The sequence below is a fragment of the Hibiscus syriacus genome, unplaced genomic scaffold, assembly GCF_006381635.1.
Source record: "Hibiscus syriacus cultivar Baekdansim isolate YM2019G1 unplaced genomic scaffold, ASM638163v2 tig00110190_pilon, whole genome shotgun sequence".
NCBI lineage: Eukaryota > Viridiplantae > Streptophyta > Magnoliopsida > Malvales > Malvaceae > Hibiscus > Hibiscus syriacus.
Window position 1 is genome coordinate 679 of NW_024062619.1, and position 66,031 is coordinate 66,709.

General features: G+C 32.1%; 3 protein-coding genes, 2 long non-coding RNA genes and 4 pseudogenes across 7 annotated transcripts; 7 read left to right on the forward strand and 2 right to left on the reverse strand.

Moving 5' to 3' along the window:
- Positions 1-9,091: 9,091 nt before the first annotated feature.
- On the forward strand, positions 9,092-16,848 carry LOC120217840 (serine/threonine protein phosphatase 2A 55 kDa regulatory subunit B beta isoform-like). 2 transcript variants are annotated; one of them, XM_039214875.1, is made up of 14 exons: positions 9,092-9,471; positions 11,165-11,268; positions 11,357-11,455; positions 11,579-11,698; positions 12,060-12,254; positions 12,881-12,972; positions 14,068-14,186; positions 14,315-14,438; positions 14,557-14,680; positions 15,417-15,485; positions 15,579-15,670; positions 15,759-15,836; positions 15,930-15,997; positions 16,145-16,848. In XM_039214875.1, the coding sequence occupies exons 1-14, from the start codon at positions 9,360-9,362 to the stop codon at positions 16,279-16,281; spliced, it is 1,533 nt and encodes a 510-aa protein (XP_039070806.1). In that variant the 5' UTR covers positions 9,092-9,359; the 3' UTR covers positions 16,282-16,848. The 2 variants fall into 2 exon arrangements, with proteins under 2 accessions (XP_039070806.1, XP_039070805.1); XM_039214874.1 differs by having other exon boundaries at positions 9,093-9,471; positions 12,060-12,257; positions 16,145-16,847.
- A 1,215-nt stretch (positions 16,849-18,063) lies between these two features.
- On the forward strand, positions 18,064-18,585 carry LOC120217844. The gene is made up of 2 exons (XM_039214877.1): positions 18,064-18,290; positions 18,371-18,585. Exons 1-2 carry the CDS (start codon positions 18,109-18,111, stop codon positions 18,555-18,557), a joined length of 369 nt encoding a protein of 122 aa, XP_039070808.1. The 5' UTR covers positions 18,064-18,108; the 3' UTR covers positions 18,558-18,585.
- A 4,604-nt stretch (positions 18,586-23,189) lies between these two features.
- Positions 23,190-24,480, forward strand: LOC120217841 (glycosyltransferase BC10-like). Its single transcript, XM_039214876.1, has 2 exons — positions 23,190-23,761; positions 23,842-24,480. The coding sequence occupies exons 1-2, from the start codon at positions 23,243-23,245 to the stop codon at positions 24,478-24,480; spliced, it is 1,158 nt and encodes a 385-aa protein (XP_039070807.1). The 5' UTR covers positions 23,190-23,242.
- A 291-nt stretch (positions 24,481-24,771) lies between these two features.
- Positions 24,772-25,953, reverse strand: LOC120217843 (annotated as a pseudogene).
- Positions 25,954-27,979: 2,026 nt separating this feature from the next.
- Positions 27,980-35,084, forward strand: LOC120217842 (annotated as a pseudogene).
- Positions 35,085-40,398: 5,314 nt separating this feature from the next.
- LOC120217854 lies at positions 40,399-41,714 on the forward strand (annotated as a pseudogene).
- An 894-nt stretch (positions 41,715-42,608) lies between these two features.
- Positions 42,609-43,911, forward strand: LOC120217848. Its single transcript, XR_005525196.1, has 3 exons — positions 42,609-42,801; positions 43,133-43,260; positions 43,532-43,911. It is a non-coding gene; the product is annotated as an uncharacterized LOC120217848 (long non-coding RNA).
- A 2,623-nt stretch (positions 43,912-46,534) lies between these two features.
- On the forward strand, positions 46,535-49,407 carry LOC120217846. 2 transcript variants are annotated; one of them, XR_005525195.1, is made up of 3 exons: positions 46,535-46,893; positions 46,982-47,152; positions 49,264-49,407. It is a non-coding gene; the product is annotated as an uncharacterized LOC120217846 (long non-coding RNA). The 2 variants fall into 2 exon arrangements; XR_005525194.1 differs by lacking the exon at positions 49,264-49,407 and having other exon boundaries at positions 46,542-46,893; positions 46,982-47,313.
- Positions 49,408-56,380: 6,973 nt separating this feature from the next.
- Positions 56,381-58,001, reverse strand: LOC120217845 (annotated as a pseudogene).
- Between the last annotated feature and the right edge of the window lie 8,030 nt (positions 58,002-66,031).

Consider the following 66,031-nt stretch of genomic DNA (forward strand, 5'->3'; position numbering starts at 1 on the left):
TGCAAATTGAAACTTGAATGGATAAATTTACTTTCAACCAAAAGACAAAACAAAGACAAATACTATTTCACAGTGTTAAAGAATACAGTTTAGCAGAATTGGCAGCAACCGAACAAATTACTTTCAACCAAAAGACAAAACAAAGACAAATACTATTTCACAGTGTTAAAGAATACACAGTTTAGCAGAATTGGCAGCAACCGAACAAATTTACTTTCAACCAAAAGACAAAACAAAGACAAATATATTTCCAGTGTTAAAGAATACACAGTTTAGCAGAATTGGCAGCACCGAACAAATTTACTTTCAACCAAAAGACAAAACAAAGACAAATACTATTTCACAGTGTTAAAGAATACACAGTTTAGCAGAATTGGCAGCAACCGAACAAATTTACTAAGCAATCTAAGTGAAATGGCTAATCTAAGTGAATTACGAGTAAATTTATCATTAAGTTAATATGGAAAATCTTAAACTTCCTCGTTGCGTAGAGTATGAACCTCATTCTGCAACGATACTATCTCACGTAGAGCGGCAACCTCACCACGTAAAGTTGACACCTCCACACGCCATGCACCATCGTTATCGCGTAGAGTACCGATCTCCTCACGCAAGGCATTGACCTCATCACGTAACTCCTTGACTCATCCCGTTGAGGTGGAGGTGGAGAACATGGAGATAGGAGTCGTGGCATCTTTGCCGGTCGCCTATCATGAGGTGATGGTGGAGAAGAGGCTCGATGATGTGACGGGATAGGTGATGGCTCTCGTTCTAGAGATGTATAGTCGGGTCGATCGGGTGATGGCTCTAGGTGAGGTGATGGCTCTCGAATTGGAGGAAGTGGATGCTGCATCATCCGTGCCATCAAAAAAATTCTGACTAGCTTGCCACCAATCAGTGGCAAGCTCTTCCTCCGTGGGTGTCAGTCTTTGTAATGGAATGTTGGCCTCCTAAAATATAAAAACTCAAACAAAGTTAAACGTCTACTATTAATAACTTGTTTATATATTATATGAAAGTATTTGTGTTAACTTACATTATTTATTGTGGCATATGGTATTAAGTCTTCCCAATCCAACAGAGTTTTCCTCTTCCAGGAAATAGCCCTGGGAATATCATTTGACGTTTTTATTGCATATGTACGCATGCTGGGGAAAGCCTCGAATATCCAAATACAAACAATATAATAACAAATTAGTAATTGTTAAATAATTAATTATAATTTTAGAAACATTATATAGAAATTCTTACCTTAAAGGCCCAAACAAAGCCTGACAAGTGTATTTGGACCCATCGCCCCGCAAACTTTTGCGGTCATCAAAGGCAGACGACAACTTAGTCCAGGTAGCTTTCCATATATACGAACCCCACGGAAACAGATTCCATGCATTCAGGTCCTCTACCAATATTATTAGCTCCCGATGAATAGGTTGTCTGGCCTCTCTGCCTAAAAAGCCGGCATACACAAGTAGTAGAAGGCATACTCGGACAACATCGACGTCTTCCATCCGAGTGAAACCAGCTTTCTATTAAATAATTCTTCAGGTCGTCGACATGTAGGTTCGGCTTCTCCATTGACTCATCCGGAAAAACCCGGGATAACCATGATGGGCGGGCGATATGACGAGTGTACCGGCCTACATCATCGTGTCCGAATCGTAGACCAGTGATTAAGCAGAACCCTTCGCCCAAAGCAAGTATACGCTGGTGGAAAATGAAACCATATCTCTTCCTCACCACGTTGTATACTGTCGGGTAGATTTGATGTCATGGTCTGAAGCCACAAATGGGTCAAATTAGCATCTCCACCCGGATGCTGTACTCTCAGCCATGGCCCGAAGCAGGTTTCCTCAAACAATTGTCTTTGAGCAGGTGAAAGCTTCTTTGCAATTGTAGTGGCCAGGCTGACTTTATTTCTCAAGGTCAATTGAGCCGAAAAAAATTTCTACAAAAACAATAAACATACCAAGTTAGATATACCAAAAACTACACTGTGAAGATATACCAAAAACAATAAACATAAAAAGTAGTAGTTTATTCTTTAAACTAAAATTTGCAACACTGTTTGTCTTTTGGTTGAAATGAAAATCGCAACGGAGAATCGCAACGCGAGATGACAATCGCAACGAGAGAATCGCAACGCGAAATGAAAATCGCAACGAGAGAATCGCAACGCGAAATGAAAATCGCAATGCGATTTTGGTTTCGCGTTGCGATTCTCTCGTTGCGATTTCCATTTCGCGTTGCGATTCTCTCGTTGCGACAGTCATTCTCTCGTTGCGATTTTCATTTATCTCGTTGCGACTCTTCTGCAAATTGAAACTTGAATGGATTGCATTACTTCAACCAAAAGACAGAACAAAGACAAGACAAATACTAACTTGAAAATCGCAACGAGAGAATAGCAACGCGAAATGAAAATCGCAACGACAGAATCGTAACGCGAAATGAAATCTAAGTGAAATGGTTAATCTATTATTGAAATGACCAGTAAACTTATCATCAGTTTCAATATGAAAAACCTACAATAATGCAAACATTTCAAAATAAAAATAATTAAAAAAACTAACCCTCGGAGGTTGATTTTCCATTTCTGAATATTGTGAGGGATTTCTGACCGTGAATGGTTGTGAGGGATTTCGCCGGAGATGGGGACGGAAATCTTCGGAGATGGGGACGGATTCTTCGCCGTAGAGAGTGAGAGATGGAGATGGGACTGAGTTGTGATTTTAGGTTTTAGGTTATGAGTTGCGATTACGGGATTTTGTCTTAATATTCTTTTTGTAATTTGAAAATAAATACGCGTAGCGATTATATGGCGCTTTAAATATCGCGTTGCGATTTACGGATACGCGTTGCGATTTTATGTATTATCGTTGCGATTTACGGATACGCGTTGCGATATACGGATACGCATTGCGATTTACCCATACGCGTTGCGATTTACGGATACACGTTGCGATTTACGGATACGCGTTGCGATTTATGTGTTCGCGTTGCGATTTTCATATTCGCGTTGCGATTATGGAAAATCGCAATGCGAATTTGTACTATCGCATCGCGATTTTCAAGAATCGCGTTGCGATTTTGGAAACTGATTTGCGATTCTGGAAACTGATTTGCGATTCTGGGGATCGCGTTGCGATTTTATTTCGCGTTGCGATTTTGTTGGTCATTTTGGCAAATCCAAAAAAAGTTGGTTAAAATCGTATATTATAACTTTTTTTTGGTCACTGAGGCGATTTTCTCTTAAAATAACTCTTATAGTTTTCATAAAAAAAAAATAACTCTTATAGTGGGCATTATGATTCATTATACAGTGTAAATATGTCAAATTTTGATTTTCTCAAATTTTAAAGTTATACAAAAACCAAAGCTTTTTATTAAAAATGTATAGAAATAAATGTTTAGAAACTTGACTCAAATAAAATTTTAACCTTTATATGTTCGTTTAAGTAATCATTATTGTACTTGGGTAACATCCTAAGACTCTTCTGATGATATTGTTATCTTACCACGATTTCACAAAATATGTAACCTACGCATAAAATATAATTTGGATATTCAACTTACAAAGCTCAATGATACACATCTATTTTACTATATTTCACGAAATTCATATATATATATATAAGCATGCAAATATAATATATAGGAATATGTATACATTAAGCATTTACTCCTGTAACATATAATTAATTATCAGAATTTAACGTACTTACGCAATGTCTAGAGAATAACCTATATCAAGTCATCATACATCTTATCCGTTATATTATGATAAATGGGGTATTCCTAAAAATCACTATACAATAGGTAATGTAGTTCAATCGATTTAGAATATAATAATTATTCATAAGAGTGAATTCAATCATGATGAATGATAAACAAGCTACTCTACAATTTCATTATGAGTTAAAATGCTCAAGTCCATCAATAACACATGTATGTATATGGTGCACATGTACATCAATGTCATAATGCCATACTTATTTTTAGTCGATCATTATAAATAACCATTAGAGATGTTCAAAATAAACTATATAATGGTCTGTCTAGGTGACACATGTCACAATATTACTGTGAAACCTATCACGAAAGGGTAGAAGAGCTTGTAGGTCCAAATGTACCGTAATGCTAATTCAATATCAGATAAAATAATTCACGTAAGATGGACAGCCTCAAAAGTTTTAACACAGCAAAATACTAAACTCACACTCACAGTCAATAAGACAATCACGTGTGATGAATGAACCCGAAAGTCCAAATATGCAACTATTTGATCATTGTATCATATGACTTCTATCTAATTTACTAGGACAATTAAAATATCTCTGTATTTCATATATGAATATCTCTGTATTTCTATTTTCACATGAACATTTTATAAATGTGTATACAATATGATACATGTAGTTCTTTTAAACGTTTTAAGAACACGAAAGTTCTTTAAACCCAAATAATACGATGCCTTTAAACCCATAATCATATGGGTATTTTTGTACTTCTCCTCATTTAAGGCTATTTTAATAATTTTCATTTCTAAGGTTTTTTTTTGTCTTTTTCTACTCGGAGGAGTATCTTAGTTATTTTCTCACTTACAGCAATATATTATTTTCAACACATCATGTTAATTACAACGTCCGAAAAGAGTGTTTTAGTAATTTTCAACTCCAGAGCATATCATAAATTTGAATATTATGGCTAGATCGCTTAAAATATTCCTATCAATCTTTAGACTTTTACTCACCAATAATTAGAGTCAAGGGCAATTTGGTCATTTTATCTACTTGAGAACATTCATTGATTTAGAACTAAGAGGCTTAACTTGTACGTACTATAGTCTTATAACATTTTCATCAAGTTCTAAGCTTAATAACCATTAATTACGATAATGGATAATTTGACAATTTTCCCTACTCATACTTAAATATCATAACGAGTGTTCAAACATAATAGACAAAGCATCATACTTATGAAATTTATGAAACGCTTCAAATTTTATGGTGTGTTCACCTTAAATCTGATATGCTAAACTTTTTCACGAAGATGGGTAGTCCTAATCACGAACATCACCCCCAAATTAATTACTCCATATATCAAAATAACTCGCTAATTACTATCTTATAATTTAAGATATCTAATTGATCAAATCGAAAGTTATTGGGTTTAAACGAATATCTAAGTTATGACTTTAGGAATTGAATACTTATCAAACTAAGAATGACTAGAAATGTGAAGTCCTTTTTTAGCAAAAACATGTTAATTTTATGCCCGGTAGATCGGGTCACGAGTTTAGTGCCAAAACAACACTGTTTTGAAGTCTTTATTCCAACCACTAATTAATCAAAAAAAAAAAAATCCAACCAGTAAAACCACATAGTTTTAGGATGATATTTAAACTCTGATTTCCTTTTTCTCTCTCATTTACTCTCTTTTTCCCCTTTCCTTTTTCTCTCCATTCTCCATAACTTAGTTATTGTTTGCCTTACTAATCAGTTATTGATCGTGTGTCGATCGTCGTCACTGATGATCGTTTGAAACTCGAAGTCTACATGTCAGATTATTTCTATCTCTTAATCACATATTCCTTAATCACATATCTAAGATCTATTCTCTCAATCAACTCTGTAATCGTCGTTGATTTAGAAAAAAATCATTCAATAAGAATTAAGGAGTGAAATGATATATTAAACATTAAATTAACATGTCAAGTCAATCCTTTAATACTATATAATGACATAATGATCAAAATGTAATTTTTTTTGATAACTTTAATATTCTTATATAACTTTTAAAAGCATGATAACTAAAAAGATAAAAAATTATTTTAAAGACTATTGCTATATTTTATCCAACTTAAAAATGAATTAAACTCACTCAAAATTGCCTAAACATGATTTGTCAATAAAAGTTGACCATAGAATGAACTGGAATAGTCTGATTAAACAATTGACGAATGAAATTTATTCTGTCTAAAAATAGTTGAAGAATTCTTCAAACCAAAATCAATTAATTAATTAAATTTATCAAAATTTTAATGTATATATATTTTAAATTTTTAGCTCAAATCTTATCGAGAATCCTGATATTTAAAATTTATATTTTAATCTTAATATTAAACCCAACTCAAGAAATAAAGATTATCAGACTAAAAAAAACTCATTTTCGATTTATTACTAATTGAATTATTCTTTTGAATTAAAACTAAAAGGATATTAAAAATTAATTAAAATTATTTTGACTCTATTAACTATTTTCTTAAATAATTCAATTTGATTAATGATTTAATTATTTTTGACAATATAATTAATTTAATTAATATCTATTCGATTATATTAAGAACCATTTGAACGCCGACTCGTCAGCTTTGATTGATCCCTCCTATTAACGTATAAAATCAAAAGAAAAATGTTGTTCAGAATTTCTTTTGGGCCTGACAAGGCCTTACAGGAATTGGGTGTAATGCCCGTAAATATCTTTAAAATGCTACTGCTTTCATATTTTTTTTTGAATGTTATGTTTTGTGAGCGTTTAATGTCAAATGATTGAGATTTTTGGACATATATATACCTTGTACTTACTAATAATTAATAAAAAATAATAATATGATAGTTAATAGAATTGATATTTACACATTCAATTCTTATTATTTACACATTCTATCAATTTACTCTTAATTTTAGTTTAATTCGATAAATTTAATATTTCAATTTTATTAAATTAAATTAAAATTATGACGAAATTGATAAAATGCTTGAATGAAAATAATTGAACGTATAATTATACTAATTTTATTAACTACCACATCAATTCTTCTGTAAAATATTAACGATGTGTGACTTGATTAATAATATTTAAATAATTTAATGATCTAATTGACAAAATTAAAATAATAATAATAAGATTAAATTTTTATAATACTTACGGATATAATCTATCTAATTCTATATTTTATGTATGTTTAAAGTTGAAATTACGGGTTACAAACACTTAGGGTTGAGTAAAACTCAACTCGACTCAAATAATCGATCTGTTTTAACTCGACTTAAAAAACTTGAGACTTGAATTGATTTTAAGTTATAATTTCATAAACTCAACTTGACTTGAATTTTTTTTAAATTCGAGTCGATTTATAAAATATAATTCGAATAACTCAAAATTTTAGTAATCAATGGACTAGTTTTCAAGTTTGAGTTGAGTTCATCAGACTCTATATCATATATTTACATGGTTATAATAAATCATTTAAATTAAAATCAAATAATATCATAATATTATAAATATTTATAATTAAATTTAAATAGAAACTCAACCAATTCAACTCATAAAAATTTTAAATCAAATTTAAGTTATAAAATAATACTTATCAACGTTAACGGATAAAACACTCATCCCTTCTAATACTATTTGTGGTGTAGATCCACAAAATTATTTTCTTAAAGGAAAAGCTTAATATCGAAGGTTTTGCTTATGCAGTACATCTGTTTATGATTGGTTGTTGTCTTTTTCCTCCACAGAGATTCATAAATTTAGTAAAGGATGGCTATAATTATGGAATATTTTATTTTATTTGTATGAACAAGGATAATTTAAAACCTAATTAGTAACTCTAATTATTTTCTTTATCTTGGAGGAGTAAAAATTTAACTCAACTTGAAAAAATTGATTTTTTTTTAATCGACTTGAATAAATTTAGAGTTGTAATTTCATAAATTAAATTCGACTTGAAAAAAAAATTAAGTTCAATTTGAGTTATAAAATACAACTCGAATAACTCAAATAGCAACTTGGATAACTATAAATTTTTAGTAATTAGTAGATTGATTTTCAAGTTTAAATCAAGTACCTCGACTCTGTAAGATATATGTATATCACACGTAAAAAATATGAAAAAATATATATGTATTGTATATAATTATAAAAAATCATTTAAATTAGAAACAAATAATATCATAATATTATAAATATTTACAATTAAATTTAAACAGAAACTCGAAAACTCGACTCGATTCGAAAAATTTTATTTCAAGTTTAAATTATAAAATATGATTTATCAATTTAAATAATTTAAATTTTTTAACTCAATTCGACTCAACTAAACTTGATTGAATGCTCACCCCTAATATTCTTTCCGAGTAAATTTGGTCAAACTATCTGCAATCCGATTACCTTTGTAAAAATATATGTTCTTTTAGATATATCTACGTTTTTTTGTAATAAATTTTTGTTAAACATACGTGAAATGCAAAATTATATTTTTTTCTCTCTTCATATTTATGGTAAGAAATTATCGTCTTAGTATTAATTAACTTTATAATAATATAAAGATGTGCTAATATATAATTAGGAATAAGAATTTGATATATCAACATTATATAATTTGATATATTACTCATGATATTAATGATATAAATAAAAAATTGATGATTTTAAACGGTTCATCCTTTCCGAATTAAATAAAAAATTATAATTAATTATTCAAAATAGGAGGAAAAAAAGATTGAAGAAAAAAATATCAATAATAAATATGATATTTTATATCTCCTTTTTTGTTTTACTTATTCATATATATATGTTCATAACACCCGATAATAACACGATTGATATCGACACTATAATAGATGATTATTGATGAATAGATAGATCTAACCATCACATGATAAATTTAATAATTATGTGAAGAAATTATAGTTAAGTGGGGAAAATGATAAATTATTTTCAAACGAATTTAAAGATATCGTAAGAAAAATTTTGACGATTTTGATATCTTCCGCGTAGAGAAGTGAGGACGTCAACATAATTTATAAAAAAAAAGTATAAAAATTATTATTAATAATAAATTTAATTTAAGAAATTAATGGTTTTTTATGTTTGGGTATCCAATCAAAATCATGTTCCCAATGTGGAAAGAATTATTTTAATTGATCGCCTGACTTGTCAACCTCTACACAATCGGACGGTCTCAAACTTGAGCATAAGAGTTCTACTTTCGCCTCAATCAAACGGCGCCGCTTCACTCAAGCGCTCAGTCAAAATGGGAAAACTCACAGTGCCAGAAGGAGATTGAGATTCCATTTCTGAAAAACCAAATTTCTCCTTAGCACACAGAGGAAATAAATAATTTATTCACTTTATTTTCAGGAAGAGGGCCAACGTTTGGGTCTCTTTTGTTTTTCTTTCATTTTAATCCACTTCCGAATTTAGCAACGAAGAAAAGCTAACTCAATATGCGATCTTTGATTTGATTTTGGGGGTGTGGTTGAATCTAGACCGTTAGCTTTTCCATTTTCGTTATTCATTATTAGATAGTGAGAATTACAGCCAGAGACAAACCCCAAAAAAAGAAACACAGAGAAATGCACGGAGGCGATGAGGTGGTCGCAGCTCCTCCAGGACCGCCACAACCGTTGGATTGGAAATTTTCTCAGGTATTTGGTGAAAGAACCGCTGGAGAAGAAGTTCAAGAAGGTAAACTATTATTGTTTTTGGATCCAATTTGTAATTTGTTGGTTTTTATTGGAACTAGGGTTTATTTTGGTGTTTTGGATCTATTTGGGATGATGGGTTATTGATTAATTATTGTTTCGGTTAATGGATTGGAAAAAAAAGTTGAAACTTTTTTGTTTGCTCTAGGTTGTAGCTTCGCTTTGGTACCATGTAATGCTTTGAATCATTTCTGGGTACTTTGTTATAAAGAAGGTATTGAGAAAGTGAACTTGATGAAGTTAGGGATGATGCATGCACAAAGGGTTGTGCCATTTGTTGTGTTAATGGCAGTCGTGGAATTTGAGTGATTTCTGTACCTATTTTCAGGGTTAGTGCATGGCAATCCATTTGCAGTATTGAGATTTGAATTGAAATGAGAATCTGGGAATTGTCACTCTGTTAGGATGGAGATAGACTATGTTTCACGAGTTTATGTCACTTTAAGTCTTAACTCATGGATGGATGACAACATTGGTGTGGCTTAGGTTTACTATTTGTATGATAGAGAGGTTAAAGATAGGTCCAATTTACAGATTCCTAGGTTTACTTGGTGGTTTATTTTAATATAAATTGTTTATATTATGGTAAACTTCCTAGTAAATGGGACACACAGAAAGCTATTAAAATTATGAATTGAATAATTTGATATTGTATGATGCTTGTAAGAAAGACAATTCAGTGATTGGTAGATATTTGATCTTCTAGATTCTAGTTTAAATTCATACCATCTAGTTCAGTAACACAATACTGAAACTTGGATTAAAAATTTGAGTTCAATCTCTGTAAGTATAACGTGGCAAATGTTGAAGTATGTTACTGAAACAGATGTAGGCTTTCAGAAATATTGAAGTGTGCACGGCAATAGTTAAAGTTGGATTCAGTGAGATATTAATAGTTTTCAGAAGCACTTCTGTTGATTCTGGTTGAATGGACAATTATCCATTTGTCTATCTGTCTATCTGAAACTTGGATTAACAATTTGAGTTCAATCTCTGTAAGTATAACGTGGGCAAATGTTGAAGTATGCTACTGAAACAGATGACAGAAACCTTAGGCTTTCAGAAATATTGAAGTGTGCATGGAAATAGTTAATGGTGGATTCAGTGAGATATTGATAGCTTTCAGAAACTTTTCTGTTGATTCTGGTTGAATGGACAATTATGTATCATCTATTGATTGATCAATCGACAATAACTAAAGTGTAGCTAAATATTGCAGAATTCTATTTTGAGTTTTTGAAAAATAATGAATCATAGTCTCTGGCTAGGATTTTTTTTTGAAAGGAATTATCTTGTACTTTCATATAATCTTAGTGCTTCTTACTAGTTATGTCATATGTGTAGTTCAATTTTCATTCTTAAATTATGCTTGTTATTGCCACAATATGCATTTTTCTTAAGCTTGGCAGAATAATAGTGTGATGCAATGGCAAAGAGACTATGCATTACAATGTTGTGGATTCTTCATGTTAGGCATGACAGAAATAGTTTATATTTATCACATATTAATCCCCCTTTTCCCTCTATGAGAGAAAGATGTATAGAAAATAAAAATTATGTCAAGAGAGTAGAGACTGAGAGTTGTGATTCATTAATAGAAAGAAAGATCGTTTATATTTAGCATTGCTCTTACCGGAAATATATTATTATTAAGAAAGTATTTTTTTCTCCTGCAGTTGATATTATTTCTGCCATTGAATTTGATAAAAACGGGGATCATCTTGCCACTGGAGACCGTGGGGGCCGTGTTGTTCTCTTCGAGAGGACAGACACAAAGGATGTGGGTTCTGGTACCTTTTCTGATGTTAATATATTAACTTAATGTTTTTCCTGGGTTGCAACTTTAACTTATTTTACTACAATTGTAGCATGGTGTATCAAGAAGGGATCTGGAGACAATGGATTATCCTATTAGTCGGCACCCTGAATTTCGTTACATGACGGAGTTCCAAAGCCATGAGCCTGAGGTGCTCTCTTATTACTTTATGATACAATGATGCATGCACACACATAACTTTTGCTCCATCTTCGTCTGAATAGTTTCCCCTTCTCTCTTCAATTTAACTCTCATTTTCCGTTTGATAATGCAGTTTGACTATCTCAAGAGCTTGGAAATAGAGGAAAAAATCAATAAAATGAGGTGGTGTCAAAGAGCCAATAGTGCCCTTTTTCTCCTTTCCACTAATGATAAAACCATCAAGTTTTGGAAGGTAGGAAGGAAATCTATGCTGTAACTACCATCTTAACTCTGTCTTGTTTTAGGTTGACTGTAGATTGTCCATATTAACACTCTGTCTGCAATAAATAGCGGCTAGTACTTTAGGATGCTCATTCCTTTATAATTGAATAAATTCCGCTAAACGACTGCAAAGTTAGTGGTGCATGGATAGACTGATTCCTAGGAAATGCTTAGAAAAGAGTAAAACTTGATGATATTTCTCATTTTATCCTAGCTAATCTTCTGAGCATGGGTGTTAAGCATACTGATGATTGATATTATGATCTTTGGATACCTCTGCCCTTGCCTTCTAACTCACTTGATTATCTGCCGTCTGTATGAGGCTTCATCAGGTACAAGAAAAGAAAGTCAAGAAAATTTCTGACATGAATTTGGATCCATCAAAAGCTGTAGGAAATGGCAGCGTTGCTAGTTCAAATAGCCCTAAACCTTGTCTTGCAAATGGAAGCTCCTTCGATGGATCTTACAACAATTTGAGCAATGACTTTTTCCCACCAGAAGGCCTTCCATCGTTGCGTTTACCTGTGGTAGTTGTACTTAAACAGTCTTTGTTTTATTCGCTGTGATAAAGTTTTAGGCTAATATTTGTATACAATTTGAACCATATGAGTTTTAATCAATCTCAAGGTTTGGGGGGGGGGGGAGCGGGGGTTGAAATTTATTTATTTTCAAATTGTGATACAAGTGCAAAGTAGGGTGATGAACTCTTTTGTAGGACCCATTATTTCCAAGAGCAGCACTTCAACTAGGTATAGGACATACTGTCTGTTGCTAAACTGAATTAGGGGCAAAGCCCATGATTCTTTGCCCCGTCTTTTGGTGATGAAGACAGATGATATTCGGTATTCAGCTTTTTACTTAATTTTTTGCATAATTTCCTATAAATATGGACTTCAAGGTTTTTATGTAATATGCTGTTAGATTTTAGATTCTGTTATTATTTTTAATATCGAGGAATCTACCACTTTCTGCGCTGAATATTTTTTTGTATGATGGAGCCTTCCTTTGAAGATCACCTTGTTGTGCTTTCTTTTCTTTTCTTTTTTCATTTTTTTTGGCTAGGGGATTAGGATTTTGTTGTCAAATAGTCAGGAACATCATTTTTTTGTCTAAAATTCTTGGCTGCTCAACCTTTAATCTTCACTGTATCTAGGTAACAAGTCAGGAGACCAACCTAGTGGCTAGATGTCGAAGGGTATATGGTCATGCTCATGATTATCACATTAATTCTATTTCAAATAACAGGTAGCTATTTACTTTTGCTTTATTTCAATTTTATGGTGTTCTGGCTTCCTATATTTGGATTATTTGGAAATCAGTTGAAGAGGAAGTATGATTTCTTTTTCCTAGATAATATGTAGTAGGATCAAGAATCTTACCTTTTTCTTCTCTGATGGATGAAAAGTATTCATCAGCCCACACTTCAATGCACTTATAAAGAGTTTTAGTCTGATAATTGCTTAACCTCTGTCGTGTTTTTGTTTATATATTCTTTTTACTACTTTGCAGTATCATTCTGAGGTATCTCCTGAGAATGTGACTCTATTTCTTTAAGGTTTAATTGGATTAGAGATTAAAACTGGCACTGATTGTGCTTCTATTTCTTTTTCATTTTCCACCCTAATTTTATGTTTTGTTGAAGGCATATGAATATCTATTAATAATGATAAAGGATGATTGATTTTTCAAGTAAAGAGATAATGAATCTCGATTCCCTCCTGATAACATTATGTTCTGAACTAATGTTATCGTGTCCAAGCAAGAAGCTGTCATTCTGAAATGGTCTTTGGGGACACTGTTCATGCTTTAGAAATGAAAGACTGGTTTGTGACATTGAGAAAACTGGAGAACTTCTAACCATAGAATGTAAATGATATGGATGGAGTTTTCCTCAGAAGTTATTCCTCTCTGTTTTACCCTTGGAGACATCACTTTTTCATGAGAACTTGGTTAATAGGCTCTATCTATTGAACATGTTTTGTCCCATGCAACCCTTGAGGTATTAAATTATTTAGTTGAAATATTTGAATCTTGAAGTATTAATCTTTTATCATAGAATTATCTAGTACTTGTCTTGAAGTTGAATTGTCTGTACACGATGTTTCTGAATTGCTGTTATTCCTATTCATGTAATGTCTTTGGAAATCCTTATGGCAATATTTAAGCTTTAGGATTGTATGCACTTTGTATTTTATCGGGAAATAGTAAGCTGTTGTATGACAAGCTTGTTTGTTATGTTTCAAAACACATCCAGTTTCAGTGTTTTGCTTTCATATTAGTTTGATTTTCAAAGATATACTGATAGTCTGTTACTCTCTCTGCCTCTCTTATATTTCCTAGTGACGGGGAAACTTTTATATCAGCTGATGATCTGCGTATAAATCTTTGGAACTTGGAAATTAGCAGTCAAAGTTTCAATATCGTTGATGTAAAGCCTGCAAACATGGAGGATCTAACTGGTAAGTAGTCTCCTACATGTTGGTACTTTTGGTTGCTCCTTTCATTTCTGAAAGTGTATGCAACTTCAGTGCTGTTTAATAAATTCTCGAAAGCAAGATTTGAACTATTTTCATATCTATCTTTGCAGAGGTTATAACATCAGCTGAGTTTCACCCTACCCACTGTAACATGCTAGCTTATAGTAGTTCAAAGGGTTCAATTCGTCTCATTGATTTGCGCCAATCAGCTTTGTGTGATTCTCACGCCAAACTGTAAGTGTTATACCATTGATCGCTTCTTTTGATAAATCCTGATATGTGAGGATATTATATATTTACCATGTCCTTTCAGTATTCTTTCTAAAATATAATTAATATTCTATGACAACAGGTTTGAAGAACCGGAGGCACCTGGATCTAGATCATTTTTTACGGAGATAATTGCCTCAATCTCAGATATTAAATTTTCAAAGGACGGAAGATATATTCTTAGCCGTGATTACATGACTCTTAAGGTGTTGCTTTGTCTTCTTGTTTTCGGTATTGACATATAATTACTTTGCATTGCATGAGCTTCACATTATGGATGCAATTCTTCCTAAGCATACCACAATGACTTTATGTGACCCTGACTTAATTATCTATCACCTTATTAAGACAATTAAAGGATTTGACTGCATTGATGCAATGTCTTATGCAGAAAGCATGAAACTGCCATGGTCTTTTTCTGCAAATATCTGTCTGATAAAACCTTCTAAGTTTTTATATATTTAACACAAATGTGATTAAAATGGAAACAACGATCGGCTTGTTGGCATTTCGGCTTGGACTCAGATAGTCAAACAATTTAATTTATTCTTTAGAGAGCTTATCATGAATGCATGAAACAGTTGGGGGTTAGGATTAAATGTTATAATAGCTTCTCTTCATTGAGCATAAATATATCCAATCATTTTAAAGTTGCTGTTGAGCATTCCTTCCCCATTCACTGTTGAATCAATCACGTGTCGTTTCTTTCATGTTTTTAATCTCTGAACATACTTAAATTTGAATCCCTCATAATATGGTTAGTACAGATCAGTATCTACATTTTTGTTAAATTTTTTACCAGTATGCCCACTTTTAAGCTGTAAGACTTCCGAAGTTGGTTTTAAACTTATTGTGTCCTCGGAATCATATGCACTTGATATGTCCTTAATGGGAATTTTAGGACTTGTCATTTGACTTGATTACATGTCACTTGGTTGTCAGTTGTGGGACATCAATATGGATTCAGGTCCAGTTGCAACATTCCAGGTTCATGAATATTTACGACCTAAGGTACATTTCTATGCTCTGAAACAGATGATGAAATTAACCATATCTGTGTTATGCTTTGACAGACCTTTTTATTGCATTCTTTAATTGTTTCAGCTGTGTGATTTGTATGAAAATGATTCAATCTTTGACAAATTTGAATGTTGCCTAAGTGGTGATGGATTGCGAGTGGCAACAGGTTCCTATAGGTTTGTTTTCATCCAAAACTGTCTCCTAACCTTTTGTTGTTGTTTTGTTCTTCCATGTAACATTATATATATTTCCCTGTACTCTCAGCAATCTATTCCGTGTATTTGGTTGTGCCCCTGGAAGCACCGAGTCGACAACTTTGGAAGCCAGCAAAAATCCAATGAGGTAAAATTTCACTCCAGGGCAACCTTTCAAAAATAAAGTACAATTAAATAAAAGTACATCTAAGTAGTTATATACATCCATTTGTCTTTCCAGGAGACAAGTTCTGGCTCCCACAAGGCCTTCCAGACCCCTAAGCAGTATAACACGTGTTGTCAGAAGAGGTTATGATTTGTTGTACATTTTTTTCCTTTTGATTATTTTCTTCCTTGGACACCTTCTGGTGCAGGGTACAGCTTAATGAACTTTTTTTTATTTTATTTCTTGATTTGTGCTCTGAAGCTATTATGGTGGTGAATTTGTCACATCAGGATCAGAGACTCCTGGAGTTGATGCGAATGGAAATTCTTTTGATTTCACGACAAAGCTGCTGCACCTAGCATGGCACCCAACTGAAAACTTGATTGCCTGTGCTGCTGCTAACAGCTTATACATGTACTATGCATAAAGATCATCCAAGAAATGTACTTGCTTGGTTTAACTTTTTTTTTCCAGTTGTCTGATGGTGAAAGCTCCTTTCCCGTTCCTTCCAAGCAGCGAATTAAAGCCTAAAATGAGTCCCGCACTCCAGTGTCACCCAGAATCCGTAACATATGGTAGTCTCAAGATCAAGAAATGGCTGTCACATATCCATGAGGATGCAAACCTATAACTGTTCACAGGTGTGCACAGCTTAATTCTCGTTATCTTGTGTCTTGTCCTCCTCTTCTCTCGATCCCTGAAAATTCCTTCAGCCTGTTCGTTTCATTTTCCTCTCCTCTTTTTTTACTTCGTCTACCCCCCCCCCCCGAGATCCTTTAAAATAGATGTAGTGATGCTTTTAGATATGTGTTGGGTTGAAGTTAGCAGCAAATGCGATTGTAGCTCTCCTACAAGAAAACTAAAGGATGTTCTATATTTGCCACTTAGGTTTAAGGTAAATGTTGGTGGGAAGGAGCTGTCAAAACCATCACTGCAATTTTTTTATTGATTCTTTTGTCATGTTTGGAACTTCATCTTTAGTTTTAGATAATTGTATCTTTTCTTCTCAATCCAAGGAGGTAATACCTATTGATGGATGTATGTTTTTGTTCCTGTATTGGTGTTTATTGATACTAATGTGTATATGATATGCGTATGAATACGATTACAGCAACAATGATAATATCGAGACTACAGATAACATTGCCTTGAATACCGTAAACCACACTTGAAAGATATGGTGAAATGGGTTTTCATCTGCAATCAACCACAGAGTTGAAGAAAGTCTCAATTTTGTATTCCTTGAAATTCAAGTATAAGTATATATGAACCTATTCTAAATATCATCAAAATTGAGGATTGAGTTCTATTTCCATTATGGGTAAAATTCATCAAAATCGAATGTGCAAGTACCCCCAAGCATTACATGTAGGTCAAATCTTGTTGTGAGTCCTTGTATTATGTCTATACACACTAACTTGTTTAATTTTAGAATTTATATTTTATAGAATTTGAAATTTTAATCCTAACTTAATACAATACAAATATAAAATAATTAAATTATAAAACTTAAAGTGATTAAATTAGTGTCTGCAATATCTCAATATAAATCAGTTAGTAAAAAAAGTATTCACAACTTATGTATGCTAGAGCCTAGGGTATTATTAGTAGAATTGAATTTGACATGTTTAATTGTTTGTTTAGGATTCAAAATAAAAAGTTTAAAAATTACATGTATTAAAAATAAATAAATTAGAGTATAATGACTGAATTCATAACATTCTCATAGTACACGGACTAATAAAATAATTTGATCTTACATATATTTTATTTGCAAAATGACGTGATTACCATTTGAATACTTCAAAAACTAGTCCAAAGTAGAGAACTAAACTTCCCCTATTTTGATGGCAAACAACTAAGCTTCCCCTATTTTCATGGCTTCATATCAGTGGACTCGGCCCTTCCAATATCACACAGTTGAGGCCTCACATTTTGGCCGAAAACTAAAACAAGACAAAAGGAAATCATTTAATCGAAAAGGGTAATATTGGTTACATTGTTACTTATTCCAAATTCTCCAGAAATGGCTACTTGTTTATCAATGCTTACATTTTGTTCGTCATTTGGAAGAAAAAAAAAACTTAGAAGTATTGTTCTATGAAGAATTTTGAAACATTTTCATCATTATCTATTTAGGTTTCGTTTCGATTAATTGTTGTTGTCTGTTATATTAAACTTTGGAGTATTTAGAGTTGCAGATTTGCTGACATCCCAAAGGCATGATGTTTTTTGCTGATTCAAGGTAATTTCCATGGCATCAAGGCTTCAACAGTTTCAGACAAAGGCTGCTCAGATTTCAGAGTTGGTGACCAAGAATGGAAGTTGTTATTACAAGGAGCTGATGGAAAAAAACAAGAGCTACATCAAGGAACCTTCCAACATAGAAACATGCCAATTGTTGGCAAAACAATTGTTTTATACTCGACTTGCCAGGTACTTTCAATGAATCGAACACAAATCTCTTTTGTGTTTAATCCTTCCCTGCTATTGCCTGTTTGCATCTGAAAACGCAGTATTCCGAGAAGGCACGAGGCATTCTGGAAAGAGCTTCATTGTCTGAAAGAGTTTCTAAAAACAAGGGAAGCATGGAACATCGAGAATGCAAGCATGGCTGCTTTGATTGGAGTTGAGTGCTACACATGGTTCTTTGGTGGAGAAATCATTGGAAGAGGCTTCGCCATTACAGGCTACCATGTCTGACCCTTTTTTCCACTCCTCATCTTCTTTTTTCAACATGCAAGCACAATAAATTTGTAAATTTTGTGAGTAAACTATTTTACTGCCTCTAGATTATATGATCATGTATTATAATTATCACCATAAGCCTTCATCATGAGTAGTGCTCAACTCATGCTCGTTAAAAAATTTGTTGCTAGACTCAATTCATTGCTCGTTAAGTTCAATAAAATTTTCCTTGACTTGTGTTCATTAAAAAATCAAATTGCTAGTTAAACTCACCAGAATTTTTATCTTATTTTTAACTACATGTATATCTAGTGAATTAATAATTTAATATATTTATTGTATATTAAAAAATTAATAAATTAGTGATAATTATTAATCAATAATTTATTAATAAATTAATAAAAATTAATAAATTAGGAAATTAATAATTATTAATTAGACTTTTTTTAATAGAATAATTTTTAAAGGTAACTATTAAAAATTATAAAAAAATTAATGAATTGCTCACGAACTTATTTAGCCAAATTGGATCTTGTTCAACGCAACTCATTAATGTATTGAGTAGAGTCAACCCAATTCAAACGTTAACCGAGTTCGGATCGAATCCATCTCAAACAATTCAAGAGCTAGTCAACTCATTCATGACTAGCTTTGTATGCCTCATGCCATACCAAAATATGCTACCTTAATAATGGCTACTCTGATTTAATAGGGTTTATTATTTTCTAAAACTAATAATAATATTAATAGTAATAACACAGTTATTAATAGTAATAGTAATACCGAGACTAATAATAATAAGAGAAAATAATCTCAGTGATCGAAAATGCCTTGTAATATACGATTTTGACCAACTTTTTTTGGATTTGCCAAAATGACCAACAAAATCGCAATGCGATCTTCAGTATCGCAAATCAGTTTCCAGATTCGCAACGCGAACTTCGACTATCGCATTGCGATTTTCCAAATTCGCGTTGCGATTTACATATTCGCATTGCGATAATCGAAGTTCGCTTTGCGATTTACATATTCGCATTGCGATAGTCGAAGTTCGCGTTACCCAAAATCGCAACGACCACGACCCGAGACGAGACGGCGGCGGCGGCGGCGCACGAGAGTCCCCCTTGTTCTCTATCACTCAACAAGGAAGTGGGAAAGCCAAGCCTTAAATACCATTCCCAATAGTGTTTCCAATACTATGTGTGATTGAGCTTTACCAACACTTGTTCCCAATACTACGTGGGATTGAGCCTTAAATAGTGATATTATTTGTGAATTATAGTTAATGACTTTAGTATTTGTATGAAAAGTATTTGTGGTTCATTTAGTTTTCATGCAATTCTAATTTATTTTCAATTGATTGTAATTGCACGATAACAATTTTTTCTATTCTCGCGAGTGATGCAATTTTTTTGAATTTTTTACTTAAAATTGCGATAATCAGAACATGACTTTTAGTTTTCATGTTTTTTTGTGCCCATAATTACAATTATAAGAGATTTTTTAATTACATTAGATATCAAATTATGTGATTGTAGATTGACTTTTAATTATGACATATTTAATCGTATAATACTAATGCAATTGGTTGCTGATTCAGTTATTTTAATGTGCATGATTGTTAATTGTTTCTTGAATAATCACATAGTATTAGAAACAAGTATTGGTAATGCTCAATCCCACATAGTATTGGAAACACTATTGGGAATGGTATTTAAGACTTGACTTTCCCATTTCCTTGTTGAGTGATAGAGAACAAGGGGGACTCTCGCGCGCCGTCGTCTCGTGGTCGTGGTAATACGTGTCTTCGACACGTCCGCGCGAATACTATCTTTTTAGAGAAAATTCTTAAGAAACAAATGCAATACCACCAGTCGTTGCGATTTTGGGCAACGCGAACTTCGACTATCGCAATGCGAATATGTAAATCGCAACACGAACTTCAACTATCGCAACGAATTTGGAAAATCGCAACACGAACTCCGACTATCGCAATGCGAACTTGGACTATCGCAATGCGAATATGTAAATCGCAACAGGAATTTGGAAAATCGCAATGCGATAGTCGAAGTTCGCGTTGCGATAGTCGAAATTCGCGTTGCGAATCTAGAAACTGATACTTCCCCTTATAAGAACCCATATTTTTATCTTATGGAAAACAATATCAATATCAATTCATATGGTATCGATACTCATGTTACATTACAAAAAAATACTCCAAACTCATACTAAACATTATTTTAAGTCATGTGATGATTATTACAGTTTATGAAAGTATTAAAGGTCATTTTACACAAATCTAATGTCTAGATTTTCTACGTTGATCCATAAGCTCTAGAGCCACACAACATGCTTCCAAACATAATACAAGCAAGCAAACTTAATGTACATGATCTACGAGTAGTATGAGAGAATTAGAGTGTGTTACGTCAACACCCAAGCCACTTAACCCCTCTAATTCACCCTAGAACTAATCTTTCTTTGTCTTTCCTCTTAGAGAGCTCCCACAACTCTCCCACTAATTCAAATGAAAATATTGGAGGAAGCTTTTGGAGCTTAAACCCTCGTAAAATCCTAAAAGAGCTTAAGAGCACCATTAAAAAAGATGGAGAGCATATTTTGAAGCTCATGATCCATAGATTATGATTCTTACCTTAGATTTTTGGATTGATACTTAGAAGAGGAGAACTGTAAAGCCTTTTTCTCAATGTTTTGTTTAGGTGAGGGAAGAAGAAGAAGAAGAAAAATAGATAAAACTATGGTAAGATCAAAAATTAAAAAAAATCAGGTAAATCCAGCTGAAAATCCCTTAAAATTAATCATAGTTTTGCTTATAGGTAAATTTATAATCTAGTTCCTTTTCTTTTAAGATAAAAAATCCTTTCTTATCCCTGAATTAAGTCAATTTCTCACTTGATTGAATTCAAATTTGACCCATGAGACCTTCATACTATAATTATTTCATTTGATTAAACTTCGGATTAACGCTTTAATGTTGACTAAAAATTTTGAGTCATTATAGTTGCTAGTGCTTGCTCGGCACATGCCATCTTTTCTGTCCATATGTTCAGACTGTTAAATTGAAGAGATTTGCGTCAAGTTCGAACTAGGGCAAGTCGAGGGGCATGCTTTGTAAAAGTAATGCCCTAAACGACATTGTCTATCATTTCTAACACTCGTAAGGGTGATCCGAATGAGCAGAGTGTGTTGCATTGCCTATGTTGTCCTCCCTTTCTTCTTCTCCTCATCACGTGCTCCCGTGTTGATGGGGAGCTCGTCGGTTTTATTGCTGCAGCTGCAATTAGGCAACTCGAGAGGTTTACGTTCGTGCATACAAGTTTTGCAACTCAATTTACAGCCATTGGCCAGAAACAACCAAATATGCCGAGGGAGATTTTTAGGACGTAAATGGGAGGTGATGTTGATTATTTTGCTATTGGAATTGCATCTCGACTGATTCATTTCTATCAGGAGCTGATCCATGTTCACCACACCAATTGTTGATGATAACATTTGGATTATGGCGACTATAAGCAGTTCACCTCTTTTGATTTCAACGGAGAACTGTAACCGATGGTTCATGGTGATATTAGAGACGATCAACATTGTTTGGTCTTTAAAAATGTTGAATAGAAGAATGAGGTGGAAGATGATATATCCCCTCCCCCAATCTTCCTCAATCTTGACTGAGGGATTGTATAGTAACTCTTGTTGTTTGTTTTAGGCTTAGGATAATGATGACTACTTGTAGACTAACAAGTCGAATGGATGTAATCATCTAACAATAGATTTGGCTAGGCAGACCACGTGCACTTGTCTTGTCAAGGGGTTGACTGATCATAAAGCATGGGACTTCAAAGTTTGTGATTGATAGAAGATATCCTCCAGAGGTTCTCTTATTCTGGAATTATTTGTGTAAGAGATCCGGAAGAGGTATAACATATTTCAATTTATAATGAAAATATTTTGATTAAATAAGCAAAATGGTATGATTAGATACATTTTACTACGCTGTAATTTTTTTATTATCAAATACTATGTTATATGAAGGATAGTAATATTTGTGGATCTTTAATACAACTTTTCAGTCCCACAATAGTTGTAAGTTGGGAGAGCGGAATCCACGTATACGAATTCCCATTTTGAGATTGCCACATACTCATAGTATCTGTAAGGTTTGTTCTTATTACATTTTAATAATAAAGATTGGGATTTGACAAGCATTTTGTTGGTCCAAACAAAGCACCCCTGAATGTTAATACTTAAACAAATATTGTCCGTCTGTGACAAGCAAATAATTTATTTTTGAAATGTGATCCAATTTATATAAAATTCCAAAAATATTGTCTGTGAAATCAGTTGAGATTCACGAGAGAATAGGTTCAGAGATTGAGACTTAACCATATGTTTTTGATTTCATCTTCTCAGAACAACTCTCCCGAGGAATAATGGACATTGCAGCATAAGCTTCAAACAAAACACAAACACAATCTACATTCTAAACACACAAGAATTCTACTTGTTCTCCCAAATCCAAAGGTTTCATTTTTCATTGCCTTCCTTTTATTTCTTTTTCAAATATCCAAATTGCAGACTTTGCTTGATCTATCCGTTTCTGTATATGATGCGTTTGCAGATGTTTTCGTCTTAAAAAAGGGTGTTTCTTGGCTTGGTTTATAGAGGAAAAACAGAGCCAGAAGATGCAATCGAGATTGTTGGGAATGGAGGAAGGTAAAGATCAGGCTTCAGTAATAAGAACAAACATCCCGAGGACATTGCCTTTGAGACTCCTACTATTTTGTTTGCTGTTTGCGGTAATGGTGATTGGGTTGTCGATCATCTGTATGTATTCCGTTCGATTCTTTGTTTTCCAGCAAACAGGCACCGTAGCACCATCGAGTTTACACCCATGGTTCGACGAGACCGATACCATAGAACGATGGATTAGGCCTCCATCAAACCTGTGGCATTCACTCAGTGACAATGAACTACTTTGGAGAGCTTCATTTGTTCCTCAAATTGAGGAATATCCTTTTATGAGAGTCCCCAAGATTGCCTTCATGTTCTTGACTAAGGGACCATTGCCATTGGCTCCTCTTTGGGACAAGTTTTTCAAGGGGAATGAAAGGCATTACTCTATATATGTCCATGCATTGCCATCTTACGTTGCTGGCTATCCATCATCTTCTGCTTTCCGTGGGAGACAAATCCCAAGGCAGGTACTAGCAAATCAAGTTATATTAACTTCTTTTTCTTTGATGGGTATTTGGCTGATATGGCAAGTTGTCTGAATATGCAGATTGTGGAGTGGGGAAAGATGAGTATGTGTGAGGCCGAGAGACGACTCCTTGCGAACGCGTTGCTCGATATTTCCAACGAATGGTTCATTCTCTTGTCAGAGTCTTGCATCCCTCTATATAATTTCAGCGTAACCTATCACTACATATCGAGTTCGAAACACAGCTTCATGGAATCGTATGATGATCCCGGAGCTTACGGGAGAGGCCGCTACGATTCACACATGGAACCGGAGGTCAAACTGAGCCAATGGCGCAAAGGATCTCAATGGTTTGAAGTTGACAGGAGGCTTGCAGTTAACATAATTGAGGACACCAAATACTATCCAAAGTTCAAGGAGTTTTGCCAGCCAGCTTGTTATGTGGATGAGCACTACTTCACCACAATGCTAACCATCCAAGTGCCTCATCTCTTAGCCAACTGGACCCTTACATGGACCGACTGGTCAAGGGGCGGCGCTCATCCAGCCACATTTGGGAAGGATGATATGACTGAAGCTTTCTTTGAGAGAATCTTTGAAGGTCAGGCATGTCTTTATAATGACCAACCCTCAACTATTTGTTTTCTTTTTGCTAGGAAGTTCGCTCCTAGTGCTTTGGATCCTTTATTAGGATTAGCGTCCAGAGTGTTAGGAATTTAACCCAGATTTAGGTATGAGTGTTGGATAGGGACATGTATCCGGTACGAGTATATTCGGTTTTTATAAAACTTTTCCATGAATTTGGAGATCCTTAGAGAGTCATTGATAATCACTACCAAGTCTGAGAAACATAGTCATTTAACACAGGTATAGGCTTCAAACATCATGCCAACAACAATGCAAGTATGCAACCTCTCTACCATTGCATTCACATAGACTCAAGCATCCCATATACCCACATTCTTACAGGGATTTAAAGGCATCAGATCATTTGTATGAAAAACAAATATATAACATTAGAAAACAAAATCCAATTCAGTCAAATGTACACATAGAGTAAGATCTTTAAGCAGCAGTTATAATCAGAAGTATCATTTTTTATTATATATATATATATATATCACAAGCTCATTCAAATGGATTCCAACATTTTCTTTAACCTCTAGCTTTGAGCTCCTCAAGCCGCCTAGACAAATCATCCTCTTCAACCTTCTCCTGTGATTTGGTTGGAATGGCATGAGCAGCTGGCTGCGGCAACCCGACGGAGACTTCCAATCCAAAGTCATCAGCCACTTGCTGCATCAAGCTGTTGACCTCACCTTCTGGTGTGGATAATGAAGTGGAGCCAGCCATAGCACTCTCCATAAACTCTGCTGAACCTCCATATTCACAAACTGCTTCTCAAATTGATCCATTGTCTGAGACATTTTCTGCAAATTGCCTGCAACAAGAAAAACCCTCAGTTTGACCACTTTCACATCAAAATTAATTTACAATAAAAAATATGAAAATTTTATTTATCTTCATAATGTCCTTAATCTTAGATACACGAAAATTCTTCCAAGATTTTTTGTTCTCCTATAGTTCAAGCCTAAGCATACCTAGCTATCAATTGCCCTAAAATTTATTAGCATCCCTAATAGCCACAAAAAAGAATTAAAGACGACGAAGGATTTAAAAATTAAATTTTTACGGATAAGTTACCGGTGGCCAAGGAAGATTCAAGTGATTTGACGATATTAGCCATGGACTTGTTGATGGTGGTCATCTTAGCCTGGGTATCGAGCCTGGAAACAACAGCATCGAGTCGGGAGGAGAGCCGGAGGTAGTTCATCTGCTCAGTGCGCTTGCGGATAGCATTCTCGGCGTAGATCCGAGCCCCATCCATGTTACCTTTCTCGATCGCCTTCTTTACCTTCAATTTCTCGGATTTCTCTTCCTTCTCGCACTTCCTCGCCTGGCGCTGTAGCGATTTGGACGTGAATTTCAACTCCATAATCTGGTTCAGGAGCTTCTCGGTGTTTCCCATGGATGGATTTTCCCTTTGTTTGCAGAGTAAGATTTGAATCAGAGAGTGATTTTAAGAAATTAGGGTTCAGAATATGGGGGTTTATTTAAGTAATTTGATCGAGTCTGATGTCTTTTTGCTTATTGAATTGAAATCGACTTCCTTCTACCTTTTCCCCATCTTCAAGAAAAGATATAATTCGCGTTTATTTATCAAGCATATTACGTATAAGAGAAGAAAAGGGTAAAACACATCAGAATTCACTAAACTATTTACAAAAATATGTTCGGTCATTAGATTTTTAAATATTATAAAATAAACATTAAATTTATTAAACTAGTTATAAAATAGTCACTATGATGTTAAAAATCATCGTTAAATTTATAAAATTTCGATAATTATGATAATCTCAATAACAATTTTATATAAAAGGATATTTAAGAATAATTCATTGATTTCTAGTGTACTTCATATGAAAATAAATTATCTATTATAAGATTGATGTTTGTATTAAAATAACTAGGGTAAATCATATCATTAATCACTCAAGTTTAAGTTTTATTTCATTTTGATTATTAAATTATAAAAGCTTTAATTTTGTCATTATACTTTTCTAATTATTTTGAAATGTTAATCATTAACGATGTGATGACTTTGTTGTTATCTTCTTTATTTTCAGTAGAAAACATTCAATCTTCATTATTGTTACTAACAGCTAATCGTCACTTGTCGCCAATCATCGTTGGTGGAAAAATTGATACTAAAACATTTGCCTTTTACTCTTTTTTTCTTTCTTGAATTAGTTTTTCTTTTACGAAGCACACTCAAAAATAATGAAAAATCATCTAAAAATTTAACATTCTAATGCTTTGATCTCTTCTTACAGTTGGTCAATAAGGTTAACTTCGAGTTATGTTATCCATCTTCTTGAAAGAATACTTATCATTCATATTTTGAAGTTTTAAGAAAATCTAAATTACTAGAATGATAGATAACAATGAGACGAATTTGCTAATGTCTATGATGTCTACAAAAGATATCAAAAACCACCATAGTAGGGCTGTAAATGAGACGAGACAGATCGCGAGCTACTCGAGATTGACTCGATCAAGGCTCGATAAATACTCGGGTCGAATGGACTCGACTCGAGTTCTTAACGAGCCGAAACGGGCTACTCGATATTCGACTCGAAAAGTTCGTAAATAGCTCGAAAATATAATATATTAAAATTTTTTTTAGAAATAAATTATTAATAATATTAATATTTATGTATTGATTTTTTTATAAAAGAAATACAGTAAGATTTCTTGTATTTAAGGTTCATGTTTGAGTTTGAGTTTGAGTTTGAAGCTTCAATCAAGTTAAGTGTAAGATATTTTTTTTCATTTCGAGCCTTTTCGAGCTGCTCACGAGCTTCAGTGTAGGATTTCGAGTTCGAGTCGAGCTTGTAAATTTTAAACTCGCGAGTTTTCAAGTCGAGTCGAGCTTTATTTCAAAGTTTTTGAGTCAAGTCGAGTCAAACTCAACAATACTCGAGCTCGACTCGGCTCGTTTACACCCATACACCATAGTGATCATAAAAGCTGTTAAAGTATGACAATTTTCAACAATGGTTAAAAAATAAAATAAAAAATCTTATTTTTTGATGGGTAAAAATGGTGTGGAAAATGAAACTAGCATTTTCATTAAGTTATTTTTGCATGTACGTAAGAGGTGGACAGTCGATATGTTATTAGGTTAATTATTAATAAAGATATGTATCCAAGAACAATGGTGCTTTATTTGTCAACTAAATCACAACACTGCACATTTGCTAATCTAAGCACATTAATACTTGTTTGTCGATTCTAAGAATTTTTTAAAGATAATTTTTTAGTTTATTATTATTGCTTTTATTTTCTACTAAATTATAAATTATTTATCAAAAAAACAACATCATAGATAGTATATATGACGATTGAAGGTGACGAAAATAATAAATTTACAACTTAAATTAAAAAAATTGATTTTTTTTAAAGAAAGATTGAGATAAATATTTTAAATTTTATTTGAAGGGTCTTTTTTTAGAAATTAAAGTAGAAATTAATTATTTTTATTAATGTATATATATATATTTTTTAAAAATTTAATGATAAAAGTAATACAATTGAAAATAAAAATAACCACGAATATTATTTACCGTGAAAATATTGTCGAATTCTATCCAAACGGTGCGTTTTAAGTGAGGTTTTCCATTAGGTTTTTAAGGAGATGAAGTCCATGGAGACTGTGAGCTTCGGTCATCTTCATCTCCGAGAGGAAAAGCAGAATCAAATCCAACTAACAAAAAAGCATAAAAGGGTTTCTCAACTTCATAACCATGACGGGTAATTCCTTTTTTCAATTCATTATTTTGTAAAAATTGTTTTTTTCTGATCAATTCTATTATTTAATTGCATATCAAGTGTGTTAAGACCGCCCTTCAAGTATCTTCAATGGAGTAATTGAGTTATTATTTTTCCTTTTATTTTCTCCTTAGTGTTCATTTGTTTTTCTTTTTAACGGTTTTCTTCTATCAATTTAGTTTTGTTTCTTCAAGGAGTAATGCAAGGCAATTAGCTTCTTAGGTAATCAGAGATACCCAACATCTGCAATGGAAAACTTTTGGGGTTGAAGTTGAATGTTTTTTTTAAACAGTCGTTTTTGAGATATGGGTTTTGTAAAATATCATGCGATTTACCTTATAATGATTGCTTTATATATATATATATATCAAAGCTAGTATCAGTGAAGCAAAAGTGGTAAAAGTAAAATTTTTGAAAGGAACTCAGGCACAAATTGGTGGTTCAACCTGACACATTGCCCATCAATCATCATGTTGTAAGAGAACTAACAAATATAGTTACATTAGTCATGAAAGATAACTTTACTTCCCAAGCAGACACCAAGGGAATAAAATATGATCAACCTAACATTTACTGATATTGATTGAACCTTAATTAGTCAATTGAGGGAAGAATGTGATGCTGTTTTGAGATAGGTTCATGGTGTATTTCCTTCAACATAATTTCATTTATCTGAATTATGTTTTACAGACCACGTGCAGGAGCAGGAGATGGAAATCGAAGCCCTGGAAGCAATACTTATGGATGAATTCAAAGGTCCATCCTTTCACCCTTCTTTTGTTGGGCTTGCCTTTCTCTCTCTGCTAAAATTTACCGTAACCTCCTGACCTCTAATGATTGTTGCTTTCGTATCAGAAATTCATTCTGGTGAGAGTGGGTTGAACACTTCAAATAGGTGCTTCCAAATAACATTATCTCCTCAGGTATGTTTTCTACCAGAAATGATATTTCTGCATTTTCATTATGTGATTGGCCTTTCTTTATAAGCCATTGATTCTCATTTTTCATGGTGGTCCTACAATGTCATGGACTAGTAGGGGTAGAGTTGTTTTTTGGAGTAATAATGCTTGTCTCAATGTTTTAGGGTTTTTGGCTTTGGTTTACTTGGCTAATGTTTGAACATCATTATTCATTCTTCACGACTCATGCTTTGGCAACTAATTTCCCTTTCACTAATTCACTTTCTTTGTGTTTGACAGGATGATGATGCAGATCAGTCGACTACAACACCAGGTTATACTTTTTATGCATGACCAACTTGTAGCATACCATATTAATGTGCTGCCACATTTATAGGAAGACATAAACAATAAATTTATAATGTCCAATTTGATTCAATTTGTTTAATTTTGGGAATTATTTTTGCTGCCCTTAGTTTCCTGATTGTCTGTTTCTTTGAGAACATAAGCTGTTTCTTCTTTTGCAGTTCTTCTGGGTTTGATTTTCTCGCATACTGAAAATATCCAGATGAGCCTCCCCTTCTTAATGTAAAAAGGTCAGTATGTCCTTTAAGTGCAACACACCAATATGCATGGAACTATCTAGAAAGATATTTGTCAGAATCCTCTGATTTCTCAAATCATCTGAGAAGCAAATATTACCCCTGTTTGAATCTAATTTATCCTTCTCTTGATGTGAAGGATGAAATAGCTTTTAGTCAAATGGCTCTTCCATAAACATATGTAGAAGATTATGAATCTTAGCCATCAGATTGAAAATTTTCCATCCTCCCACCATTCCATTTTCCCGATCTAGCATTAGCAAAATTTTAATCCTTTGTGACACAACTGGTGTTTTTACCATTTATCTTTCAAGCAAGCTGGAGACTACCATTTTGTGCAAGTTTCTTGCTGATTTATATTGAATGTTTGGGATCTTGTTTGGAAGATCTTTGTGCCTCATGGTCTCCTTATTCCCTTGGGGCTTTTTAAAGTAACCTGCTATTTTCATTTCCTTTCTCCAGTATACGTGGAGTACACACCAGAGACCTGAAAATTTTGAAGGAGAAACTTGAACAAGAGGTAACCTTTCAGGGATTTATGTTTATCATATTACTGGAGTTTATACAATTTACTATTTATGCTTAGTAAAGCTTTCAGGGATTATTGTTCGACAAGATCAGTGTTTGATCTTAATAGAGTTAACATCATGTTTTCCCCATCCCCTGTCGCCACACACTAAAAATGTAAATTCTCCTGATCAGAAGTGTTGGATTGAGAATAACAAATTTACCAAGTCTTTAGCTAATTGAACTCTGTCTCACGTCCATATTTAGCAGTCAGTAGCATCTGTTTAATAAATTGATCTTCCTTCATAGTGTAAGGTTGCTGTAAAAAGTGTTATTTTTAGTTGGCATTCTGATTAGCATCTTTTTCTTATATGTAAAATGGTTGCTGTAAAAAGTGGTTCAACTGGTTGAATTATTGGATAGGCTCAAGGATATCAAATTAAATGATTCTCTGGAGGATTGTATGCTTTGGGACGATGTGGGTGAGGGGTTATATTCTGTCAAAGCTTGCACGAAATCATTCTACTCAGCTGATGAGGATCCCTTTAGGTGGACTAAATGTGTTTGGCAGGGTCTGGTTCCTCCTCGAGTAGAGGTTTTCCTTTGGCAAGTATCACTTAATAAATTAGCGGTTAGAGTGGAATTGAAGAAAAGGGGGTTCCTTTAGGGGAGGACATTCAATGCCCCTTTTGCAATCAAGTTGAAGAATCAGTTCAGCACCTGTTTATTTCCTGCCAGTTTTCGTGGGTATTATGGAACAGAATCATAGGTTATTGGGGTATCAAGTTAGCCTTACCTGCTGATCCGTCTTCAATTCTAAATTCATGGTCTGTTCTGAGGCCTTATTCTAATATGTGGAAGTTTATCCCGGGGCTGTTTTATGGTCAATTTGGAAGATGCGAAATGAAATTATTTTTGAAAGAGGTAAGCTGGATACATCCTCACTGTTTTTCACAGTTAGGTTAAGGTTAGCGAAATGGTTCCTCGCTAAGTATCCTTTACTCTCTATCCAAGTGAATTCTTTAATTGGGGATCCTTCATTGGCTGATAAAATTTCAGCCACTATGGATTTTAACAGGCCTGTGCTTTGCTGGAGTCCTCCTCCAGTTGATTTTTTTAAGTTTAACGTGAATGGAGCTGTGAGTTCTGTTGGGATGTTAGCTGGAATTGGGGGAATTCTAAGAGATTGGAATCGGGTCAAGCTTATGTCGTTCTCAGAAAAATTAGGTTCTAGTCCTATCATTTTGGCAGAGTTGAAAGCTATAAAAGAGGTTTAGACATCTTTGTGGCATCAGAATGGGTATTGAAGGGTAGGCTTATTATTGAAAGTGATTGCAAGTTAGCCGTCGATTGGTTGAAATTTCAGGAGTCAGTTCCACTTTACTTTTTAAGTTTGTTAAGGATATTGCGGATGCGGTTTCTGAGAATGAAGTCATTGTGAGGTGGATTCCGAGAAGTTGTAATAGCGAGGCAGATTTGCTAGCTAAGGAGGGGATTGGGTAGTGGTTCACTTTGTTGTACTAGTTCGGAGGTTTTATTCCGAGGGTGTTATATGAGTGTGTTTAAGTCTTATGTATCTTCAACGAGTGGTTTAAGTCTTATGTAATCTTTTTTTGAAATCAATATATTGAGGTACTCTTTTCCTCCTTCCGCTAGTCGGTTCTAACCTCATGGTAAAGGACTACTAAGAAGGAGGTTTTTAATGAGACCTACTATTCCTATAAAAAAAATGGTTATACAACTTAAACTATTCAGGTTGTGCAGTTTCTCTCTTGATTTTGTACTTTACAGGCATCTGAAAATCTTGGAATGGCTATGATTTACACTTTGGTTACATCAGCCAAGGAATGGTTATCTGAAAGATATGGCCAAGATGCAGATGCTGACGATGTCGAAGAAGAAGAATCAACAAAAGATGAGGTCTGGCCATTTACTATGTGGTTTAAATTTCCTTTAAGCTTGTGGTCTGATGTTTATTAGATGCTTCTAGTAAATACAACTTTTATTTTTGAGTAATCTTTGAGCAAATTCTTTTGGCATTCATATATAGTTTCCACCTGCCATGCAATGTTTGTCTTTAATGCGCATGGATGCATAATTCTTTAGAGAATTACTTGCATGTCTCAGCTTAGACCTATAGAGTGATTGTTGTCTTCGGCCTAAGGGTGCTGCAATGCCTACTATAGTTGCCAGGGTGTTTTCTTGTGATTCCTACCTGAGAGGAAAGATAGATTTCAAATTTATGCAGCAAACGCATAACTATGATAGCCTGTTCCCAAGAAACCTTTTTCATTAACGGGTCTTATCTGAGCATTAATCAGAATCATGAAAGATATGGAGTTGTTGTTTTAAATGCTTGGTACTAGAAAAGAAAAGGTGCAAAGCTCCTGGCTTGCAATTTTATCAGTGTGTCTAATGAATCTCAACCAACATCAGCTAGAATGTTGGACAAATTGACTGTGAACTTAGAAACGAAAGTGCTAAGATTCCAAAGATATACTATGCTGGTTTGCTCTACAGCCAGACTTTTGGACAATTCATATTACATGATATAAGCATTGGCAGACAGTTTTAGGGACTTAGTTTGTGCTATTTTAGAAATATTAATGATCTTCGCTTGGAACTGTTAATGCTAATTGATAAGTCTGCTGATCAAGAGGAACAACATAACTTTATGCTAATTACGATCCCAGAATGTTGTTGAAGTTTGAGAACGCTATTTTTTTCTTAATACGGATATTAGTCATTACACAATAGAAGCTATACGACCTATGCTGTCCTGCAGGTGATTGTTCCACATGGAGAGCCTGTTACTGTTGATACATTTTTGGCATGGAGAGAGAGATTTGAGGCAGAGTTGGCGCTGGAGCGAGCCAAGTAAGTTTGGTTGTTGAATGCCTTTGCCCTTATGTACATGTCATACATGGCTATGCATACTGAGATATATTAAGTTTTTGTTATCAAATCTGCAAGTTTGGTAGTGCTAAACATGCTAAAGCTTCTTCAGTTTGTCATCATTATTTTATGAAGTTTATCCTTGCTGGTTGACACAGGATAGGATTTAGAGGCACACTATATGGGCTCCCATTAAGGGTTCCATGTCGTCAGGAAAAATAACTGAATTGCAGTTTCTCTTCTTCCACTTTGACTCACAATTCATATCATAATAGAGATATTCCTTGAAAAAGAACAAAAACAAAAATCATGGAGATTTTTACCTTCCAAATGAACTTTGCCTTACTGACTAGAGCACAATGAGAACCTAGATGCTAGAGATGACTTGGTCTGTTAAAATATTCGTAAAACCTACATTGCTCAAAACATAAGATATCAATGGAAGACGTGAGTACGTGGCCAACGTGCATATGTAGAATGTTTGCCTAGTTTTCCCTTATGTTTGGAGAGTTGCATCACATAGCCACTATCACTTTGAGGTGTTTGATATGAATACTTAAAAGTAGTCAAAACAAAAAAGCCTGGGATACAGAAAACAGCCCATTCTAGCTTTACCCGTCTAGTTTAGTGCATGGACAGCTTTTGCAGTTTTTTCTGGTTAACCTACCTCTTCATTATGACGTTCTGTAGAAAAAGGAAAGCTATGTATCTATGCTATGAAAACTAGAAGGTATATACTAAACTGTCAGAAATAAACTTTCCATGCATCAATTTTCAGGCTAATGCCCGAGTCTGCTCTTACGGCACCTAAAGAAAGAGGCTCACAGGCAGGCAGTGGTTTGAAAGTGGAAGAGCTACTGTGGTAACTTATTTTCCTCCATAACATTGTGGATATTATATCTATACCATTGCCAATTTGTTACTATGGGCTTAGATTTTAGGAACAAATCCATCATTGTTTGCTTTAAATTAGCTAATAATCTCAAATGATTAGGTCAGGTTTGAGATGATATATTTTCGATTGTCATATCTGTGATTAATGATTCTTTTCTAACCTGTATTTCAACGAATTTGAGAAATAGAATATATAACTGTGAAACCACTATTAATTCTATGAATTGGTTATATCTTTCCCTCGAACCTGCGACTTAATGATCCTAATCAGTAAATTTATGTTAGTCTATTTAACGTAATTCAGCCAAGGGGTTTAATTGGATTAATCGACTCCTTTCTCTGTTGAAAGCAATCATGAATCAAGGGAGTCTGATATGTGATATAAAAAAAATTAGTGACCCTATTCCCATATGTAATGGGGTAAGGGGAGGTAGGATAGTAGGCTGCCCCCAACGCCAGGTTGAGAACAGCTTCTGTGGGAGGCCTCCAGCATTATGAATTGCCTACTACCGTGAGACTCGATCCCACGACCACAAGGTTAAAAGCCTTGTGTTCTACCAACTGAGCTGGACGGGCAATTCTAATACGTGATATAATATGCCCTAATTAATTCTTAAAGTGCATCTTGAACATAGTGACTTCCTCTTCTGCAGAAAGGTGCAGCTCACGTTAATGAAGAATCCGAGGAGGAAGACGAGGAAGATATTGATTTTGATGATGATGATTTCGAAGGTGGGCCCTTGGGAAACAATCATGTAATTGGCATTTGATAGTGCCAAGAACACTCGTTAAATGGTTTAATAGGTTGGCAAAATGAATGAAGGAAAGTTTTTGATCACATTGGTTTGTTGCAGATGATGAAGAAGACATGCTTGAGCACTACCTTGCCGAGAAGTCTGATTCGTCCACACACTCTTCGAAAAGAGCTGCCTAAAAGAAAGTCTTGCGGATTGAGAGTTAAACATCTTTTATCATAAGTGATGAACTTGCTGTCATTTAAATTTTAAGAGTACTTACCAGGAAGGCTTTGGTTGAAGGAAATGAATTTATGTTGTAACATTATGTTTCTGTTTCCAGTGTAAAGATTCACAAATTTTGCATATTACAGCTTGAAGGGTACTGATATGATCGTAAAGACCCATCTTGATGAAAGGGATAAAATGCACTAAATTTATACCAAATTCCAAACAATGCCTTAACATCTTAATTATTGGTAATATATTTTTAGATATAATTACTCGAATTTAGAATCTCAAAGAATAATAAAGAATAATATTTTTTTTTATTAGGACTGAATTCTAAAAAAAATCTAACAACTCTAAAAACTATTGTAAGGGTTATAAAATTCATTAAAGCATGAAAGATTGTGTGTGGTAGGTCAAAAGTCCAAACATGTACCACTGGGTTTGCAAATTGACAACATTAAACGACGAGTGCATTCAACATTCACCTCTAATCCCTATCACCCTTGTTTTCAAATGGGACAATATGATTAGAGTGTAACTTATCCATAATCAGTTGGACATAGATTTTTTAATGAACTCAATGTTATAGTTTGGATTGTAATTATACTAATTTTTAATGAATGATTTAATATAGTCATAGTTTTATTTTAATAATTTTTATGATTATTTAATATTATTTCATAAATATTTTAAATATTCTTATTTCAAAATATTTCTTTTAAAATATTTATTGATGTCTCCATGAGCATGAAATTTAGATCAAACGAGTTTCGATATCCTGCAAAGTTCAATTTTTTATTTGAAATTTTGAAATCAGATTGAGTCGAGTTTAGGGTGAAAATTTCTGACCTAATCCAATCCAAGTATTTGTAGTATATTATCTCTATATATATATAGTTGTGTCAGATTGGGTCGTGTATGGATTTTTTTAACCCAAAAATTGAGTCGAGTGAGGAATGAAGGACTATAATACTAGAGTCAGATTCATATCGGCCAAAATCTGGATTGTTATGCCAAGTATGGAAATAATATTTTCTGCAATGAAGATTGTGAAAAAAAACTACATATTTAGTCACCCACTATCACTTTTATTTCGTTTTGGTCACTCAACTATTTTTTCAATAATTATTTAACGGTGAGTGACCAAAATGAACTAAAATGTAATGTTAGTGATGATTTTGAAAAAAAAATAATTAAGTGACTAAGAAAATTAGACAAACTTGTAAAATTTTACATACAAAAACAAATTATCAATAAATAAGTAAATTATATGAGAAATTAAAATTTTCAGAAACCGACTATCTGTTCCCCTCGATTAATCCTTGTGTATGCCATTGTATCATGGGAATAGGAATATAAGAATAGAAATGGAGATGAAGTGGGGGCATAAAGGGTTGATTTAGAATGGGGGTCAGCATCATGAGCGGAGAATAGGATCATCTTCATGATCACTAGCAATGGGGACAACAACGACCCTTCATCACCCACCCCATGGAGCTTAATAAAGCCATGGAATGTGACAGATCTTTTCTACATGCATGCATGCACAACCAAACCGCCCTTTGCCGACGACATATTCCCGACCATCTCCTTTACTTTCTTCTTATTTTGGCTAGTAAGGGGGAGTGATGACAACCTACGTTTTGTTTGATACATGGAAAAGAACTCATTTGGTTTCATCATTTCAATTGATTAGGTTAAGTCAATTTTGATTGAGATGATTCTAAATAACTTGGGGTGGGGTTGCCAAAGTTTCTAGGTCTTTTGAGAATGCTGCGCCCCATGCTTGCTTCTTGGACCACCTTTAATTTGTATTACCATTCCCTTACCGTTACAAAACCCATGCTTGCTTCTTTGGACCACCTTTAATTTGTATTACCATTCCCTTACCGTTACAAAAATATATTATTTCTTTTAAATGATTTGAATTTGAGTAGTTATATTTACGGTGTATGTATTGTTAATTAATTAAAAAGATTAATCATATATTATCTTATAATAACTCTAAATTATTTAAAAAAAATATTTTTTTTTCTATTTTTTTTGGGTTAAACCAAGTATAATCAGTAGTTTTTTTATCATTGGATTGAACACCTCCCATATGGCAATTGATACTTGCTAGATATCCATAATTAATAGATTAAACCATATTTGAATTTGGACGGTGTAATATTATCTTACATTTCAATAAAACCGTTGAAAACAAAATAATTTGAGAAGACGACCTCAACATGACATGAAGGAATAGAGTGATGTAGATGCAAATCGCAATCTGAACCGTTGAAAGTGAGAATTGGACATCAAATCTGATGATAGAAAATTTCAGGGTCCCCCACTCCAAGCTCTTCACTGTTTAGATTTCCCCCACGTGGGAGATGGCTATCTTTTGTGGCACCGCCCAATCATGACGCGCCACGTGAGATCCCGAGCGTTGCCTTCACGTGCTCACTTCGGTTAAGAGTTTTGCAGAAATAACTCGGGGAGGCTTATAGAGATAGCGTCATTAATTTAGAGTTTTTCGTTTCCTTTGAAGGAAGCATTAATTTAGACTTGGACCATCCCATTTATTTTATAAAAAAATACATATAATATTAGGCTCCGATGACGAGAAATTATTTCATAGACTATTCTCATCGTATCATTAATAGTCTTAACCAATTAATAAATTCACATTAATCTTTTTTCATGTCATTTATATATAGAGATTCTATTTTCCAATCAATTTCTTCATTAATACATATCAAATTAACCTTAAATTTAAAATTTATTTTTAGAATCTCATTATCGTTTTTCTTTCCCACTCACAAAACATCTTCTTTCTCCTACTTTCTCTTAGTTGCTTGGAACCTTTGAAGCACACTTATCTGTTCTCTGGCATCTTTGTCTCCAAGCCATCACTTCACTGGGAATTTCCAATCGATCAACCCTCTCAACGCTTAACAATACATACTCCCTCCACACCTTAGTTTCATTGCTTTAAATGGCAACACTCGGCCGCCACTCCAACCACCTAACATTTTCTAACCAACCCCTTAATTCCCACCTTTCCTTCTTTGCTTGTTTGTATTCAGCTACCCACTAAATTTGTTTACACATAAAATTCACAACTTTGAACTGTTTTTCTCTCAACTTTAATATTCAAGTGAGTCATATTTGATATGCATTATCTTCAAATCGAAGATCATCTCCTAAATTGATAAGGTCTTTTTTCAAGGTTGTAAGAACTTTTTTTAAGATTCTTCATTGTCTCACAAAACCACAAAACAAACCAAAAGAAAAATATAAAAATAAAATAGATTTTTGTCCCGCTTAAACAACACCGTAACGCCTGCATTTCATCTCGATATTGCAACGACAAGATGACTAAAGTAACTAAGATTATGAGAAAAGATTGTCTTGTGAGTGGAGAAGAAAGAACATTAATGAAGATTCTAATTACAACCCCTAAATTTAAGTTTAATTTGATATGTATTAATGAAGAAATTGATTTGAAAAATAGAATCCTTGTTTATATATGACATGGAAAAATTGATGTGTATTCATTTAATTGATTGGGCTATTGGTATATGGTGGAAAGGGTTCATGAAAATTTCTTTCCGATTGACAATACTTGATGACCTACATTTCTTTCAACTCTTGCCGGCATGATCAACTTTTCGTCGGCATGATTAATGGCATGTCTTTAATCAGCTTGACAGTTTAAATACTAAATGTAATTTATATGACAATTTAAGGAAAAACCATATCCTTTAGCAATCTTTTATCCTTCGAATTTTTTCTTGAAGTCCGAAAGCTACTTTGGACTACTTTCAATTTCAAATTAATTATTATAATATTATTTACAATTGAATAAGTATTAAATTACTGCTGCGTTATGTCATCTTACTCAAGGTTTTCCCATTCATATTTGTTTTTTCTAATTAATTAGTATTTTTGTTTTACAATAGGTGGCACTGTAATTTTTGATGAAGATCCAAGTCCACCAATTAAAGTTCGAGACAACTTACATATATCTTTCAATAAGGTCATAGTTCCATAATTGTGATATTAGAAATCACGTTCAAGTGTCAAACTCACCACTCTAGGATTTAAGACCAACTCCAATTTGGGTTCTTTCAAGTAAAACCTCATTTGATGCCCTCAATATATAACATACATATACATATATATAAATTCCCACTCGTTATCTGACTTGGTGAAGGAAAAAAATAGATAGTAAACGTATATGCAAGGGAAAGGTGGCATAGCATATAAAAGCAATGCTAGGGAGTCCACTCTTAAACCCTCTCTTTTTTTATCTTTCTTTCCTTTCCTTCTAGCAAGTATAACTATCTGTATTTTTTATAAAAGTGAAAAGAAAAAGGAGAGAAATGTATGTATGTGTAGATTTAAGGTTATTGGATGTTGAAGAGACAAAAGCTTGCTTAGCTTGCTTTCTCTATCTGTTATCTTCTTCCTATCATCCTCTGACTACCCTTTACTTTTAGACTGCAAATTTATCTTTTTCAATTGTTCTTAACCTTGTGACAGTCCCCCACTACTCTTGTTTATTCAAATTTGCAATCAATCCTAAGAAATGTCACTGCCGTTACTTTTTCAAGTTTCAACCCCCTGTTTAATGATGAAATTGTGCAGAAATGTTGAAATTTGAGTACAGCTTAATTTAGTGAGAATGAAACTGGGATCAGTCATGATTAAAACTATGATTAATGTAAAGCTTTTAGAAAGAGAAAGCAATCCTGTTAAAAGATTATTGTTTTGACTGCAGTTTTCTTTCTTCTTTTTCCTGAAAGTCATGATGCGCATGGAATTTACATAAGCAACCAAAAGGATGTCAGATCATTTCCCCACTAAAAATATATGTATAAACTATATAGTTGAGATTGAAATATGCTTCTCTAATGCTCCCTATCTGCAGAAATATATACTCTTACACACCCACCAAACAGACCCAAAAAAAAACCTTATCTTTTTCGAACCCCACATTATTGATTATACATCTTTTCAACTTATGAAATTATATTTTATACTAAGATACCCTCTCCTTTTTTTTCATATTAATTATGAATTTATTTATATAAGATACCCTCTCCTTTTTTCATATATTATATATATATATTATACTTTTATAATATTCTATTATTCTTCCTATCTATATAAACAAGCATATGCTTTTTAAACATATTACTGTGTCAACCATTTTAGTGTTTTACTCCAGAATAGGTCAAGGTAGGTGAAATATCTAATTCCCTTAACTCTTTGCATATAGACTTTGTTTATACTTTCATGTTTATAGTTTTGTTGGGGCAATTTCTACAATTGTTTTCGTTTTTTTTTCATTCAGTTGCATTGACTGATGCTAGCTAGCAGTGGTTTTTCTTCACGATTACGAACTAATTAGAGAGGGTTTGGTTTGATCGAAATTTTTCTCTGTTAGAAGAACTGCAGAAAATATTCTTCATTTGTTGGCTACTTTTCTGGTATGTAGTTTTACTCAAAGTTCCATCAACTATTGTTTCTTTCAATCCTTGGACTAACTGTTGAAGTTATTTTATCCTTTTATCTTGGCTCAGAAAATAAAAGGTTTCAGCCATGGATGGTGGCTTGGGATGGGATAGCTCAGAAGTGGAAGACAGTTTCTTAATTTCCAACTCAGATTCTTCCATTTATGGTGACAAGATGAATCTGCCAGAAGATATCTTCATTAATCCAATTCAACAATTCCATATAAGACCAGATTCAGATAGAGTATCTGAAATGGTTCCACAAACACTATTTCCTGCTGCATCAGATTCAGTGAACGTTGCCTCAAACTTTGATATGCTGAAATGGAGAGATGGTTTAACACAAGTACGTTTCTCTTCTCCCTTTTTGAGTAGATCATCAGCTTCAATTTCTGATATGGGCATGGCGGTTCACTCGCAAGTCATGGCTGGTGCTACAAAAACAACAATAACAACAACAAGCTCTCTTGAGTCCCTTGATTGCTTGCTCTCAGCTACTCATAGAAACAATACATCAGTTGAAGATGATGGGATTTCAATGATATTCTCTGGTTGTAACAGCTTATGGAACTTTGTTGCTACCAGTACTACTACTAATACTGCAGTTTCATTCGGAGAGTCGGCAAACAATGGTGTAAACACCGGCAACGAGACGGTGTCCCAGAGTTCTTCGGATCAATACATCAACAACATCAAAAGATCGGAAACGAAGTCCGGTTCTTCAAAGAGAGGCAATGACGAGTTCAAAGTAGGTATAAATTTTGGTTAATTTCTTCTGGTTCTTCTGCAACAGAAAGTGGTTTCAAACTCGTCACTGAGAATCAACCCAAAGAAAAGAAAGCCAGATTAGAAAAGGCGGTCCCAAGCTCATCCAACATAAATTTTCAGCTTCCAAGTTGTTCATCAGCATCATCTTCCATGGATGAGCCTGATCCGGAGGCCATTGCGCAAATGAAAGAGATGATTTATCGAGCAGCAGCGTTCAGGCCAGTGAACTTAGGCACGGAAGTGGTGGAGAAACCAAAGAGGAAGAACGTTAGGATCTCGACTGATCCACAAACCGTAGCTGCAAGACAAAGGAGGGAAAGGATAAGTGAGAGAATTAGGGTTTTGCAGAGGCTGGTCCCTGGTGGGAACAAGATGGATACGGCATCAATGCTTGATGAAGCTGCAAATTATCTTAAGTTCCTTAGGTCACAAGTCAAGGCACTAGAAAACTTAGGTCCCAAGTCAACACATAGTTGTCTCTTCTTAAAACCTAATCATATCCACCACCCATGATCTTTTCATCCCTTCATAACTCATCACTAATCATTAACATGCAAAAGAAAATAATCCCAAATCCTTTAATCATGATTCTGTAACTAGAGTTGAAAGCTCTAAAAGCTTTGTAATTATAGCACTTATGATTAAGATGAAGGGACCGAAAGTAGTGATTGGGATCACTTTACTCTTTTAATGTAGTCTGTAAGACTTTGCGAGTCCAAATCAGCCATCTCCTTGATTCAACCCAAAGCGTGCTATTGAAACCCACCCCCCACGCTAATTGCTTACCACATGTTTAGCTTCTCTTTTGCAGGTTTCCAACAATTCATATTATTAAACTCTTAAAGTCTGTTTCATACTTTATAGAATCCCTCGATTCATCCCAAGTAATGATTTTTTTTTCATGATGAAGCCGTTCGTCGCGAGATTACTGCCTGTTGAGATATGTAAAGCTGAGTTTATTTGCCATCGGTAATGTTTATAAATGAATGCAGCTAGTTGTAGAGTCAGTTAGGAAAGCTGTTAGGAGTTTATTGTTAGTAATTCGTAAGAAAAATGATAAAAAAGAAGAAGAAATTAATCCAAAATAAGATATGCAAAAGAGTATAATTAACGTGATCATTTGATTTTCGCATGAAAATATATAATTTCTTAAAAATAATTTCATTCAAGAAAGTTTGATTTATAACACGTCCAAGTTGTTAAATAAATAAAATAAAATATAGAAAAAAAGGCAATTAATTAATTAATTGGGTTGGATTGGATTGGCCAGTTCAGGGGTTGTTTTGAAAAAAAATCCGTGCATGATGAGGTGGCAAGACCATGGGCAGAACGTCAGCAGCTCCATCCCACGATTAACTCCTTTTTGCATGGGTGCACAGTTTGAAACCACAAATCCCTGCTATTTATACTGCTCGGCCTTTGGGAAAAGCTGAGAAGATATTTAAAAATTGTGGGTGTTTTGAGTTTTGATCTAAAGAAACAAACAAGAATGTCGTGGCAAACTTACGTTGATGAGCACTTGATGTGTGAAATCGAGAACGGCAATCATTTGACCGCCGCCGCTATCATCGGTCTCGACGGCAGTGTTTGGGCCCAGAGCTCTGCTTTTCCTAAGGTCTCTCATCACATCTCATCTAATTCTTCATCATAATCTTCTTCATATACACTTGGAGACTTAAATAGCGGTAGGTAATAGAATAACAGAATCATACCGATAACAATGAATTACGAATTTGTGACCATAATTTAATACATAGCAGCTAATTGCGATAATAATATATTTTACAAATATCTACAATAATCGTAATAATATTTATGTTTATAACTACGATAAATATAATGTAACCACAAACATGATTACAATCACAATTTAAATCCATGATAGACACTCCTCAGGATCTATTAACACCATATTTTCTTGCGATCTTCACTCTTTTTGTTAACAGTTTAAGCCTGAAGAGATCACTGGATCTTGAAAGATTTTGATGCCTGGGTCTCTGGCACCAACTGGGCTGCACCTTGGTGGCGCTAAGTACATGGTGATCCAGGGGAGCCAGTGGTTCGTGGGAAGAAGGTCAAAGTTACTCTTCATTTATCATTGAATTTGAATTATTTGTTATTGCTTATGATAATATTTTGAAGTTGGGTTAATTAGAAAACAATTTGTAGAATGAGTTTTCCATATTATAGTAGATTTGAAGTCTGATTTTCTTCTTCTGTTAATTATGTAATATATTGTGTCCACTTAAAATACAAAATTTCTATCTGAAATATATATGTTTTCATCCTAATTTTTTTTGAATCGGCCTGATCATACGTGTTCATTATTATGATTAACTTTCCAGGGTGCTGGTGGTGTGACCGTGAAGAAGACAGGACAAGCATTGATTTTTGGGATATACGAAGAACCGGTGACGCCCGGACAGTGCAACATGGTGGTTGAGGTGGGTGATTACCTTGTTGATCAGGGTATGTAGGCCTTAACCTCTCGCTCCCCCAAGCTCTTTGATTTCCTGTTGCTTTTGGGCTTTTGCATCTTTCTCCTCCATGGCCAGGAACCGGCTTTGAATTTTTTTCTTTTGGAATTGTGAGGATAATAAATCATGCGAATGATTTCTGGTTTTGCTAGGCCTTTTTTTCCTTTGTTCTCTCATTTTGGCAAGTCTCTAAAATATATATGTTGTTGGATTTCTTCATGTTATGGTATTGGTGGAATTTGTTATAAGATGATTTTCTAAAATTTAAGTTAATTTTTATTAATTCAGATGATTACAAGGTTGTATATATTTATTAAGAATCTTTTTTAATTTGGTAAGACACGCATACTCGTAGAAACAACAACTTGAACTTAGGATATTTAGGAAGAATAACATTCTTTTTAATCACTAAGATTAGTTGATGAATTCCAAATTTAAATCAACTATTGTGAGATGAATTCAAACTCGTGATTTTCAAAAACCTTATTTAAAAGGATGACACTTAAATACATTCGAATTCATAATTTAAAAAAATTGTTATTATTTTGAGTATTATATAGTAATAATAATAAATACAATATCAAATTTGATGTTAGATGATGTATGATTATAAAATTGACTTGGATTGGTTTTATCTGAGAGGACATCTTTAATAATTTAGATTAGGGAGATCATGGGTCAATATTATTATATTATTTTAATTGAGAAAAATATATTCTAAACTTTAATATCATACTATTTATCAAATAAAACATGTCGAGCTTAACAAGCGATCTTAATAGTTAAAGGGATATTATTTCTAGATGTCTTAAGTTTGAGCATATGTGTCTATAGGATGTGTGAGTTATAAATAACTAAAAAAGATTATAAATAGATTATATTATAATTATTCTGTACTATTAAAAAAACATGTCAAATATTGTACTACTTATCTAGCGGATTTAAATTGGAAAAATGACAAATAAGCCCTTATATTATTACAAATATTCAATTAAGTTTGTACCGTTATTTATTCATTAAACCTTAATTTTATTATATTTAATAAATATAATATCAAATCTGACGTTAGGTTATCTATAAATATATATATATATATATATATATATATATATTTTCATTATTTAATTCCAACATAAGATGTTAAACTCAGTGACAGTAGGATTTTATGTTAAAAAACAAAATTTTAAAAATTTTAATAGACAAGCTTTAAAATTCTATGAGTCAACAAACGCATACTTTTAATAAAAAATATATACAAAATTTAAAAATATAATAATTTTTAATTAAAAAAACAATTGTGACTACCCTCCCTACCCATCCCTATTTACACTTGTATACTTTAATTTATTAATGCATTAGCGAATGGAGTCGATCAATCAAACGAAGCATGTCAAATATCATACCACCTATCTAGGGAGTTGAAACAGAAGAAATTTACATACTAAACCCTTATATTATAAATTTTCACTAATTCCTTATATTTTATTTCATTTATGTCAAGTGAATGCTCAATCTAATTTAATCATTTTATTAAAGTGAACTGCATTCAGTTATTGGACTAGACAAACAAAAAGATAATTTTTTGTCACTTGATTTTAGAAAAAAAAAAGTAAGATCAATAATTTTTTAAATATTTAATTGATTTTTAATGAGATAATGACACATACGTTAAGTAATTGATATGGCATATTTAAATTTTATAAAATTTATTAATCTGATTTATAATGATAAAAATTACTCTTAATAATTTTATATTCCAATTAAATCTTCAGCTTTTCTCATCTTTTTACCTTCGAACTAAATAAAATAAAAAATACTATAGAGGGTTGAAGTTCAATTTGACACGATTTTGACGAAATAAAAGTGCAATAATTAATATTCAATGGAAAATTTCAAATAGAAAGAAATAGAAAAGGTGTGTGGTTAATGATTACGAGAGGGTGAGTCACTGAGGATTGGGCTCTGAAATTGAAAGGCAACGAACTTATCCATTTTTTATTCTGAGAATAAATTCAGAAAATAAAAAGAAAGATAATGTCGAATATATGGAGAAGGGCCATCCACTTTATTAAATAAATGGAAGGGCGCCATTACTTTTTGACAATGACCCATCTAACTAAGCAAACTAGCAAGGTGCATGGAATTTCATCCAACCCTCTTTACGTTATTCATTATCATTAAATTTCTATTATAATCATAAAATAATTAATTACTCGATTAATATATATAGACTTTAGTTTGGTATATGTTCGAAAGATTTTTAATTATTTGGAAATAATATTCAAAACACCTCTTACATACGTCATGCTCGAACCTCTCTAAGATAAAACCATCTATTTCATCACTAAGATTGTTTAATTTGTGCTTTTTTAGGATCATTGTACGAATGAAATAAACGGTTAAAATTAACAATATGAAATGATAAGATATTCACTGAATAAATAAATCACGTCGTCATTTTTCACTCAATTATCTTTCTGAATAGTATGTGATGATTATAAATTAGTATATGTTCATAATCTCTCTTAATCATTAACAACGTACACACCCTACAAATGTTTGTTGGGACCCTAAATATGAGTAGATATAACTCTAAATACAAATATATATTTATTTTATGGCGATATTTAAAATTGATATTTATATGAAAAGCAAATAATTTGTTATCATTATTACATAAATTATATCCATAATGAATGTAGACTTCCACACGCAGATGAGTATGTTATCTTAGCATGTTGCATGAAACAGCTCTTTTTGTCCCCTTGAACAACACGGAAAATTTGTGTATTTGCTGTCATGGAATCATTATCCTCTTTTTTTTTTTTTATAAAGAAAAAAAACCACCTAATCCCTTATTTCTTTATATAAACATAAACCCTCTTCAGGTTTCAACTTCATGTGTTCCATTAGTTGAAATTTTTCTTGTTCGATAGTTATCAGAAATGGGTGAAGAAGATGATATTAAAGAATTGTTCGAGTCCCAGGCTTTGTCGATCATCATCATCATCAGAATGATAGAAAAGGAGATCATCAATGGACGAACATGGAAACGATGATGATGAAACTTTAACTTGTAAATCATCATCACATCCATGGAGGATTCTTCAACATTTGTTCTTCAATATCAGACATGTTAGACGATGCATCTTCGTCTTCATCATCAACTTCCACTAATTCTAATGGACCTTTATATGAACTATCAGAACTCATGGCTCAACTCCAATCAAGTAAGTCGATGCATTAATATTAAACATGAAGGTTGTTGAATACATCTTTGTTGATTAAGCCTTACAGATTTGAGTGATTAATTTGCAGGAGAGGTCTTTCAAAGATTTCCAGGGAAAATCTCAGTCGTTTACGCGTGTCCAGCGTTAGAAACATACAACAATTTGCCAAGAAAGAACGGCATCACAAGAGGAAAATCAAGCATATGGGGGTGGCTTTAAACATACAACTTTGGCAAGTTGCAGGCCTCCTCTTTTTCCAGTACAAACTAAAACTTCATCTCTTAGTTTTTTTTTTTTACAGCAAATCGAATTATTAGAATCTATGCACAATTGCTCATGTTTCTAAACTTATAAGGAAAAGAAATCGAATTTGCGGATGAAAAATTTTGTAATTTTGATCCTTTCTGGTATACATGAAACGAAATGAAAAACTTGATAATTTCTACATCATTGACTATTTTGTTAATACAACTTTTGAGATATAATTTCATCTGGATTAGTTCCTGCTGTTTAGAACTGCAAATCCTTGGATTCAATTTTAAAATCTGCACTCTATGAACACACCACAAACTGAAATGCTTTGCCTTTTCCTCAAATCATAGTTAAAAAGTATTCCTACTTTATGACCTTTATCCTTTTTTGCACCATAACACTTCAAGGATCCGATTGTAAAGCTTAAAAGAAAGGTGATAAATATATAGACCCCGAAACATAGGTTGTTATAGTTTTCAGAATTCCTATTATATGCAGATTATTTGACGTCTAACCTTCTAAGGATCCAACGCCTTTAACAAGCTAGATGGTGGATTAAATGTTAAATAATAGACGTAACGTAATGGAAGGCTCACATTTGAAAGCAAGAAAAAATAATGAAAATCTTGAACAAAAGAAAATAACTTACAAAGAGAATCTTTTAAAAAAAATTATTTAATTTTCTGAATGATGTAGAATACTTATAAGAGTACCTATTTATATGCCTCTAAAACTTAAACTTAGGCAGATTACATAGAAACTTTCTTTTATCTAAACTACAAGACTTGATAAAGTATGAGAGTTATAAAAGGTTATTGAACTTGGACTTCATCCTAGATTTGGACTAATTAGACTTAATTAGGGATGGGTATGGGTCGGTTGAGAAGGATTTTTTACCAACTCGATTCGAAAATATAACTTATCTATCCGAAATTCGACTTGACCTGATGTTAGAGTGGCTTCATCCGACCGAAATCGAACCCGCTTCTTTAGATAAAAATTGATTTCAATCTGATCAAATCCGAAATAAATATATTTAGAAAATATTTTTATTTTATTCGTAAAAAATAAATATAATCGTAAAAAATAATATAAATAAGGAATTATTATAATTATCCTTAAATATATATGGCATAATTATATTTTTTTTGGTCGGGTTGGATATTTTTCACCCTAGACTCAATCCGACCGATTCAAACTTAATTTTTTTTAAAAAAATCAATCTAATCAAGTCGAATCAGTCAAAATCCGTTGAGTTCAAATCTCGTGACTATCCCGGACTTAACATTAGTTTTTTAGGCTTTCGGCTAAATTTGACATGTAATTCTTTTAAGGAAAGTTATTGCACAGAGAAAATAAATATAACATGTAATTAAAATTGATATTTTTTTCAAAATTACAAAATATATTTTTTAGGAAAGTTTTTTTTTTTATAAAAGGGAAAATTCTTCCAAAATTCTTAAAGAATATTTAACACCCTTTCAAAGTGTCTTGAATGAGGTTAGCTTCCTTTAATTCTTTAGAAATGAAGCTTTTTATAAATACGTTTAACTTCAATTTCAATTGATTTTTTTAATTACATTGGAAATGTCTTTTGGCTATGATACTCGTATTAATCCCTTTTCTCGAAGGATTCATCCATGGATTTCAAACAATTAAAGATAAATCGGAAAACATTAAATGAAGCACTAACACCATTCTCACTTGATAAATGTACGTGGCATACATTATATGAATGTGTTTCAAGACTTGAAAGCTCCTCTCCGTGAAGTAGTTGTTTCTTCTTTTGAAAGGAATCCATTCTTTATACAAAACGATCAATTTGACTGTGTTGGTTTTTAATAGCTTAGGTTGATTATAATGCATATCTATTCTGAATCTTTCTTAAACATTACAACACGCACACACTCATAGATAAAACTACTTGAATCCAGGATGTTTGAAAGAATGATAATCCCTTTAATCCTAAAATCATTTGATGGGTTCATCAATTTAATTAAAACTTTGTTCTCTAATGATTTGCTTCCTTATTATATATATATAAATAGAATATATATCTGTTTGAGAATTGAGATACAAATATTGACATATAAAGTATTGCGGTGCATAATCGAATAGGTACACGAAATGTTACAAGGATGCACAACAGGTTCACATGTAATTGAGCAATGTCTAGCCTGAAGCGTGAGGTTCTCCATATAATCCTTATCGCAATAAATATGATGTGTGACCATGGTTTTCAGAACCGGACCGGTTAGTGAACCGTCATGCTACCGGTAAAACATATTAAATAATAAATAATATATAACTATAATTAAAAAATAAATTTGGGGTTAAAAATCATAACAAAATTATATAACTATAATTAATAGGTACACGAAATGTTACAAGGATGCACAACAGGTTCACATGTAATTGAGCAATGTCTACGCCTGAAGCGTGAGGTTCTCCATATAATCCTATCGCAAATATATGTGTGACCATGGTTTTCAGAACCGGACCGGTTAGTGAACCGGTCATGCTACCGGTAAACATATTAAATAATAAATATAATTATAACTATAATTAAAAAATAAATTTGGGGTTAAAAATCATAACAAAATTATATAACTATAATTATATAACTATTCTTTCACTTCAGAGCTCAGCAATACTCGAGTTCGACTTGGCTCGTTTAACAAACGACGTTGTTTGGTTTAATTTTTTTTTTAAAAACAAAAAACAAAAATTCCTGTTTTTCCTGTTTTTTCCAGTTTTCAGCCAGTCCGGTTCGAACGGTTCAACGGTTCTGGCCGGTTCACTAATAGCGGTTCAACCGGTTTAGATTGAATGGATTAAGCAACGATTCCCGGTTGAACCGATTGAATCGGCCGGTCGATCCGGTTTTTTAAAACAGAGTGTGTGACACCAATATTAAATTATTACTTCTTAAATTTAAATTAATCAAGTTAAGTTCAAAGACCACGACACAAAGGTCAAATTTAAATATTTCTTTAAAAATTAATGTCTCACCATTAGTTTCATTTGCTTTGAACCTTTTTACAAACCTACAATTAAAGCATTTTTCTTAAAATTTTAAAACGTCATCTTTTGATCCTAATTTACACTCAGTCATAGATTGTTTCTTTCCTTGAAGTCTTTCTTGACTTCCATCACGTTTGTCTTGGCAATATTAAAATTATCCGTTTTGTTTAACTTCTTAGCTGCTCTTTGATTGTCTCTTTGAATATGAAGTCTGACAATTAGATTTTTTCACTATCGTTTTCTTTTTCTTATGCTAAGATTGTTCTCGACGTCATTCCAAGCAAATAAGTTTTTCAATAATAGCTGTCATTTGAAAGGATTCACCTGTAGTCAGCTCTTTTGCGAGAACACCTTGAATGACAAAATGCCAAAGACACTACGATAACATAAAACAAACTTGGATTTTGAAGAAAGTGCTAATCACGTGATTAAGGATTCAAACCCCATTTATCCCATCTCTTAGAACTCCAAAATGCCAAAGCCTATATTTTTATAGATTTTTTTTTTTTGAATTTTCAAATCAGATAGACCCATTAATCACATCGAGATGTCATATAAAAAGGTTTATAGGATCACATCGAGATGTCATAATAAAAGGTTTATAGGATCAATGCCAACCCTAAACCTTTTTCAAACCCCAAAGTTTTACAAACTACGGAGTAATAAACACTATTAATTTATTGAAAACGGATTAAGGTGACGAAAGCATAGGCATTTAAACCAAACACATTGGAGCTACATGCAGCTGTGCTCGTAGTACGAGCCCCTGATCCATTTCTTAATATATTTCAGTGTTTGAATCAATGAGACATACTTGTTAATTAAGATTTTAAATCATGTTAATCGATCACTCATCACCAACGTCTTTTTCTTCGTTTTTTTCAAACACAAAGTAGATATGATAAGTACCAATATTCATTATAAATGGAAATTTTTTTAAATAATGCGTTTGAAAGAAAATTTAATATATAGAGCGAATGAAAAGTTATTTTTTATAAAGTTTTCGTTATAGTTCTTATTGGAAATCACTTTAAATATACGACGACAACTTCTAAAAATTATTTAGAGTGTAGGACATCTTCTTCAGGCTTTATGCATATGCGATAACATAAATAACGGTAGCAGATGACATTCTAAAAATTGTCAGGTGATCCAGACATGTTTTAAAAATCATTATATAGTCTTTGATTTTTTTTTTTTAAAATATCTGGGTTTAAATTTTATATAGTAAATTATATTTTGGTTATCTCTAGATTTATTCTTACTCAAATTTCATCATACGTAAATAATTTTTAAATGCATTTCAAATATTAATTTGATTGCATTTTATAACGAATAAGTCTAATAATAGTCTATTCAATTATTATTTGTTATTATAATGATAACTTCTAATTTAAAACATCAAATTTATTTCTATAATTTTTTCTTTTTAAAAGTTTATAAAAAGTTTTTATGAAGAATATTAGATTTTTTAATTTTAGTATTCATTCTCAAGGGATTGGTTTTGTTTTTCTTCTTTTCTTTGGATTTAGTATTTTTTGTTTTTATCAGTTTTTTGGTATATTATTTCTATTTTTTTTCTTTATATTTAGGTGCATTATAATTCTATTTTTTTATCAATGAAATTCAGTTACTATTATTAAAAAATTATAATTGTGTTATGTGATTTGAGATTTAAGATGGAATTCAATTCAAAATTTTCCAGTAATTTTATTTTGAAAAATGTAAAGGGTAGGAGAAACTTTAGTGTAGTTTTTTTATTTGAGGATTATTAAAAGTTGAAAAATTCCATAAACTACAAGATTACTAGATATATATATATATATATATATATATATATATATAATATAATATATATCGGATATTGGATTATAAAATGATAAATTTTAATTAATTTTTCTTTTTGAATATTTAAGTTGATAGTCTCGATAACCAAATATTAAAACGCGTCACTCTTGAGGCACCGATGGATAATCTTTTATTATCCCAAGTTTAAGAACATAATAATATTTTAATTTTGTATTAATGATGCATAGAACAACGTGTAGTCTATTCAGAGTTAATGCTACTTGCAAGTTTGAAAAACAAAACAAAATAAAATTTTATGTAAAACGAAAAATATTTCATGCTCAACCTATTAATTACAAATGTGTGAGGCTATTAATTATGTTGCCGATGTGGTAAGTTAAGAATGACATACTACATACGAATTTCGTTGATGTTTATTCTTAAATTATTTTTTAATGATAATTTTCTAATTATATACTTAAATCTAAAATCTAAAAAAAAAAATACTTCCTCCAATTACAATATATTCAATGATTTCTTATTTTTAAGTTCTTATTTATAATTTAGAAATTATTATAAATTGTTTATTAATCAATTTATATGAAAATTCAGAATCATCTTATATAATAACTATTTAAAATAAAAACATTACGCTGGCTTTTGATTATGATGTTTGTGGACAGGTTTTGTCATTTGTGTTACTTGTTAGTTCGACATTTCATAATGTCTTGAAGGATAGATAATTTCAGCTACAATAATACATTAATTTAATACAATGTATAGGAGATGGTGGAAGTATTCTTTTTTTTACAGCTGGGGTTCATACTAAAAAAATTGTTTAATTTAAATTTAGATTTGACAATGAACAACACGTGGAGTTGTGGTTCAAATGATGGGAATATAGGGTGATTTAATTGACAATTGATAATTTACTTTTTTCTTATTTAGATAAAAAAATTATTAAAATCTCAGCAAAATGTTCACTCCCTCGCCGGTTGAAGAGAGCTTAACCCTATTATTGTTGATGTAGGAAGCAGCGAGGTAAACGAATTTCAAGTGTGGGTTTAATTTGATGTGCTTTCGGATAATCAATGCAGAACATATCATATAACCCCTTGTATCACAATATATTCCTTTTTTATGATATTGAAATAGATCCAATATTAGATGAAAGGGGAGGGATGGAATGCACTATTGACGAATTTCCCAGCTATATTATAATACCTCGTTCCTTATATAGAAACAGTTTTGGATGAATATTTGATGTATCGTGAGCGACACACCTTAATCGTTTATGATGAATTTTTCAAGCAAGTGCAGATTTATCGCCAAATGTCTCTTCTATTACAAGACCATCGGGTCCTGAAGTTTGTCCAAGAGATTTTTTTTTATTTGAATTCACGCCTTTTAGCAAAAAAAATGGTTAAATTAAGTTCTCAGTTAAATGAAGAAAATATGATTACTTTATCAATAGTTGAAATCCAAATGGAAGATCGTATAACATGTGGGAATTTCCGTCTCCAAATTAGAATATGCGGTCAAAATTAAAGTTATGAAACAAACTGATGGTAAATTGAAATTGAAATTGGCCAAATTTATTGAATTAGAAGTCTTTGCGCAGATTACCTCTAAGCTTAGAATATCTCGAATGTAACGATATTTGGCTAAACATAAAGAAAAGTTGCAATATTAGGTCTCTAAACTTATAAATTACGAAAAATCTACTATTTACAACATGAAAATAACACTCTAACATGCCTATGAAGCCATTTTGCCTTTTGATGAACAAAAGCATTCTTCCTAATCATTTTCAGGGCCTTTTTTACCCATTTAGAATGTCTCGAATGTGGCGATATTAGGTTCAACTTAAAGAAAATTTGTAATACTAGGCCTCTATGCTTATAAATTACGAAAAATTTGCTATTTACAACCCGATAATAAGAGTCAAACATGGCTATGAAGTCATTTTGTCTTACACTTGATGAACAAAATCATACTTTCGATTCATTTTCAGGCCAATTTTTATCCTGGTTAGTATGTCTCAAATGTGTCGATACTAGGCTCAAATTAAAGACAAGTTGCAATTCTTCACATTTTCTCTTATAAGTTACAAAAATTTTATAGTTACACCCTGAAAATAAGACTCGAACATGCCTATACAAGCTGAGATGTGGGCTGTTAGGTGGAAAAATTGTCAATTTATCGTTTACCAGTTTTGGGGGTATTTTTCTAAATAATCGCCTGAGGGGACATTTCTCCAAATAATTATTTAATGGGGGTTTAATATAAAATTGCCTTATATATATATATATATATATATATCGTTAAACTATATGTGTAATATCTTAATTATTTTGTTAATTTTTATCGGTGATATTGATGTGTTAATATAAGATAATATTATATCATCATTGAGATTTTTTTAAAAATAATCACGTCAACAATTCTACTAATCTTTTAATAACGGATGATCGAAACATACACTATATATGATTTAAAAAAATAATTAGATAATTAAAATAAAATAATAATAATTGTGATGCTAATATATGTGTGTTCTTTCCCATACAACTTGGCCTTTATTGGTTAAAAAATGCTTAGCCTTTAGACTCACTAGATTTTCTTGGTCACTCCACGTGCTCTCTGTTGTGCTCGTACTATCTCATCATTTCAAATGTATTGGCTTAACAAGCTTTGGTTAATCACCTAATTAAATTGCATTTACTAACTAATAAATAATTCTTAACTTAAGCCTCTACTAACATTATTTCAGGGGTCAAAAATACTTTTAGAATCAGAAATAATATTCAAAAGTTTGACGAAAATTCATGTTCAATGAGGTTAATTTTGAGGGTTTGTTGTTTGTTTTTTCTAAATATTATTGTGTTGTATGTAGTTTTGAATTTTATGTTTCACGAAAATTCATTCAAAAGTTTGGTATATTAATACTTTGATATCTTTTTTAATTACTGTTCGATGAAGTTAATTATGAAGTTTGTTGTTTCTAAATAATGTTTTTACCTTTTAGGTTTTCGAACAAATACCCCAAATCTAGTAAACCTAAAAAAGTTTTTAAATATCTAAAAAAATGATAATTTCTTTTGTTTAATTTCGTCAATTTTGAGTGAGTTTCGTGAAAAACTAATCATGTGAGAAGAATGAGGAATGAAATACGAATATTTTGATATCAATTTTACCGTGAAAGACGATTGGTGATGGGTAATGATTGGCTGTTGACGACGATCGAAAAGTTCAATGTCAAAAAAATATTGTTTAAAAATTTAGTAAGAAAATCAATATATTCTAAATTTCAATATCCAAAACGGTATCTTTTTAGACATCCAAATAGACGTACCAAAATAATATTGTTTTAGTGCGACATGTCATGTCAACAATTGTTAGTGACTTAATAGGGGAGTACTATAATTAAATATAAAATTAAAGTTTAATGCTATAATTAATAAAATTAAAAATTTAATAATATAAACGTCAACGATTAAAATTATGTGTTTCTAAAGTAGTTTTTCCTATAAAAATTAAATGATTGACAAAAAAAGTTGCACAAAAAACATGTCTTAAGATCTAAGAAACCATCTTTGTTCTGAAAGCTATTAAAACACGACAACATACTTGAGTACTATGTTCTTGTTTCAACTAGTTTAAATCATGAATTTAAGAAATGCTCAAATTAAATCCCAACAAACAGTTATCACGTATGAATTGGTTAGTGTTATTATGAATGTATATATATAGTTAGAGATAGAAAGCAAAATTTTATGTTATCTAGTGAAATTTTAAAATTTGAAAAGCGTATGAATTTATAAAACTTTAAGTGATAAAATAATTTTTAATAGAAAATAAAAAAGATAAAAAGGTACTTAATGTTCTTGTACTTTTAAAAAAATCAATATGACCTTCGAATTACTTTTGCACACAATGTGACCATTCAACTTAGAAAAATATTTTAATGTGATCATTTGACCAACAATTTCAATCATTAACCGTTATGATACTGACGTAGCATTTTACGGTGTTGATGTGGTGGTATAGGGCACTAACTAGGAGTGTTCATTCGGTTAATTTGGTTACCAATCAAACCAAATTTTTCATTAACCAAATTAATCGATTTTTTCTTTAACCGTTAACCGAATCAAACTTTTTCTAAAAAATCGGTTACTTTTTCTAACTCAAAGATTGATTGTAGAAACGTTCTTTATGATTTCTTGTCTTCAAATATGTTTTAGGAAACGAAACTAAAATTTTTAACCAATATTTTTTAGACATAATAATCAAATTGAAAGGAAATAGAAAGCTCCCATTTTTATTAGCAAAGGAGAGACTAGAAAACAAAAAAACTCTTTGAAAGAATACATTACCACTCACTTCTATGATCCTAAAGCAGTAGATTGTTCATAACAAAATCAAATTAAAAAAAAAACTTGTTTTGAAGTTTTCAAATTTTCAAACATTCATGAACTTGGTAACATGACTTGTTCATTCTTACACCACTCATGCTGTTTCTTGCAGCCATTATTTCATCTAGCGAAAGCCTCTTCTTTGCTCCTGATTCCGGCCTTTGCTTTGGGGCACTGTAAGATCTTAATTTGGCTTTAACGACTGCGTGTTTGTCATATAGTTCGGGAAGTCCGAATACGGCCTAAAATACCCGTCTCCACACACACTCTTAGCCGGTGTCGTAGGAGCATCGGACCGAGTTGCATTGGCAAAACGAGGAGTATTGTGAGCACTAGCAAACCTACATTCGTCACCGCCGGGAAGAACCACTCAAAATCATTAAAATTTTGGCAATGGTGTAACGATGTTCGGGCTGGATCCGCACGTGAAGAGGTGATGAGATCGTTAGGTAAGTCAAGTCATCCCCACATTCGGATAACGGACGTTGAACCGGTGAGACCTTGATCGTGGCTTGAACGTATCGATTTCGACTATTTTCGGGGGGTCGTCGTATGCATTTATATCAACTGATCTAGAAAATCTTTTGCTCTGAATTCACTTCTTTGTTCATTAATTCTTTCCTGAAAATGAAATGAAAAAACAATCAATCAAAACTACTAAACAACACACTAGAATAAATGTGTTGGGACAATGCTACTCACAATCGATTTCCATGGCCCATTTTCGGCATGGTATTGATTCTCCTTGTTGAAGGAGCGACGTAATCGTCGAGATCGAACCTCCGATTGTGCTCGGATAAGAGCTTGCATACTGTGGAGAGTAGCGGCGGCTCTCTTCCTTACAAGATAACCTCTAACAAGAGCTTGCAGTCTAACAAGTCCTTTCAATGCTCTAAGTGCTTTCCGAGACTAAAAAGTATAAGCAAACTAGAGTTTAACAAAATGAACCATCATAACTCGATTTAAATTGATCTACCATAAATCGAATACGAATAATTATACGAAAAAAATATCCCATAATAATTCATACAAATAAAATACTTACCAAATAGCCTCTAAACACAGTTTGAATTTTAACAGCAGCCCATTTGTCTTTCCCTCCGCCGTAGAAAGCTGCTCTAGCATTGCTAGTCAGTCTAACCACGGTGGCCGCCGCTTGAGCTGCCATCATTGCTGCATCAGCCGCCGCGGCAGTGGCAGCAGCCAACGCGAATGCATGCTCGTTCTGGGTTTTCTGGAAGAACGTCAGCCAAGCAGCATCCGTGGAGGGAAAATCATTTCCGATATTGAATGGAATTTGATAATTCGCTTCAACACCTTTGCCGGACTTGGCAAAACTCCATCGTTTCTTGTCACTCTTGTCCTGTAGAACTGATGGGTTTTGTTCTTTCTCTTTCTCCTTGTCTTTTTTCATGCCCAACACCGTCTTAAGCCACCGTGTAGTCTTCCCCATTTCTTTCACAGAGAAACAAGAGTATCAAAATGGGTTCCTTTTCGATGCGGGAATATTTTCAGTTTGCAAGTAGATAAACAGTGGGGAGGAAGAACATTTAAATGAAGAAAACAAAAGGCATAAAAGCTTGGATTTTAGTTTTGAAACGAAAATCTGACAGAACCTCGTGAAGCTCTACCGTTATAAAGACAAAACAGTAAGGTGCACAGATAGGTAACATGTTTTTTAAATATATGATTAATTGGTAAGGAAAACAAAGAATTACAGACAAAATTCATTAAAATAATAAACAAGAAGAAACTCATTCTCAGCTTCTCAAATTCAAAAAGAAGCGCCGGTTTCACTCTCTCAAACCTCACTAATTATATAAGGATTTCTCTCTCCAACTTTGTGGAGCAATGAGTATACAAATGAAAACTATATTACTCACTTTCTTAAAAAAAAATCATAATGGAAATAATACTCTTAATATATAAATAGTTATTTCTGATTTTATTATTTTAATATTTTGATTACAACTTTTATTTAAAATAAAAAATTTATAATATTTAGTTAAATAATTATTTAAACCTTTATTTTTTAAAATGCCTAATATATTTTAACTTACGGTTAAAAGAATATTTAGAAATATTGATTGTCTGTTGACTAACAATTTCTTTTCACATAATAATTTCCTCATCCTCGACCCCAACTCGATCCCCGTCGGATTTTTTATCGGGGTGCCCCATCGGGGATTTTTTTTGCCCCGTCCCCGAACCCGATCCGAAATATTATACTCAAACCTGAACCTGAACCCGAACCCGAAAATATTATATATATAATTAATATAAGAAAATATAAAAATATATATATATAATATAATATAAAATATTATACCTTGCCCAGTCCCCAAGCCCGACCCGAAAAAATCCCTGATACTCGACCTGACCCGATATCATTCAAATCCGACCCGACCCGAACTTGACCGGGTTTCGGGTTTCCCCATCGGGTTCGGGTCATTCTGCCATCCCTACAAAAAGGGTAAAGATAAAAAATAACTACTTAATTAAATGTTAAGAATATTTTTTATTAGGCGTAATGTCAAAATTAGTCATTAATATTTATTAAAATGATTATTTTAGCCTATATTATTATTTTTTGAAGTATTTTGGCCTGACGTTTTATTTCAGGACAAAAAAAACTCCTAACGTCTGATCTAATAGTTTTTTTAACCCTGATTCTTTTTTGAAGCATTTTGATCCTTAAATTTCCATTTTAAGATAAAAATAATCCTAATTTAGAGCGTTCATGATTTATTAACTATCAGTTTCATCTATTGATGAGTCTTTTTATTTTAAAATAAAATATTTAGAGTCAAAATATTCCCAAAAAACCCTAAAATAATTATTCGATCATTTTTTAACATTATGCTTTTTTATTATTATTCCAAAAGAATTATACACTCTCCATGACTGCAATATTTTATTTGATATTTAAACAAATAATATACAATTAATCTCGGGTTCAAATTGTTTTAAGAAGTAAAGAATTGATATGTTTTTCTTCATCCTTTATAAATTTACAAGACATTAAAGCGAATGGGTTGGTTACAGTTTGGTTATAAAGGTCTGAAGAAGAAAAGAAGATTCGGTTTCCTATATACTTATTTACGGCTCTACCACTCTTTCTGCAAAAAATCTCAGTTTGGTAAAGGGTATTTAGGCAGACACAGTCCTGCCAGAAATTTTAAAACACACATCTCGTTAATATAAAGTTAAAACGACAAAATTAATTATAATCGAAAATTTTGTTAAAAACATAACATTTTAGGTTTAAAATTACAATTGAAAATATTTTTTTTATAATATTTTCGGTTACAAGTCTTAAATACTCTTTAATATAACTTTTGGTTGTAACTAAAAATATTATAAATTTATATAATTTTTGGATCGAACAAAATAATATTTTAAATTAAAAATCATCTTAAATTAACATTAAATTAAACTACAGCACATCATAATTATTCCAGTCCTCGGATTTTTAATCTCTTCTCATTTCTCCCGTGAGACCAATGAATAAGAGAGAGACTACTGTACTATATAAACAATTCAATTAGACTTTTTAAACTATTATTATTATAAAAGAATTGGCGTTTAAGATTGTATATTTTTTACTGAATTATAAAGAATAATATTCCATTACATATACTTTTTTTCTTATTATGCTATGCTATAAATGGATGAATGTTAACGTTCGGTAAACCAGAATTTTTTAAGATTTTTAAAAAATAATTAATACAGTATTATTAATCATCTATTGACACTTGACAATGATAGATTACAATTTTCATCCGTCAGGTTTTTTCTTTCAAAATTTTGAATCTGAGATCTAAATCTAAACTTCTTATTTGGTTTGAATTTTGAAAGATTTCTGTTGAGCAAATTTTCATGATGTTGATAGATAATGAGTGATCTCAAAGTGTTTTTGCAATATATTAGTGTATTCAAATTCTATTATTATTTATTATATTTTATATTTTATATATTAAAATAATTTGATCATCTCTAATATAGACCGATAAAGTTTTCTCATATAAATATGGGGTGAGTATAAGATAATATATGTTTAAAGACTCTTAACTCTTTGATAATGAACGTTCATATCCTACATACCCAATATTTCAATACAAGAGTCCAAACTGTAATAAATAATAATACATTTCTTAATCATTAAAGTTGTTTTTTTGTGCTTATACTGATAAAGTTGAAATCTCATAAATTAATGTTAAGTGCGGATGCAAGGTTGTCTACGATGGGCACGTGCCCATTTTGGAATATGAATTTATTTAAATTAATTGTTTATTTTATTATTGGGGTTTTTCATAAAATTTTATTTATATCTATCTCATATGAAAAAAAAATATTTTTAAAATATATGTACCTACTTTTAAAAAAATATTTAAATCCGCTACTACCAACCTAGCACAATCGTGACAAAATTGAGCGGTGGCAGTATTCGAAAAGGATAGGAGTGATTTTAGCCTTCATTTGATTTCTGAAAAATATTTTCTTTTTAATTTTCCAATATTTTGGAGAATTGGACATAAAGTTTTGTAAATAAAATAAAATTTTGTTTTTAAATAAAAGGGAAAATCATATTTTGTTTCTAAATTCCTATAGAGAAAACACGTAAAATTAAATTAAATATTTTATTTTTGGCCTAATAACATTTTAAGTTCTTATCAGTTTAAATTTAAATAAAATTAGATTTTATCTCTTTGGATTTTTTAATATTAATACGTAACTTGATCCTCTTAATATTTGATCCTAATTTCGTCTTTGATTTTATGTGTTCTAATCAGAATTAAAAATTGAATTTATAAAAAAATATTGAAAAAATATTATTTTTACGTATATATAGATTTAAATCTAGGTCAATTCATTAGATTTAAAATTATTTGTTTTCAAACTTTTCAATTTTAAAAATATTTTAAAGAAATACTTAATATAAAAATAAGAATTGTCCGTCTAGCTCAGTTGGTAGAGCGCAAACTCTTAACCTTGTGGTAATGGGATCAAGACTCACTGAGGGCAATTTATAATAGAGGTATTCCATGGAAGCTGCTCTTAACATGGCGTTGGGGGCAGCCTACTACCCTACCTCCCCCTTACCCCATTATATATGGGAATAGGGTCAGCTAATTTTACTTAATATAAAAATAAGTGTTCAAACTATACTGTTTTTCTCATTTGTGCGCTTAAAGTATTTTTTTATCAATCAAGATGTGTAACGTTACAAACGTTATCACTTTAAGTGTCCCAACTATAATGACGATAAAAAGTTCTGTTAAATGGCATGTGTCACGTTATATGATGATTTAGAAAGAAAAAATATTTAAAATAAAAACTTAAAATATAATTTCTTTAAAAAACTCCAAAATTTTGAAAATCTTAAAAAAAAACCCTAAACTTTGAAAATATTTATTCCAATCTCTGTACCTATCCGACCACCATCATTTGTCGTCGTTATAGTTGATTGAACTTCCACCAATGACACAACCACCATCACTAGTCTTTGAAAAATCATTCTTGTCGTCATCACCAAATACTAATATTGGATAGAGGGAGACGGTTGAGACAGTGAGTGACAGTGAGAGGGAGGAGGAGGGAGGGGAGGGGAGAGTGGAGAGGGAGAGGGAGAGCCAGAGGGAGGGGGTCGGGGTTTTGGTGGATTTTTTTAAATATTGTTTTTAATATAATAATTTATTTTTTAAATTTAAAAAAAAAATAAAATCTTCAAAAGTACCATAATACAACATATGTCATTTAACGAGATATTTTTAACGACAATTACGATCAAGACACTTAATTATTTAGATATTTATTTTTATATCAAGTTAAAGAAAAACATTAACTTTTACATGTTATAATTTTTGAAAAGTAATTTTAAAATTTTCAGCTACTTACGTTTTGTTAATTGTTTTCCTTTGTCTATGAAAATGAAAGGAAAATAGCATCTAATTTTTGCAAACAAATGCAACTTTAGCTTCTTCGATCTTCAACCTTGGAAACGAGCATTCATCACCACTTGAAGACCTTATCATCATCGCCTCTGCATCATACTCCAATGCCGCCGCCATATACTAATTGCAATGTTTAGATGATTGAGTTGGATGTGTGTAAAAACTTTAGGGAGACAAAGTAATTACATTTGTCAAGTTAATTTGGACCACCACACCACTTGCAGTTTGAATTAGAATTAATAACCCTTTTTTTTTACCATGTCTCCCCGCATTGGAGCACCATTTTGTCCCCCATTTTTAAACCACTACTTTATTTTATTTCTTTTTCTTTTCAAATTCAAGTGCCATTGTTCTTCTTCAATTTATTTATTTATTTATATTTCTCTCCTTACATTAAAATAAATTGTACCGGATAACACTAAAGTTTAGACGATATATTGATTATACCATTCAATTTTTAATTATTTTACTTACAGTACTAATTTTAGTTTTGATTTCAATTTACTAAAGAACCGTTAAATATTAACGTTGATGACATATCTAAAACACCATTCTTTTGGTAGAGGAAGAGGAGGACACATGTATTGACTTTTATTTTTTAATTATCCGTTTAAACTTTTATTAATGAATTAATGGGAGTTAACACTTGAAGGATCAAAACTATAATTTTAAATCAATGACTCAAATCAAAATAGATTAAAAGTATAAGAAACCACCGGTATAGTTAGAAGGGGGTAATGATCAAATCAAATGGGCTCTTTTCGTTAGTGGAGCCCATTTCGCACTCAACATAAAGCATCAGTGAACCACTGTGTCTGTGGATCAATTTCGATGCCATTTTTGCCCATACTCCTATTTTTGGATTTAAATTAGTAAAAGAAAGGGGAATTAAAGGAAAATGAATAAGGGATTAATCGTTTACGTAATGATATACCATATATTCATATTATATATATATTTTTCAATTATAATCTTTTTATGTGTCACATGAATAATTTTAAAAAATAAAAAATTAATTAAGAATACTGTATTATAATTAATCCATATAATTTAAAATTTTGAATAAATATTTTCATTTTATTATATTTATATATGTTTAATCTTCTTTATTATTTTAAAAAATATTTATAAATTTAAATAGTAGGTGTTAAGTTTAATAAATTGAAAAACAGTATTGAATTTAAATTATAAAATTTAATTAGTATACTTAAAATATTATCTTTAGAAGATAACAATATTAAAAGAAATTAAATAAAATTTATATGTAAAAAAACACATTAAGTCATACGTGCATTTTAATCTATTTATCATTTTTATATGATTTTTATCAAATTAATTTTATTTTTATGATCTATTTAACTATCTAAAATTTCTTAAAATAAAAGTGTGTATGAGTTGAACCAGATTCGAACCAACTTTTTAAATATGTAATAATAAATTTTATTATCTATGCCAATCTCAAAAATATGAATCAAATTATTTTTCAAGTTCACTCATATTTGTAGATGGTTAATCCAGATTCATTTTTAGTTTGTCTAATAATATTTTTTTATTTTTAAAATTAATTAACATTTTTTTATAATTTATATTTCATTAAATTTGTTTAATTTTTATTCTTTTATACATGAATAATTTAATATCATTTTAATACTTAGATTATAACATTATATATTATAAATTCAATTTTTATATTCTATAAATTGTATAATATATATTTTAAAATAATATAATATAATAAATTATAAATTTTTAATATAGATCGGGCTTTGACTTTGAATGGTGAAGTTTAAACCCAAACTTTATTTTAAATTGGTCTAAACTTTTTGTCCAAGCCCATTGTTCAAAAATAATATTTATCTGTCCAAACTCTTCTAAATATAGAATAGATAACTCGACCCTTAATTTTAAACAAGTCTATTTAAAAATAAAATCATTAAAAATATTAATTTTAGTTGATTAATTCTTTTCGCCAAATTAATTTCAACTCCTGACGTTTGCTAAGGGAACAAATTAGATTGGAAAGGTCGCTATTGCTTTTGCAGTACTCAATTCAGATTAGTCGATTAATAAATCAGAAATCGATGGTTATAAAAAAAATATTTGAACCAATTATTAATAAAAAAAAGTTAAAACAAAAATTAATTAACATAGTAGCCCTAGCTATGGGTGTAAACGAGCCGAGTCGAGCTCGAGTATTGCCGAGCTCGACTCGAACTCGAAAACTTTATATGTAAGCTCGACTCGACTCGAAAACTCGCGAGCCTACAATTTTCAAGCTCGACTCGAACTCGAAAGAAAATATTGAAACTCGACTCGAACTCGAAAAGGCTCGAACTCAAAAAAAAAATTAAGAGCTCGATTCAAGCTCGAGACTCAAGCTAGATTTTGAGCTCGATTGAAAAACTCGATGCAAGCTCGATTGAGAAGCTCGATTAAAAAGCTCGATTTTAAGCTCGTTTCAAGCTCGATTCAAGCTCGAAAACGGGTTAATTTTCATTTGCTGAAACTCATCCCCTTTTATACACACACTTTACCCCTTATTCCCCAAACACCACCGATGTGGGATATCAACTCGCATGACCAACTGGCATCCCCCTAAACGAAGTCGAAAAGCTTCATCTCTCTGTGCTCAATACCAATGTATTGCCTTTCGGACAAGCCACTCTTGACATAACCATTGTTGCTCAGGTATTGTACGATTTACAGGTTAAAACCCTTGACTTAAACCTCGAATATTCCATGGTAATTAACTTATTATCGTCGACTCGTCGTCTGCAGATGGAAGCTGAGTTTTCGATGACAGTGAAGGATCTCGTGAAATGCCTACAACTGGCTTTACTTAAGTTCATCTGATATGAACAACTGCAAAACAAGATTTTTACATATTTTTTTTGGATCAGTGATGATTTTATATAGTTTATATTTGTTGGTGTTTTTTTTCTCAAACCTTAAAGAGAGAAACAATAACCAGTGACCTGCAATTATATTCAATAGCTCGGATGATCAAGGTTTTGAAGCAAAGGAGGGTTTCCATGTGTTTAGTAACTATATTTTTTTCGTGGAGCTCACCACGTTTAATTTTTCCCTACTTGGCTTGGCTGTATTTGGATTTTCCACCATAGCTATTTAGCTTCAAGAGGTTTTTGAGGGGTTTTGACCTGAAATTATGTAAATGACCATTCTTTCCCCTTGCTCTTCTTATTCTTCTTCTTCTTCTTCTTCTTTACTTGATGAGCTGAATAACAAGCTTCTTCTTCTTTTCCCTTTCTCTTCACTTAGATATCAATATATATTCATCGGGAGATAACAAAGATGAACCAAAGTAGGATAATAATGAACCGAGTCTTAAAATTTTGAAATTATCAAAATTAGTATTGTTGGACAATCATTAGAATGGATCGAAGTATTAGTATATCAAAATTTTAAATGAATTTTCATCGATTTTGAGTGAATTTCAAAGAAAATATTTCCATGAGAATAAAGAAGAGTAAAATACGAATATTTTGACACCGATGGTGATTGTATGATATTGATGTTAACCTCTTGACTAGGGTATGATAAAATATGATCTCATCGTTTTAGTTGTATTTGTACATCAAATCTCCGTTTACATTATGTCGTCAAGTCAGCTCTTGAAATATTGTGTTGGTGAGTCAGTGTTTGAAAGCAATGACGGTGTCGATAATCATCATTAAGATATGATAA

Coding starts and splice junctions, on each gene's coding strand:
- LOC120217840 (XM_039214874.1), top strand. CDS start 9,360: ATGCACGGAGGCGATGAGGTGGTCGCAGCTCCTCCAGGACCGCCACAA. Junction 11,699..12,059: donor AAACCATCAAGTTTTGGAAG/GTAGGAAGGAAA, acceptor AGGCTTCATCAG/GTACAAGAAAAGAAAGTCAA. Junction 15,671..15,758: donor GTGGCAACAGGTTCCTATAG/GTTTGTTTTCAT, acceptor CTGTACTCTCAG/CAATCTATTCCGTGTATTTG.
- LOC120217844 (XM_039214877.1), top strand. CDS start 18,109: ATGGCATCAAGGCTTCAACAGTTTCAGACAAAGGCTGCTCAGATTTCA. Junction 18,291..18,370: donor TTTTATACTCGACTTGCCAG/GTACTTTCAATG, acceptor CTGAAAACGCAG/TATTCCGAGAAGGCACGAGG.
- LOC120217841 (XM_039214876.1), top strand. CDS start 23,243: ATGCAATCGAGATTGTTGGGAATGGAGGAAGGTAAAGATCAGGCTTCA. Junction 23,762..23,841: donor GGAGACAAATCCCAAGGCAG/GTACTAGCAAAT, acceptor CTGAATATGCAG/ATTGTGGAGTGGGGAAAGAT.